General features: G+C 42.9%; 1 long non-coding RNA gene and 1 pseudogene across 2 annotated transcripts; both read left to right on the top strand.

The window, feature by feature from the left end:
* Window positions 1-15,063: 15,063 nt before the first annotated feature.
* On the top strand, window positions 15,064-55,319 carry LOC137959206 (uncharacterized). 2 transcript variants are annotated; one of them, XR_011114053.1, is made up of 4 exons: window positions 15,064-15,595; window positions 48,580-48,651; window positions 54,861-54,925; window positions 55,173-55,319. It is a non-coding gene; the product is annotated as an uncharacterized lncRNA (long non-coding RNA). The 2 variants fall into 2 exon arrangements; XR_011114051.1 differs by lacking the exon at window positions 54,861-54,925.
* On the top strand, window positions 16,069-17,756 carry LOC137959326 (uncharacterized; annotated as a pseudogene).
* Window positions 55,320-72,089: the final 16,770 nt, after the last annotated feature.

Genomic DNA, 72,089 nt, shown 5'->3' with positions numbered 1-72,089 from the left:
TACCCACATATACAGAAAGATGAAATCGAAAGACAGTGCATGAATATGCTCGCTTAGGGAGTTATCCAGCCCAATAGGTCTCCCTTCTCATCACCTGTTTTACTGGTACGCAAAAAGGATAAATCATGGAGGTTTTGTGTCGACTATAGGCAAATCAATTTGCAGACAATTAAAGACAAGTTCCACATTCCAGTGGCGGACGAGTTGCTGGATGAGTTACATGGTGCTACGATTTTGAAATCGGGCTATCATCAAATTAGAGTTCACCCAGCAGATGTGGAGAAGACTGCATTCCTTACGCACCACGGTCATTTCGAGTTCCTCGTCATGCCCTTCGGTCTCTCCAATGCACCTCCACCTTTCAGGCCCTCATGAATGAGGTATTTTCCTCGCTTCTGTGCAACTATGTGTTAGTATTTTTTGATGACATTCTGGTCTATAGCAAAAATTGGGTCGAACATCTCCAACACCTCCATCAGGTATTTACCATTCTACGCTCCCATCATTTGGTTTTGAATAGATCCAAATGTTCTATGGGAACATCAGAAGTAGCATATTTGGGCCACGTCATATCAGCTGTGGGCGTGAAAGTTGACTAGAGCAAGATCCAAGCAGTAACAGATTGGCCTCCTCCCACCTCCCTTACCTCATTAAGGGGATTTTTGGGCCTAGCGGGATATTACAAAAAATTTATCCGATCTTATGGCCAGAAAGCAGCAGCACTCAACAACCTTCTCAAGAAACATGCATTCAACTAGTCTTCCTTAGCGGATCAGGCCTTTCAGCTGTTAAAGGAGGCCTTAGCCTCAGCGCCTGTACTACAGTTACCAGATTTTGATGAAGACTTTGTGGTGGAATGTGATGCGTCCGGTGGAGGTATTGGTGCAGTGTTACAACAATTGGTACACCCCATTGCTTATTTCATCCACCAGTTGGGACAACACCCCCACAAGTTAGTCGCATATGAGAGGGAACTGATTGGGTTAGCCAAGGCTGTCCAACATTGGCGACCTTATCTCTGGGGACGACCATTTCTCATTCGTACAGATCATTACAGCCGCAAGTATCTTCTTGAACAACGCTTCACCACATCACCACAACAGCATTGGTTGACTAAACTCCTGGGCTTCGATTTTATAGTTCAATATAAGCCAAGCAGTTTGAATTTGGGGGTTGATGCTTTGTCTCGTCGGGACATTCCAAAACCACACGTTTATGCTACCAGCAACCCACGTTCACTTTTGCTGGATTCTATTCATGAGGAAACACATCAATATCCAGAACTTATTTCATTATATCAGGATATTCACCAAGGGACTGTAGCTCATCATTGGACGATTCAGGATCGTCTTATACTCTAAAAAAACAAGATTTTTATGCATCACATGTCCCCACTTCTTCAAACCATTCTGTCTTCTATCCATGATAGCACACATGAGGGTCGACAAAAAACATATTTCCGAATCAGTCAGGAATTTTATTGGAGGGGCATGAAGAGCACAATTTCTGATTATGTAGCTGCTTGTTAGATTTGTCAACGAAACAAGACCGAATCTTTAAGTCCTGCCGGCCTACTACAACCTCTACAGCTACCGTCTCAAATCTGGTCTGACATTTCAATGGACTTTATTGATGGCCTTCCACTTCATCAGGTAAATCAGTGATATTAGTTGTGGTTGAACATTTTTCAAAATATGGTCATGTTATGCACGCAATAACATTATTATTTTAGTGTTTTCTTTAATTTACTTTATTTTATTTCAGTTTTAGGTCATAGGGGTATTTTTGGAATATTTTATTTATAGGGTATTTTTGGAATATTTTATTGTAAACCCTAACCGGGTGAACCCTATTTAAGGGGCAAGAGTAATGAGAAAAGGGAGGACTGAAGTATTAAGAATTAGGTTAAATCTAGCGTAAAGAGGCTTAGAGTTCTCCTCAATGAGCTCTAGGGTTTTCAAGCTTCCCTTTGGCTTGATCTTCGTTTTCGTCTTCCCCATGTCTTCCTACTACCCCTACGGTAATGCCTGGAAGACCCGTAACCCGTGGCAGATTGCAGATCCTCCCAAAGAATCCACGTGTCAGATCCGGGACCGTAACAACTGGTATCAGAGCAGGAACACAATGGGTTATTCTATATCCCAAGAAAGATGGGTTGCTATGGGTAAGGAATTGGAGGAAATACGAGCACGGTTAGATGCTTCAATTGAATGTTCGGCAATGGAGCCACGTGCTCCCACAGAAAAGGTCATACGACCTGAAATTTCCTGCATATGCGTAGGCATATGCGTAGAAGAGGCAGCTGCTGCTTTGGACGAGCAGAAAGGCCAACGGCCAGGAACTCCAGCAGCGACGACATCAGAATTTGGGGATTCCGAAATTCCAAAATTGGCTGCACCGGAAATTCCGACGGCACTTGAAATCTCCGAGCAAGCGCTGAACTTCCCATATGCCTCCAAGGGCTACGATTCGCCCCCAAGTGGTGCGATTCGCCGCCGGCGTAGCAGGCAACCCAGTCGCTTCCCTTGGGTTCGTCGGCAAACTACCCGAGAGCCCTCTGTCTCGGAAAAATTCCAAGCGGCGACGCCTCAGCGGGCTTCTCGTCGCCACCGGCGAAGCAAAATAGTTTGTCGGCGCCATAAGCAACTTTTCCGCAAGGGATCTCGGTTCCGGGAGGCTGAGGAACGACGGTTTACAAGTTTCCGAGACCCCTCTGTCTCGGAAACTATCCAGGCGGCGAAGCCCCGACGGGCTGCGATTCGCCACCGGAAATTCATGCGATTCCGTCGGTGCCGGGAGAGAGGAAGGAGACGAACGTCGCCGGTAATCGTCGGTGCCGTGAGGAACGGAACCGCCGGCCGCAGAGTTCGGGAGCCGCCGAAGGGAGAAGACGACTCCCGATTAAATTTTCCTAACTTAGGAAAATTTAATCGGCCCGGTCCGTTGAGTCGCAAGCCGGACCGGGTTCCTGAACCGGGTCAACCCAGGTTAACTCGGACCGGCCCCCCTCCCCCCCCCTCCCCCCCCCAAAAAAATAAAAATAAAAAAAAATAAAATAAAACAGGCAAACAGAGGGGGCGTCATAGCTTTCGCGGATGCTACTTCAGCACCGGTGAAGACGTCGGCATACAGACACTACTTCCGAGCTTGAGGACAAGCTCGTTTTCCAAGGGGGGTGTAATGTTATGCACGCAATAACATTATTATTTTAGTGTTTTCTTTAATTTACTTTATTTTATTTCAGTTTTAGGTCATAGGGGTATTTTTGGAATATTTTATTTATAGGGGTATTTTTGGAATATTTTATTGTAAACCCTAACCGGGTGAACCCTATTTAAGGGGCAAGAGTAATGAGAAAAGGGAGGATTGAAGTATTAAGAATTAGGTTAAATCTAGCGTAAAGAGGCTTAGAGTTCTCCTCAACGAGCTCTAGGGTTTTCAAGCTTCCCTTTGGCTTGATCTTCGTTTTCGTCTTCCCCATGTCTTCCTACTACCCCTACGGTAATGCCTGGAAGACCCGTAACCCGTGGCAGATTGCAGATCCTCCCAAAGAATCCACGTGTCAGATCCGGGACCGTAACAGGTCACTTCATTGCTTTGGCGCATCCATATACTGCTGCTCATGTAGCTCAATTATTTATGGACCACATTGTCCGATTACACGGGATTCTGTGGGAATTTGTGTTTGTATCGATCGAGCCAGTCCTTGTATAAGATCCGTGGGGTTACTTTCCTAAAAGGTTCGAGCCTTTTAGCCCAATGGTTTCAACATGGTATCAGAGCAGGTTGGTCCCGAGTTTGAGTCCCGCTCCCACCGAATTTTGTCCCAGGTATTTCTGGTGAATTTTTCCTGGGTTTTTCCAGGAGTTTGTCCCGGGTTTTTCTGGTGAATTTGTCCACGGGTTTTCCCGTGCGGGGGAGTGTGGGAATTTGTGTTTGTATCGACCGGGCCAGTCCTTGTATAAGATCCGTGGGGTTACTTTCCTAAAAGGTTCGAGCCTTTTAGCCCAATGTTTTCAACAGATTCCAACATCCATTATCAGTGACATGGATGCCATTTTTACCAGTACCTTTTGGAAAGAATTATTCAAGTTACAGGGCACCCAATTGGCATTTTCTTCTGCATATCATCCACAGACTGACGGACAAACCGAGGTCGTCAATCGCATGATTGAAATGTATCTTCATTGTTTTGTGGGGGACTCACCTAAACGGTGGGTTAAGTGGCTTTCCTGGGCAGAATTTTTCTATAACACCTCTTACCACAGCGCATTGTGAACTACTCCTTTCACGGTAGTTTATGGTAGAGATCCATCTCGTCTGTTACCCTATGAACCAGGGGCATCCAAAGTCGTCACTTTGGACCAAGCGTTAGCTGAAAGAGATGCTATGCTCTCTGAGGTACGTACTCATCTCCAGGAGGCCCAACATTCTATGAAGCTCTATTATGATAAGAAGCATCGTGAGGTATATTATTCCCCAGGAGATTATGTGTGGTTAAAGCTCCAACACTACCGCCAGCTGTCCCTAACTGCCTCCAAGCGCCATAAGCTTTCTCTAAAATATTATGGTCCATTTCAGGTGTTGGACCAAATTGGCCCTGTGGCCTACCGCTTGCAGCTACCAACTGAGGCAAATATACATAATGTATTTCACGTATCCCAACTGAAGCCATTCCAGGGCGACTCGCCCTTACTGCACACACCTCTGCTTCCAGTCCATGAGGGCAGAGTCCTTTCTACTCCAGCTCAGGTATTGAAAGCATGCCACATTCAAGGCGATTGGGAAATTCTCGTCCAGTGGGCAGAAACAGACCCCAGTGACACGACATGGGAGCCGTTATCAGCATTTCGACTTCTCTACCCTTCCTTCGAGCTTGAGGACAAACTCTTTCTCCAAGAGGGGGGTGATGTTATAGACTCAATAGCATCACGAGTTACTAGCAGGCGTAGGAATTAATTAATGTGGTTTTCAATTTTCATGTAATTAATTTTGGTTTGGTTTGGTTTAGAATATATTTGGCTTGAACTAGTGACCCAAGGGTCTGAATTGTATTTGGCATCCTCAACCCTATTTAAGGGGACGACTAGGTTAATGAAAGGTAGCAATTGAGTTATAATTTTGCATAGAGTAAATTAGTTAACAGGTCGAGAGCTCCTTCAAGCTCTTCCCTGTTTTCCCCAATTCCCCTTTCCCAAATTCTTCATCAGCACTCCATCAATCTACCTCAACGTCAAGCAAGCAATGGAATGAAGAGAAGAGAGGAGGGTGACAAGATCCATGGCTCGTGAGGATCCTAACAATGGCCAAAAACAACAAAAGTGGAAGTCGAAGTAAACACATCGACATAAAGTATTTGGCCATAAGAGAACGTATTAAAGAAAAGAAAGTGGTCATTGAGCACTTCAGCACTGACTTAATGATCGTAGATCCTTTGACTAAGGGCATGCCACCGTTTAAATTCAAGGATCATGTTGTGAATATGGGACTTGGTTCCATTATGTAAATTTTTCATTGTATGAACAATGTTATTTTAGTGAAATTCTTAATTAATGTGATTTTTTTTCTCATATTTATGTGCTTCTCATATTTATGTGCATTTTAATTTTGAGAAAATTCATCTGTGTTGGACCAAGAGTAAACATAGGGTTTATTCATAAAGTATAAGTAATACATACATAGTAATACATCATTAGAGGACCTATCGCCATGATTCTTGTATTTATTACTTAAATTCAGATTATCGATGGGTTTAAGATTATATTAGAAGTTTGGACCAAGTGGGAGAATGTTAACCGTTTTTATGAGAAATGGTTTTCTCATTAATCGTGGTCTCAACTTCTGGTAGTTGCAACTCCCTCGGTAACACGAAGCCATGAACAACCTTGTTGGGAGGTTGGCTTCACATTGTAGTTTCGGTCCCCTGTCTCGTCACTCAAGCACCTTCAGTTGAGCCATCACCGTGAGTGCTCAAAGATCGGAAGCGCCGAACAGAGAATAGAGAGAAAAATCTGAAACGTATGGAAGGAGGTATGATTTAGCTTCCGTTTAAATTATATGATGAATTTCATGTTGTTATTAGAAATTCATGTTTAGGCTTACATGTCACTCCCCTGTCTATCAGTAGTGCTTCTTGTTGCTACTGCTATGTATACGAGGTTTGACAGTGACAATCCCTCATTACGGAAAACAAACCATATCTCTTCGACTGAGATTCAGAGGACTCAACAAATCTGGCAATGTGCATCAGGCCTCGATCACTTTCACCATCTAGCTTTCTTTCCCATTTGTCGCCAATACCATCGACAAATGATCCATTATTGTGGCCTTCATTCGAGAATTTTGAAGATACCATGCCTCGAAGAGAGAACGAAGCATTAAAAAAAATTTCCCAAAATTTTTTCTCCTGCAATCCACTTAAATAATCAGAATGGCCCCTCTCAACCATAATTCACTTCAAAATAAATAGATCATCACCAGCAGGATTTGTAAAGCTGTCATGACTTGAGGAATTGGAGTTTGTACTCATGCTGCAGACATGTGGATCCAAACAAAAGTTGTTGTCTGAAAAGGCACTTTTTCTCCCCATTTCAGGAAAAGAACAATTACAGTGAAAGGCTAACCAAACTTCACCATATGATCCACGATCAAAATTTCTTTTCAGAACATATCTGAAGTCAGGTGGGCCATTCCAAAAATATCTTGAGGAATTGAACACTGAGTAATTGAGGGGAATTGACGCAAGTAAACCAAGAAACATTGCAAGTCCATCAGGATTTATACATTGCCCTTTGTCATCTCGAATATCATTACCAAGCTGGCATGAGTTCTCATCAAAGTATAAATCTATCATATTTTTACCTGTAAGGGGGTACTGTTTCATTGCCCAATTTGTTCGGGATTTTGGTTTATGCTGTGCGGCTGAGACTGATAGAGAGGTTGAGAGGGAGCGTGAGAGGTGGTGGCTGGAAGTCAAATCCCACCGGAGTTGTTTCCGACGGCGCCGTCAGAGCTTCCTCTTCAGTTTTCGGTGGCGAATGGCAGCTCTTTGGGGCTTCGCTGCTTGTGTCCTGATCGGAACAGGCGCCGACAAATTGTCTTTCTCCAATTCGGAGTAGAGTGTGGCGTGCAATGAGCAGGGGTGGTTTGGTTTCGGAAGTTCTGCGGTCCATTGCCCAGCTCGGGATGTTGGCGCATGACGTCCCTGTTCGGAAATTTCCAGTGCTGACGAACTTGAAATTTCTCCAGTTTGGAGTCCAGTGCTGTCCGATTTCAGAAATTTGGAGAGCTATGCCGAGATTGATAGCGCCACAATTTCAGGCGACTTTGGTGCGGGAATACGTATGGCGTCCCGGGAGAAGGGGTTTGACGGCAAATCCCCTTCCCTTGTTGCCGACGAAGGTTGTGTGGAGGATACTCCCGATGTCGGATATGTGGAGGCCCAATTTCAGACGTCACCGTTCCGCGGATTTCTTTGAGTTGGTTTCTGCTGCTCAGTCGGATTTCTTTGAGTTGGTTTTTGTGGCTCTGTCCAGAGTAGCAGAAAGCCGATCAAGTTGTGCAAACATTAGAAGAACGAGTTGACAATCAAGTTCCCCGCGAGAAGATGAATCGTCGCTGGTGGTCCGCTCTGATACCAAGTTGATATGCCCCATTCCCATGGACCGAATCACCCGACTATCCTCTCTCTGTTCCTGATTGAAATACGTTGGAGAAGATGGGAAGAAGTTCTTCAGTTTGTAGGCAGGGTACCAGTTGTACCCGTAAGGAGACATGGCCAGGATAACTGAGCTTACGAAGGGAGATCACCCTGGACCTCGTTAAGGAGAATCTGACCTTGGACCTCAGAGAGGGAGAATTCGACCTTGCCTAATTTTAATTGATCCAAAAGCTTCCTTCCATTTTTCCTTACGTCCTTCTTATAGCAAGAAGGACCATGACGCCCATACAATTTCCCATGACGTCCCCACATTGCCCAAGACGTCCCTTCATTTCCCACCATGACTCCTACTCTTTGCCAAAACATACACTTCCCCAAACTATGACTTTTACATTTCCCAAAACCTGACGTTAACCTCCCTAACCATGACTAGCCCCACACATATACTGAGCATTACATTAGACTCAACCCATAACATAATATTAAAATGACACCTCTGAGTCCTACGTCCAACACTAAATAGATGCTTTGGAATCCATAATACCTCTTGACATGACTTTAAGAGTAGGAAACATATAATGAAGAGATTGTGAAGATGGATGTCCCAACAGGTTATGCCATAGCCTTGTCTTATTTACACTAGTGAAAACAATATTTATTTTTGGCACATCCACGTAGTAGAGTCCCCTTATTCACGACCTCCATCAATCACCTGCTTTGTTACAAGATCCTTAAATACACACGAAATGGGTGAGAAGATGATAGAGCAATTAAAATATTTTATCAGCTGACTAATAGATAACAGATTCAAAGGGAAGGTAGGAACAAATAGAATATTAGTGAGTGGAAGTGATGGTGTAATGGAAGTGGATCCTTTCCCTTGAACTTTGGTTTGAGAACCGTCAGCTATGGTTACAAACTTATGTGAAAGACACGGAGATACAAAATGTAATAAATTTCTGTTACCTGTAAGATGCATGGTGGCTCCTGAGACAATTATCTAAGATGAGGTTGATAGCATACTTGAAGCAATGGTGGCAATGGTATTTAATGAAGAACTTCGAGAAGAACCATTCATTTTCTGAACAACTCATATTCTTCATCATTAAAATTTTTCTTTTCAGTTGACTTGGTGGGTTGATCCTCCTTTGTATCACCTACTAAGGCTTGATTAGCCTTTGTTAAGTCTGAGTTGTCATTGGCATGATAACATATTTCTCTATAGTGACCATTTTTTCCACAGTAACTGCCTTTCTTGTAATAGCATGTATCTATAGTGTGGCCAGATCTCCCACAATGAATGCATTATTTCCAGAATTTTCCATGCTGTTGATTAGCCAACTAATCACAATGGTATCATTTTTTAACCATTTGTTATAAAAAAATGACTTCTTCATCAATAAGTGGTCCACGGTTGGTGAGATGACCAAGTAGGTCATTTGATATAAGAAACCTCCGAACCGATGTGGACCAACTCATAAAATTTGATACCCTTCGTAAAGGTATAATGGTAATTCTGAGTATATCACCTTTGCTACTTATATTTTTTTCAGCCATAACAGGCACTTCAACGAAAATAAATCTCCAATAAATTTTAATAAAAAACCAAGTAGTAATCAGAACTTTAGCATTAACACTAAATAATCATTATTCAGATTATTTTTCTGAATAACCACTCATAAGAAACTCAATATCAATCTTCTATATCATGGGACTCCTATTCCCACAATTTGTTTTTCAACAATCTTATGATTAACGAGTCTCAGTTAGACAAAATTTCAAACCGACAAAATTGCTTTGATAGCTTCTTCTAGATCGAGAGGCCTTCATATCCATAATCTCATAAGATGAAAAAAATTCACATAATCATCTTTAACTCATCTTCTAAATTCGTAAACCAGTACCATGAAGTAATAAAAACATAATGAAGGAACTTATCTCAAGCTTTTGATCTTCCTTCACAAGGAGCCTTCTATGGGTGGTGTTGATCATATCTTCTTAGTACATTCTTTTTGACGTGGGATCCTAAATTTAATGCTCTGATACCATGTTAAATTTAGAACCCATTGTATAACATCCCGAACAAGGGAAGAGAGCAAGAAAAAGAAGAAAACGGGAAGAAGGCTCTCGGGTAGAGAGAAGAGGAGAAGAGAAACAAGGTGTGCACCAAACAAAGAGAAAGATTTACTCAAGAAAGAATTGTAGAACTTGATTAATTCCGAATTACAACACCTCTATTTATAGTAAAAGAATTGATAGAGTCCTTATACAATTAACCTTTAAGTCTTCTAATTACACTCCAACACTAACTCTCTAAGATAAGTCTATCATGAAAGGATAACACAATCTACTAGATGTCTAATATAACTTGAACTCTAACTCTTCTTCAATCACATGGACATAAGAGAGGAGGCTGACTCGTGGTCTTATCTTTGTGGGGCTCACATGATCTTCCAGCTCATGGTATCTTTGTGAGTCCCACTTGATCTTCAAGTCTTTTAACTTATTCCAGTTTGTGCTTCTTATCTCTTAACTTGTGCTAGCTTGGGTGAGGACACTTTTTGGCATCCCACGTCCTCATGGTGGGTTCCACCAGCTCGTGCACCATGTTGGGTCCCACATTGTAACAGTCCCATATTTCTTTACCTATTCATACATATCAATTAGATGATAATCTTCATCTCTAATGGCACAAGAAAACAAATGTCTAAGCCTTACATTAAGTTGAAGATACTTCTTTCCTTCAACAATCAACCCCGCATTTGTGGGAATAATTTACTCATTTACTATTGTTAAGAGAAAATAATTTTCATAAATTTGTATTTAATTTTATTTGATTGGTAAAATCAATGATAAATCAATTAAGAGATTGATTTGTATGGATCACCCAAAACCAATGAAAGTCTCTTGATTAACTTGATTATGAAAATAAAGTAAATGATTCCATAAATAAAATAAAATTTAGATCCTAGATTAAGGATCCAAATTCTCCCTTCTTAGCCTATATATAAGCATGCAATTGATAAATAATCACTTTTATTGAATAAAGTTTTTCCGTCTCTCTTTTCGTTTATGGATTAGGCTTTTAGAGTGAAACCATGAAAAATTGATTTGTATCTTTTGATTTTTATGTTTCCAATGATATTTTCACATAATTTTTACATGGTATCAAAGCCAAAGTTGCAATCTTTATTTTTTAATTTTTTTCATTTTTTACTCAAATATGTTTCCCTTCTCCATTTTATTTTTATTCATAAAATTTTTCTTCTATAATTGTTGTATAATTTGGATTATGTAAATAGGGTATTTAGAGTAGGCATTGCATTTGGCCAGTTTGTAATAACTTCTTAAACCTAAGCTTAAATAGCTAATAAAGGGATAGGAAGGCAAGGGAGCATTTTCTGAGACTGTTCATGTTCTCCAATGCCGTCCTCTTCACCGAGAGTCCAGAGAGCGTGACGCTCTCAGTCTGGACTGTTCCGTCAGTCCCGTGAGGTGGTGGTGGTTTCGTCCACCGCCGTAAGTGCTGAGAGCTCTCACTGTATCATCAGCTGCTAAGCGACGAACGTCATCTTCGCTCCTGAGAAACCAGAGCGTGAACTCTGGCCTTCACTACTCTGAGGCCTTTCTTCACTGTCGGGAATCCTTCTTGACATGGTATTAGAGCTGGCTCCATCTGAAGAGTGATCAAATCACCTTTGTCCGAAATGATTTCTGCCCAACGAACCTCTATCCTACGAGCTCCTATCCGACGACTCAGGCTTTGGTAGTGCTCTCAGAGGTGATCAGAAAACAGAGTCTGAGCTCAGAGGAGTGGTCAAAATCCCTAACCGAGCTCCGAGGAGTGTCCCTTGCCGAAGAAGGAGAATGGATAGGTTAGTTTTTTTTTTCGACGTCACCTAATAATTTTTTTCCTAAGTCTGGAATGCAATTATTTGCAAAAGGTAGTTTCTATGATTTTCAAAAACTATGGGGGCAGATTTGGAATTTTTGAAACAGTGGGGGCAGATTTGGAATTTTTAAAACTGTGGGGGGTAGATTTGGAATTTTTGAAACTATGGGGGCAGATTTCAAATTATTGCAAACGTGGGGGCAGATCTAGTAATTTTGAAAGTGTGGGGGTAGATCTGGAAATTTTGAAAACGTGGAGGCAGATTTGGAATTTTTAAATTGCGGGGGTAGATGTTATGGACCAAATAGTGAGCCGAGTCAGGCTGAGACACCATGGCCGAGTCAATTACTCTAACTGAGTCAGTTAAGTAGTCATTTAGTTTATTTTCTGTTTTATGCTATTTGGGATTAAATATGCCTCAGGGGCATTTTTGTAATTTTTGCCTAAACTCTTGTTGGCATGAACTATATGTATGCATCGTAAGGTAATGAATGGGAAGAAAATTCAGTAGGTAAATTAGAAATTAGGTTCTCCTTTGACTCTCCACTCTCTTCACGCAGTTACTCATCTCCTTCACTAAACTTGCCAGCCTTACACTCACCTCTGTTCTCTCTTCTGTCTGAACTCACTAGCAGCTAGTTGACGTTCAAAGAGAACTACAACCCTTCCTTCATCGTCTTCAACACTAGAACCAGGAAGAAATCGTCTGGTGGCTGATCCATGGAAATGGGGCTTATCAACATGGTATCAGACAGGACCACCTTGGATGATTCTTCCTCTTCCTCTGATCTGCGTACTGCCATTGTGTTATGCACGTAATAACATTATTATTTTAGTAGTTTTTTTAATTTAATTTATTTATTTCAGTTTTAGGCCACAGGGGTTTTTTTGGAATATTTTATTTATAGGGGTATTTTTATAATATTTTATCTTAAACCCTAATAGGGTGAACCCTATTTAAGGGGTATGAGTAATGAGAAAGACAAGTATTGAAGTATTGAGAATTAGGTTAAATCTAGCGTAAATAGGCTTGAGATCACCTTCTTGATCTCGAGGTTAGGGTTTTCCTAAAAAACCCACGTATTCTCCCATCCTCCATTGATCTTCGTCTTCCCCATGTCTTCCTACTATCCCTATAGTAATGCATGGCAGACCCGTAACCCATGGCAGATCCAAGATCCTCCCAACGAATCTTTGTGTCAGATCCGAGACCGTAACAACTAGTATAAGAGCGGGAACACGATGAGCCAAGAAGATGAAATAGTGGCGATACACAAACAAATCAGAGAAATGGCTGCATCAGGCATTGGAGTGGAACGAATACAGAAATGGCATGCAGCCTGGGTGAATTATTTTTTATCAATGGAGCAACGAGAGGCAGTCGCTCGAGAAGAAGCTCTCTCGGACAGACAGAACGACTAATGGCCGGCAAAATAAAAAATTTAGTCTTCGTTACCGGCCGAAGTCCTTGTTGAAGAGGCGGGTGCTAATTTAGACGAGCAAAAAGGCGTTGATTTTGGCCTCAACATTTCTGAAATCGCACCTTTGAAATCTCAGTCAATTTCGACCTCAACATTTCCACAATCAGCCGGCGGGACCTCCGTTTTTGGGATCTCTGAAGGGTATTATGCCCCCTCCTCAAGCAATCCTCATCTCATTGCTGCGGTAGATAAAATCGTCACGGGAGACGCTCTCTTGGACGAACAGAAGACGCAAGAACTCGAAAGAGTTCTTTGTATCTCCAGCGGCGGCGACATCCGACAGTGGGGATTCAGAAATTCCAAAAATGGAAGGGTATTCAGCACACCCTTTGTTAGAAAATCGGGAATGGGAAAAGCTCCCCACACTATCGCAATGAGACAAAAAATCGGAGGGAACAGGAGATTCCGTCGGCACTGTAGGCTAAATTTCATCAAGGGGTCTTTGCTCCGGGGGGCTGAGAAACAGAGATTCACACATTTTCGAGAGCCCTCTGTCTCTGGAACTCTCCCAATGGCGAAGCCCCAACGGGCTGCTCTTCACCACCGGAGAAGTAGGAGATTCCATCGACGACATTTCCGCAGAAGACCCATCGGTGACATTTCAGCAGAGGACCAATCGGCTACATTCCAGCAGAAGACCCGTCGGTGACATTCCAACAGAAGACCCGTCAGCGACATTTCAGCAGAAGACCCGTCGGCGACATTTCAGTAGAAGACCAGTCGGTGACATTCCAGCAGAAGACCCGTCGGCGATATTTCAGCAAAAGACCAGTCGGCGACGCTTTCGAAAATACCGCCGTCCGCCCAGTTCGGGATCTGCTACAGGTGGAAGAAGGGGTCCGATTAAATTTTCCTAACTTAGGAAAATTTAATCGGCGCAGTCCGCTGAGTCTCGCACGGGACCGGGCGGACTGCATCGAGTCAACTCAGGCCAACTTGGTCCGAACCAACTTAAAAAAAATAAAAACCCTAGATGGCATGCTCCAGTTTTTGGGCGTCCAGCGGGCGAACATAGAGATCGCGGATGCTACTCGGGCACAGGTGGAGACGTCGGCATACAGACACTACTTCTGAGCTTGAGGACAAGCTCGTCTTCCAGGGGGTGTAATGTTATGCACGCAATAACATTATTATTTTAGTTGTTTTCTTTAATTTACTTTATTTATTTCAGTTTTAGGCCACATGGGTATTTTTGAAATATTTTATTTATAGAGGTATTTTTGTAATATTTTATCTTAAACCCTAACAGGGTGAACCCTATTAAAGGGTTATGAGTAATGAGAAAGACAAACATTGAAGTATTGAGAATTAGGTTAAATCTAGCGTAAATAGGCTTGAGGTCACCTTCTTGATCTTGAGGTTAGGGTTTTCCTAAAAAACCACGTATTCTCCCATCCTTCATTGATCTTCATTTTCCCCATGTCTTCCTACTATCCCTATAGTAATGCATGGCAGACCTGTAACCCGTGGTAGATCCAAGATCCTCCCAACGAACCCTTGTGTCAGATCCGAGACCGTAACAGAATGTAAAGCACCTAGCCAATACTACCCAAAAGACCGGCCTGTTAGGAGCGGAAGACATGGGTACTTAACCCAGGACCATCACATCACAACCCACCTTCGCGAACCAACGACCACGGCGGCGCAACGACACTAGCCCGACCGCGATAATACCTAGACGCGACCTACCAGTATTTTAATCCAGTCTTTGCGCCCGCGCAACGACATTGGCCCGACCCAAGGCTTATCACAAGGACCTACCGGTATTTTATTCTGGCCTTTACGCGTCTCGGGACTCGAACTCGCAACGAGGGAGCCTGCTTTGATACCAAATGTAAAGCACCTAGCCAATACTACCCAAAAGACCGGCCTGTTATGAGCGAAAGACATAAGTACTTAACCCAGGACCATCATATATTGATGCAATACAAGCTTCCCAAGCTGCTCAGCAAGCCACCATGGCTGCTTTCAAGGCATGAACCAAATTCAGGAGACTGCTCCAGATTCTCCACCTACAGGGACCACGAATTGCTCCCCTGCCGGGATGTTTCCACAGGCCTTCTAATCAGCCACGTCTTCACCCAACCCCACTGCATCCTCTGCGTCCCGCACAACATCACCCAAGGAGTGTCCAGCAGCCCCTTCCCCCACCACCACCTCCACTTCCTCTGCGTCCAACAGTGGAGCCTGTCCATGCCATAAACCACAAGACAAAACCTTCCCAACCTGACTCTGTCTCGGAAAAAATCCCAGTCGTTCTGCCTCAACCCTCTTCAGAAAAGGCCGATGTGGATTCACAGGTCTTCGTTCGACCTAAACCCTCCAACCGTGGGAACCCCGAGCCGAACACCAGCGTTGTTCGGCCAGATGCACACAGAAAAGCACCAAAATCCAGAACCCGGAAGTTCGAAAACAAGGAGCACTCCAACGACCGCCAGACCTATTCGACACATCAGCCCCATTTGGCTGCTGTTCGCCGTTGGGAACTTGCCAGCTACGGCACAGATCGACCATTGGCAACCCGCGCGTGGAGGTGGGAACCCGACTGGAATTCCTCTGGTGGTAAGTTCTTTAGCTCCAATTCTCTGAAATTTGTTTTGCCCGTCCCCAAATCCCCCGAATTTTTAAGAAAACACTCTACGATGGCGTTGAGTGTGTTTAGTTGGGCTGAAGAACAGAGAAGTGATTTTTCTATGTTGCTTGTTGAGATATTGGCTTCAGGGTTTAGGGTACTTCCTTGGGAAGGGAGATAGAATTCTTTTGGGTAGTCAATTTGACAATGGGGTGCTGACATTTTGTTTGTGGAGGAATTATATCCATTTTGCTGGGACGAATTATTTAGTTGTGGATGAACATGGCATTAGTGTGGCTGTTTCTGGTCAATTGTTCCAGCAGTAACAGTCCCTTTAAAACACTTGTGTTAATTTTTTTTTGGATGAATTGTATGATGCTCTCTGTTTTGGATTTGTTACCTTTGAGATTGCAAAAGTATGCAGTAATGCTGTATATAATGATAAGAATGCCTGCGTGTTCAATGATTATGCTATTTGAGCTCAAGCTACTGTCGGGTATGTGAAGAAAGAGGAATCAGTGCTGCATGTTTCTGCATATTTAAACTTCTTCTTTGTTCGAATAAGCCTTCCAGTGTCGCAACTGCTACATAGTTTCTCCTTCTCAGTGAGGATGGGATCTCTTGTTCTAAAGTTTGCAGTCTACTGCTCTGACCATGTCATACTCTTCAGGCAAGAGAGTTATTTTGCTTACCTATTTGGAGTAAGGGAACCTGACTCGCAATAGGCATTGCTTCTGGAAAATCCATCCTCTTTGCGCCCAGGTTGTCTGATGATTATGCTGTTTGGCTGGGAGAAATAAAACCCTTATCATACTTCAAGCAAAGATACATGGTCAACATGGTTTGCTACACTGATCAAATGGTGAAGGTGCTTTATGATCACTACCAATGATTGGGACAGCCATTCTTGTTTCTCTTGTACGGGCTTAATACTGATAGCAACAAATTTTCCAAACCTACATAGCTTGAGGAAATGGAGAAGTTTGAACCAGACCGTAGTACATTGCATCCTATCTTGACTGAATGCTGTATATTGAAGTCGGGAATTGAGCTTGAACTCATACAGACCGTAGTACATTGCATCCTATCTTGATTGAATGCTGTATATTTAAGTTGGGAATGGAGCTTGAACTCATACAGTATGCTAATGAGATAAGTTTGGAGGCTCCTATTGAGGTTATGCACAAAACAAAAGTGGGCATGAAAGAGTATCAGTTGGAGAGCCTGTTTCTCCATCATGTGTACTTGTATGGAGGCTGTAGATATTGTTCATAAACATGCATATGTGCTACTGGTGAAAGTAGCTCTGTTCTTTATTATGGGCATGCTGCTGCTCCAAATAACAGGATCTTACACGATGCTGACATGGCACTACTAGATATGGGAGCTGAATACCATTTTTATGGTTATGACATAACTTGTTCTTTTCCTGTGAATGGTAAATTTACGAGTGATCAACATCTTCTCTATACTGCAGTCATTAAGGCCCATAATGACGTTGTCTCTACAATGAGACCTGGAGTAAGCTGGATGGACATGCACAAGCTAGTAGAGAAAGTTATTCTCGGGTCTTTGGTGGCTGGTGGCTTAATTAATGGTGATGTTGATGATATGATGGCTGAGCGATTGTGTTCTATTTTCTTGCCTCATGGTCTTGGGCACTTGCTTGGGATTGATACTCATGATCCTGGGGGCTCTGCTAAGGGTTTGGAGATGCCAAAAGAACCTGGGTTGAGTGCTTTACGGACTGCTAGAAAACTTGAAGAGGGCATGGTCTCCAGCGCTGATATGAAGGACGTGTATGCAGCGCTTGCACGGCCTGGTGGTTGGAATGATTCAGACATGCGTAAGGTAGGAAATGGAGGTATGACCAATGATGAATACATAACACACTTCAGTTTATGGGCTATCTCTAAGGCACCTCTCCTAATTGGATGTGATGTGCAGAATGCCACCAAGGAAACCTTGAAAATTATTGGCAATAAGGAAGTGGTAGCAGTGAACCAAGATCCTCTTGGTGTTCAAGCTAAGAAGGTTCGCATGGAGGGAGATCTTGAGATATGCGCTGAACCACTCTCCAGCTATATGACAGTTGTGCTCTTAGTCACTCGTAGCCCCGGGTATTTTGAAATTATTGCCAACCGGGGATGAGGAGGCCTAGTAGGAAAACATAAAACTACAAGTGATCCGAATTTTGACTCTACCTTCGAGCTCGAGGACAAGCTCGTTCTCCAGAAGGGGTGAGATGTTATGGACCAAATAGTGAGCCGAGTTAGGCTGAGACACCATGGCCGAGTCAATTACCCTGACTGAGTCAGTTAAGTAGTCATTTAGTTTATTTTCTGTTTTATGCTATTTGGAATTAAATACGCCTCATGGGCATTTTTGTAATTTTTGCCTAAACTCTTGTTGGCGTGAACTATTTGTATGCATCGTAAGGTAATGAATGGGAAGAAAATTCAGTAGGTTAGTTCCTGTAGGTAAAGTAGAAATCAGGTTCTCCTTTGACGTTCCACTCTCTTCACGCAGTTACTCATCTCCTTCACTGAACTCGCCAGCCTTACTCTCACCTCTGTTCTCTCTTCTCTCTAAACTCACCAGCAACTAGTTGACGTTCAAAGAGAACTACAACCCTTCCTTCATCGTCTTCAACACTAGAACTAGGAAGAAATCGTCTGGTGGCTGATCCATGGAAATGGGGCTTATCAGTAGACTCGGAATTTGTTGGCCGATGGGTGGTATTTCTGAAACTCTCAGCAAAATTTCGGTCTTAACATGTCAATAGACAAGTTAGATTTCTCTCCTATTCGGTTCATGGGTAAGAACTACAGTGCTTGGAAATTTCAATTCCAGCTATTTGTCATGGAAAAAGACTTATGGGGTCATATTGATGGGAGTGATCCATCACCTTGCGATGCTGAAGCATTGTCAAAATGGACTACCATGAATGCTAGAGTCATGACCTAGATACTTGGATCCATTGAGCCTCATCTAGTCCTTAATCCGAGGCCCTACAAAACTGCAGCGGATATGTGGATCTACCTCCACAAGGTTTATCACCAAACCAGCACGGTGTGTCGATTTCAAGTCAAATATGAACTGGCAAATTTCACACAAGGAGGCCGTTCCATTGAAGAACATTTCTCGGGCTTCCAAAATCTGTGGGTAGTCTACACTGATATTGTTTATGAGAATGTCCCGGTTGCTGCTCTCTCTATAATATAAGCCGTACATGAAACCAGTAAATGGGACCAATTCTTGATGAAGCTATGTCCAAAATTTGAGATTGCTCGATTACATCTAATGAATCGTCATCCAGTGCCATCACTGGATGCCTGTTTGAGTGAACTTCTAAAGGAAGAGCAGCACCTTGCTACTCAGGCCGGGATGGAACATCTAGTCCAGACTGATATCTCGGCTCCAGTGGCTTATGTAGCACAAGGGAAAAACAAGGGTCGGGACATGAGTTTTGTTCAGTGCTTCCACTACAATGCATATGGTCACTTTTCTTGGGAATGCCCCAAGAAGTCCTGTAACTACTGCAAGAAGTCGGGTCTTCTCATCGCAGCTTGCCCTACTCACCATGAAAAGAAGAAGAATACAAATTATCATACCTCCACCGGTACTTATAGTTCTACAACATTGCCGACTGCCGTCCCCATCACTGCACTTCCGGTTTCTCCAGCACCTGCAAGTTTGATCACTCTCACTCCTGAAATGGTACAATAGATGATCATATCTACTTTTTCTACTTTTGTTATCTTAGGTAAGCAGAAAATCTCTACTCAGCCATGGTATTTTGATTCCGGTGCCTCTAACCACATGGCCAGCAATGTAGGGTCTCTTTCAAATGTTAGAAAGTATGATGGCAACCTATATATCAACATTGATGATGGTAGCACTCTGTCTATCAGTGCTATTACTGATCTCTCTTCTTCTTTAGCTGATGTCTTTGTATCCCCTGACCTATCGACAAACCTTCTGTCTGTTGGTCAACTGGTTGATAAAAATTGTAATGTTTAGTTTTCTCACTCTGGCTATATTGTTCATGATCAAGCATTGGGGAAGGTGATCGCGAAGGGGCCCAAAGTCGACAGGCTATTTCCACTTAAAGTCTTTCATTCCACCTTTATTCCACGTTCTCCTGTACTTTTTTTTGCCTATAATATTGTTGGCTCTAGCACTAACATGTGGAATGGACGTCTACGCCACCTAAACTTGGATGTTCTTTGTACATTGTTTAAATCGGGTTTATTAGGCAATCAAGACTGTACTTCTCTTGATACTTATTTTGACTGTTCATCATGCAAACTTGGCAAAAGTAAAGTTCTACCATTTCCTCATCATGCCTCGCATGCCTCCCACTGCTTTGACCTTATTCATAGTGATGTCTAGGGATTTGCTCTTGTTGTCTCGCATGCACAAAATAAGTACTTTGTCACCTTTATTGATGATTTTAGTCGATTTACCTGGGTCTACTTCTTGCAGGCAAAGTCTGATTTTTTGTCATTTTAAAGAGGTTTCTTGCACTCATTGAAACACAGTACTCTGCACACATTAAATTACTACGCTCCGACTCTGGAGGTGAGTACATGTCGGCTGAATTCCATGAATTTCTTCAAAGCAAAGGCTTTATCTCTCAGCATTCGTGTCCCTCAACAGCACAACAAAATGGCGTTGCTGAGCAAAAACAATCGACACCTTTTTGATATGGTCCGCACCATTCTCATTGAATCATCCATTCCTTCTCAATTTTGGTGTGAAGCTCTCTCTACCTCTATCCATTTAATCAACTGCCAACCCTCGCCTACCTTGCATCATGTCTTTCCATTTGTTAAATTATTTGGTTATTCTCCGTCCTACACTGATCTTTAGATGTTTGGTTGTGTTTGTTTTGTGCCTGTACCTGATCATGAACGACATAAACTTTCAACCCTAGCAGTTATGTGTGAATTTCTTGGGTATGCTGTTTCTCAAAAGGGCTATGTTTGCTATGATCCCCGGCACGTCGAGTCCGTGTTTCTTGGAATGTGGTCTTCTTTGAAAATCAATATTTCTTTCCCTCTCAAGTTACACTGCCTTCTGCATCTTTGTCTAGCCTACCGAGCTTTGATGAGCCTTACCCCACTGCATCGTTGCCCCCTCCCAATCCTGACCTGGCACTTGATCTTGATCCTCCCTCTACTCCTACTCCCATCACTCTTCGCAGATCCATGCATTGTTCTTACCCTCCTGCCAGGTATGGTTTCCCCTCCCCTGTATCACTTGCAGCTACTTTGTCTTCTATTTCCATTCCTTCTGGCTATAAATAGGCTATGGCACATGAATGTTGGCAAAAGACAATGCAAACAGAACCACAAGTGCTCGAAGAAAATCACACTTGGGACATTATGACTTGCCCTCCTACTATTCGGCCTCTTGGGAGTAAATGGGTATTCTTTGTCAAGTTGTGTTTAGATGGATCGTTGGATAGGTACAAAGCCAGCGTTGTGGCGCTGGGGAACAGGCAGGAATATGGGATTGATTATGAGGAAACATTTGCATTGGTTGCCAAGATGACCACAGTCCGTACTATAGATATTCCAGCCTCACAGTCCTGGCCGCTGAATTAGATGGATGTGAAGAATGTCTTTCTCCACGGTGACCTCTAGGAAGACGTATACATGCAGCTCCCCTCGGGTATGGCTGCCTCCTCTCCTGATCAGGTTTGCAAGCTTCGTCATCCTCTGTATGGGCTTAAGCAAGCCCCCGGGCTTGGTTTGAGAAATTTCGTGGCACATTTACTCTCCGCAGGTTTACACAAAGTCATTATGATTCATCTCTATTCTATCATAAGTTTGCCGTGGGCATGGTTATTCTCCTGGTTTATGTGGATGATATCATTATTACTAGCACTGACTCTGGACTGATTACCAAGCTGTAGCAGGTGCTACATGCCACATTTCATGTGAAGGAACTTGGGCAACTCACGTATTTCTTAGGACTGGATGTACATCACAAACCCACTGGTATTTTCTTAAACCAGCATAAGTATATTCAATATCTTATTACACTCACTGGGTTGGAGGACACATCTTCGGTGGCTACCCTATGGAGGTCAATGTCAAATATAAAAAAAATGAAGGGACTCTCCTTGAAGATCCGACTCTTTATCGCCGTCTGGTAGTGAGTCTTATATATTTGACCACTACTCGTCCAAACATCTCCTATGTAGTTCATCAGATGTTATGGACTCCATAGCATCCCGAGTTATCAACAGACGTAGGAATTAAATTATGCTACTTCCCTTTTCATGTATGGTGAATTTGGTTTGGTTTGGTTTGAATGTAATTTTGCGTGAACCATGTGACCCATGGGTCTGAGTTGTAATTTCATCCCCAATCCTATTTATTGGGACAAAGAGCTGAATGAAGATTAAACATTGAATCATTTAGTTTTAGCCAGGTCAGATTCTCCCTCAGAGGTCCAGGTTGAGCCTCCTCAAGGCTCAATCCATTTCCACCATTACACGTTCCAAGAACAGGATTTCTCTTCCAGCGTCAACAGCCAATCTGGAGGGAAGAGAGGGAAGAAGGGTGACGAGATCCATGGCCCGGGAAGATCCCAACATCTTGGTATCAGACAGGTCCACCCATGGGGATTCCTCTTCCCCAGAGGATTTGTGTCAACTGATTGATGAAAATCGTCAACGGACAAAGGAATCCATTGATGAGGTTCGTTAGACCACGACTGCCCTGCGTTCGGCCATGGATGCGTCAATCCAGCTCCTCCTGTGACAGGAGGGCAATGGGCTTCGAGAGCCACCACCGGGAAGCTATACACCACCGGCAGCGAATCACCCACCATAGCTGCGCCACCCACATCCCCCAATTGGACTTCATGCTACTGCCCCTAATTCGGTTCCCAGGTATGTTAAATTGGACTTTCCTACATTTGATGGGTCTAAGGACCCCTTGATCTGGTTCCACATGCTCGATGAAGCGCTTCTATGGTTCCACCAATTCACAAATGAACATTTGGTTCCGAATTGGGATGTATTTAAACAATCTTGCATGCTGAGGTTTGGTCCTCCAGCCAGTGGCAATCCGTTGGGCGAATTGGTGAATTTGAAACAGACGGGCACAATTGAAGTGTACCAAAAGACCTTCCAGGAACGCTTGGCCAGAGCCCGTACCAATGACAAGCCCTCCCAGTATGTTAATGTTATGGCCCATTTTGGATCAACCACCGGACGATTTCTTCTAGCGTGGGGACGAAGGGATTGAGCCTTGAAGGAGGCTCGACCTTGGACCTCAAAGGGAGAATCCGACCTAGACCTCTGAGGGAGAATTTGACTTGTTTAAATCTAATTTTCTCAATACTTACTTTCTTCATTCATCTGACTTCCCTATATAGGGAATTAGGGAAAACATGCCAAAGGCAATAAGTTCTACAAATTATAAATAAACCCCTAATGTTCAACAAATTACAAATAAACCCCTAATGAATAGAAATTGCAAATAAACCCCTAATGAATAGAAATTGAAAATAAACTCCTAATGAATAGAAATTGCAAATAAACCCCTAATGAGTCCATAACATTACTCCCCTCCTGGAGAACGTACTTGTCCTCAAGCTTGAATGTAGAATGGTCTGTCTGTACAAAAGTAGAGCTACCTAGCAGAGGAGCAATTTTTTTTTTTTTTTATACCATCTTAAACTCATCACCCTCTCAGAGCTCAGACAAATATCATCGTCACCATTGACAAAATTTTGAGGATAATTATACTGTGAAAACATGCTCGGTCTTGTCAACTAAATCATGTGCCCGTATTGCATGGGGGCCACATATGGATCTCCTAGATTCATCTGATCTTGCATAGATAAGGAGAAGAGCTTCAGCGACATCACGAACAACAACTATGCGTCGGATGTTGTGTTTCTGTCCATACTCCAAAGCGGCACAGTGCTGCTTTTTTTTTTGCAAGGCAGTACCAGTTCCCAATTGTTCTGTAGTATACTTTATCTGGCCAACAAGTCCTTCCATCTGAATATGAAGGTGCAATGAGGCTCTTTATAAGCACGCATGTATGAGACAAATGCCTTGACTTCTGTCTCCATAAACCCACTAGTAAATTAAAATATGTATCAAAATATGGCCCACAACCATTCTCCAACAACCTGTCTAAGAGACCAGCAACAGTGGTAGAACCTCTCGCCTTTCCTGTGGAAAGATAGCCATCAATGTGGTCTTCTTCAAGAAAGTCTTGATCCTTCTGCAAGCCTTTCAGCAAAACACCATAGGGTCCGTCTATTACTGAAGTATAAGTCACTAGATCTGGAACCTACTCTTTATAAGAGCGCATTGCTTTAAATGGAAGCTCGGCCTCCATGGCGTTGGCTTCTTGACATAATCAATAGATGAGTGTGCTGTAAGTGTGAAGGTTTGGTAGGCAATCGTGCTTCATCATCTCATCAACCACTTTAAATGCAAGACTGGTGGCCCCACTCTTACACAAACCATCAATCAAAGTTGTATAGGTTACAACAATGGGGGACAACCCCTGTTCTGCACTTTCTCTACAGAGCTTTTCTGCTTATGGTAACCTATTTTGTGTGCAAAATCCATTAAATATCACATTATATGTACACACATTAGGTCTACAACCAATCTCCTTGATCTTGTCCAACAACGATAGTGCCAGGCCCATCGCCTCCCTCTTGTAACATCCATCTATTAAGGCAGTATAACTGACCTAATGTGGATTTAATCCACATGCTGCCATTTTATTGAACATATCTAAAGCCACAACCAACGTACCCATTTTGAAGAATCCACAAATCAGTTCTGTAAATGTCCACTCATTCGGTTCACATCCATTCTCTTGCATGAAATTCAGCAATCTCATTGCATTGTTCAGATTTCCCAATTGGCAATATCCATTTATCAAAGTAACCACACTATCTTGTAACATCTTGTGAAACAAGCCACTAGCAATTTCAAACTAATCCACTCTAAACAAACCAGGGATCAAACCTGTGTGCATTTGAACGTTAGGACAAACACATCTTTTTCTCATGTCAATGAGCAGATCACATGCTTCCGTGAGATGACCAGCCTCACAGAGAGATGTGAGAGGAAGTGTATAGGTAGAAACCGTTGGACCAAGGTCCTTCTCCACCATTTCCTTGATGAGATCCAGTGCTTCATCAATTGTTCCAACATTGCAAAGACCATGAATCAAACACGAATAAGTAATAGAGTTGGGCTGAGAACCTGCCTTGACCATTCTATCAAAAACCAGAGAAGCCGAAACGAAGCTGCCATTTTGACAATGCCTCGCGATTGCATGGATGAGGTTGCCCCACTGGATTGCCGAGAAGGAGATGGGAACTGATAGCTGTTGGCCGGAAGCCAAATCCCCCCGAAAATTTTGTCTGAGCCACACCCACCCAATTTGGAAGTTGGGTTCCCTCGGTGCTGCTGAGAGGGGAATTGCGATTGGGAGGTGATGGTCGGAAGTCACCTCCCACCGAACAAGTTTCCGACGGCGCTTCCTCATTTTTCGGTGGACTCTTGTTGCTGTCGGTGCTGGTAGATTGTCGATGATAGAGGAGGGAGGGTCGAATTGATTCGTCGTGACTGAGGCAGATGGGAATACTTCGGTCTGCTGTGCGGGAAGAGGTGCTGCTAGCCGTGAGAAGGGGATTTGGGAGGTCGAACACAAATCAGCCTGTATCGACGGGATTTGGGTAGAAATGTCTTCTAATTTCCCAAAATCTGGGTCCCCGCCTTTTGATTTAGGGAGTTCGGAAAGCTTTTTTGAGTCTGCGATCCTTCGCACTAGAAGCATCCGTTGTACCGGAAGAGTTATGGCTTCCCATGAGACAGGGGTGGGGAAAAACCCCTCTAGTGTGCATGATTTGGGGTCGCCGCCGTCTGGTGTCAAAATTTGGGGGAGGTTTTCCGTGACCAAGAGCTCCCGAATGGGCATTTTGGCCGACGAAGGTTGTGCTAGGCGCAGAGGAGCCCTAGGTGGGGGAGGGGTTTGATGGCGCAGAAGTGGTGGGGTTGGGGCCGGGCGGGAATGGTGGTGCTCGGTGAGAAGAGTGGAACTGCCAGGCGGCGTCTGACCACGACCCATTTCCTCATCCAGTAGCCGTTTGATCCGCTGTAATATGTCCTTCACGACGTACATGTCCGTCTTGATTTCCTCCATGGCCTGATGCTGTTTTTCCATAACTGGATGCTGTTCCACCAAATGTCGACGCAAATCCTCCCAGGAAAACGATTCACCACGGTTGGTACGCTCTAATACCAAGCTGTTATGGCCCATTTAGGATCAACAACCGGACGATTTCTTCCAGCGTGGGGAGGAAGGGATTGAGCCTTGAAGGAGGCTCGACCTTGGACCTCAAAGCGAGAATCCGACCTAGACCTCTGAGGGAGAATATGACCTGTTTAACTCTAATTTTCTCAATACTTAATTTCTTCATTCATCTCACGTCCCTATATAGGGAGTTAGGGAAAACATGCCAAAGGCCATAAGTTCTATATATTACAAATAAACTCCTAATGTTCAAAATATTACAAATAAAACCCTAATGAATAGAAATTGCAAATAAACCCCTAATGAATAGAAATTGCAAATAAACCCCTAATGAATAGAAATTGAAAATAAACTCCTAATGAATAGAAATTGCAAATAAGCCCTTAATGAGTTCATAACAGTTAACCTTTTTACTACTGGTTTGACAGAGGCCCTGCGTCTGGAGGTTGAATTACATGAACATAGAGATTTGGACCACGCTATGAACTTGGCCAGGACCATTGATACTAAATAGTGAGTTCTGAAGGAACCCCTAGTCCGCAGACCAACTTGGCCAAGCAGGGCAACACCACTGTGCCCTCACCCTATTTAGGGCCCCTACGTACTGGACACAATGCAGCTCCACGTGCAGAGAGTTCTTCCTCCATTCCGCCAGTACCATACGTAAAAAAATTGAATAGACAAGAGAAGGAATAGAGGAGGGTGAAAGGTCTTTGTTTTAATTGTGATGAACAGTATGTCCAGGGTCACATATGCAAGAGATTATTCAGTGTGCTTCTCTGTGAGGATACTGAGGAAATACTCCTAGAAGAAGACAGTGTTGAGACAGAACATGATGCCTCAGCTATTTCACTCCATTCCATGACTGGCACGCACAGTCCCAACACAATGCAAGTTCAGGCCAAGTTGCACTCTCTACAGTTACTAGCCTTAGTTGACACTGGCAGCACGCACAACTTCATAAGTCAGCTAGCGGCAGAACAACTTGGGTTGGTAATCAAGCAGAAAACAGGCCTCTCAGTCGCAGTGGCCAATGGGGCAAAAATTGCCAGTGTGGGTATCTCTACAGCCACCCCCTTTTGTATTGAGAGCCACTCCTTTATTGCCGATTTCTTGGTGATTCCACTGGCAGGATTTGATTTGGTACTCGGAGTTAAATGGCTCTAGATGTTGGGCCCTATCTTGTGGGATTTTCAGGCCCTGACCATGACCTTCACAGGGGGCTAGCGTCAGATCACCTTGCATGACACAGATACTACTGTGCCCTGCACACTTCAGGCAATTCAGGTCCAGAGCACCGAGCACTGTAAGGTATCTCAATTACTTACAGACTTTGAAGATTTATTTCAGGAAACTTCTGCTCTTCCGCCTATTCGCCACTGTGATCACCGCATCAGATTGAAACTAGGGACAAAACCTGTGGTGGTTCGACCTTACCGTTAACCCCACTTACAGAAAAATGAAATTGAGAGACAGTGCCAAAATATGCTCGCCCAGGGAATTATTCAACCCAGTAGGTCTCCTTTCTCATCCCCGGTGTTACTGGTAAAAAAACATGACAAGTCCTGGAGATTTTGTGTGGACTACAGGCAGCTCAATGCAAACACAATTAAAGGCAAATTTCCCATTCCTGTGGTGGACGAGTTGTTAGATGAGTTACATGGCGCTACTATATTTACAAAGCTGGACTTGAAGTCAGGTTATCATCAAATTAGAGTTCATCCTTCAGATGTGGAGAAGACCGCGTTCCGCACGCACCATGGGCATTTCGAGTTCCTACTGATGATGCCCTTTGGTCTCTCCAATGCTCCATCCATTTTCCAGACCCTCATGAATGAGGTATTTAGCTCTCTCTTACGGAAATATGTTCTAGTCTTTTTTGATGATATATTGGTGTATAGAAAACATTGGGACGAACACCTTCAGCACCTTCACCAGCTAGTTACTCTCCTCCGTTCACGTCATTTGGTTTTAAACAAGTCCAAATGTTCTATGGGCACAACCGAGGTGGCATACTTGGGCCACGTTATTTTCGCTGTTGGGGTAAAGGTTGACCAGAGCAAGATTCAGGCCATCCAGACTGGCCTCCTCCCATATCCATCACAGCGTAAAGGGGATTTTTGGGCCTCGCTAGTTGTTACCAAAAATTTATCCGCAACTACGGATAGATTGCAACCCCGCTCAACTATCTCCTCAGGAAAAATGCTTTCAGTTGGTCCGAGCCAGTGGATCATTCCTTTCAGCAGTTATCTTCAGCACCAGTTTTGAAGTTACCAGACTTTGATGAGTTATTTGTAGTGGAATGTGATGCTTCGGGCGGGGGTATAGGTGTAGTGTTACAGCAACAAGGCCACCCGATCGCTTATTTCATCCGACAGTTTGGCCAACACCATCACAAACTTGCGGCTTATGAAAGAGAATTGATCAGTTTAGCTAAAGCCGTCTAGCATTGGAGGCCCTATCTCTGGGGGCGCCCATTTCTTATTCGGACCAATCATTCAAGCCTGAAGTATCTTCTTTAGCAGCGTCTCACCACCTCTCCTCAGTAGCACTGGTTGAGTAAACTGATGGGGTTTGATGTTAGGTTTTTCCCGAGCCATGGATCGAGTCACCCTTCTTTCCTCTCTTCCCTCCATGGTTGTTCTTGACGCTGGAAGAGGATTCTTTTTTTTGGAACGTGGAATGATGGAAATCGAATAGAATGATAGAGCTTCGAAGGAAGCTCGACCTGGACCTCAAAGGGAGAATCCGACCTATTTACTCTAATTTTCTCAATACTTGCTTTCTCCTTCCCTTCGGAGAGAGCTTGTGGCGTTTGGAGGCTATCAGCGACAACTGCCTATAGTGTTGGAGACACAGCCATACATAATCTCCTGGAGAAAAAAAGACTTCCCGGTGCTTCTTGTCATAATACAACTTCATAGTATGATGTGCCTCTTGGAGATGAGTACGCAACTCAGTGAGCAAGGTTGTCTCTTTCGGCTAATGCTTGGTCCAAAGTGGCGACCTTGGAGGCACCGGGTTCATATGATAAAAGGCTGGATGGGTCTCTACCATATACTACCTTGAATGGGGTTGTTCCGAGTGCGCTGTGGTATGAGGTGTGGTAACAAAATTCAGCCCAGGCGAGCCACTTAACCCACCTTTTAGGTAAGTCCACCATGAAACAACGAAGATACATCTCAATTATCCTGTTGACGACCTTTGTCTAACCATCTGTCCGTGGATGGTAGGCTGAAGAGAATGCTAACTTTGTGCCCTGCAGCTTGAATAGTTCTTTTCAGAATGTAATGGTAAAGATGGCATCCCGGTCACTGGTAATGGAATTAGGCATCCCATGGAAGCGGACAATATTATCCATAAAGTGCTGAGCGACGTGAGCTGCAGTGTAAGGATGCCCCAGAGGGATGAAGTGGCCATATTTTGAGAAACGATCAACCACTACAAAGATAACGGATTTGGCTGACGAAGAGGGAAATCCATCTATGAAGTCCATGGAAATATCAGACCAAACCTGTGACGGCGGATGATAAGGCCTCTTTCAACTGCTAAAAGGAATGAGCAGCTGTCTCCGACCAGGTAAAGGTATTTTTTTTGAGTAGGTTGTTGAGCGGAGCTGCAATCTGGCCATAGCTGCGAATAAATTTTCTATAATACCCAGCTAGGCCCAAAAATCCCCTTAAGGCTATAATGGATGTGGGAGGAGGCCAATCTGTGACGGCCTGTATCTTACTCTAGTCTACTTTCACCCCAACTGCTGAAATAATGTGGCACTTCTGAAGTTCCCATAGAACATTTGGATTGATTTAAAACTAAATGATGTGAGTGGATAAGAGAAAATATCTGGTGAAGGTGCTGAAGATGCTCATCCCAACTGTTGCTATAGACCAAAATATTGTCAAAAAATACCAAAATGTATTTCCTCAAGAGAGGAAAATACCTCATTCATGAGGGCCTGGAAGGTGGAAGGCACATTTGAGAGACCAAATGGCATCACGAGGAACTCGAAATGGCCGTGATGCAGGCAGAATACTATTTTCTCCACATCTGATGGGTGAACTCAGATTTGATGATAGCCAGATTTCAAATCGAGTTTGGTAAAAATAGTAGCACCATGTAGCTCATCTAACAACTCGTCCACCACTGGGATGGGAAATTTATCTTTTATGGTATGCGCATTGATTTGCATGTAATCCACACATAACCTCCATGACTTATCATGCTTGCAGACCAGTAATACAGGTGAGGAAAAAGGAGACCTGCTGGTCTAAATAATACCCTGGGCTAGCATCTTCTGGCACTGCCTTTCAATCTCATCCTTCTGTATGTGGGGGTAACGATAAGGACGCACCACTACAGGCTCAGTGCCCGTTTTCAAACGGATACGGTGATCACAGTGCCTAATTGGTGATAGAGTAGTAGGTTCCTGAAAGATATCCTCAAAGTCTGTAAGTAGTTGAGATAACTTACAGTTGGCTGTGGTCTGGACCTAAACAACCTATAGTGCGCAGGGCACCGGTGCTTGGGTGCCATGCAATATACTCTGACGGTGGTCCTCTATGAAGGACATGGTCAGAGCTTGAAAATCCCATAGTATTGGCCCCAACAATTGTAGCCATTTAATTCCCTGTACCAAATCGAATCCTGAAAGTGGAATCACTTGGAAATCTGCAATAAATGCGTGTCCCTCAATATCAAAGTGTGTAGCTGGAGATATCCCCACACTGGTAATTTTAGCCCCATTGGCTACTGATACAGAAAGGCCAGTCTGTTGCTGGACTACTAACCCAAGTTGTTCTGCCATCGGCTGACTGATAAAATTATGTGTACTACCTGAGTCAACTAAAGCTAGTAACTGTAGATGATGTAACTGGGCTTTAACCTGCATTGTACTAGAACTGCGTAGACTAGTCATGGCATGAAGGGAAATCTCTAGACCCTCTTGGTCTGTCTCCACAATCTTCTTCTCTGGTAGTATGTCGTCACCATCCTCCCATAGACATATACTGAATATTTGTTTGCAATGGTGACTATATACATAACGTTCATCACAGTTAAAACAAAGGCCCTTGGCCTTTCTCTAATCCATTTCCTGTCTGTTCAGTTTTTTGAAGTAAGGAACAGGTGGAGCCGAGTTAGAGCTGTCTGGGCGTGGGGCTGCACTGACTCCAGAACGTGGAGGTCCATAATAAGGGGTTGGCGCAGTGGCATTGTGCCTTCCTAGCCAAGCTGATTTTCTGACCAATGACCCTAGAAGACACTGCTTGTGCTCAATTGACCTTGCTAAATTCATAGCGTGGTCCAAATCTATAGGACCATGTAATTCAATTTCCAGTCTCAAAGCTTTTGTCATACCCGCAGTAAAAATATGAACATATTGGGTATGATTGACAAACTAGTTTGCTCAGGCTAACCTTTCCTGGAAGGTCTTTTGGTACACCTCTAGTGATCCAGTTTGTTTGTAATTGATTAATTCGCCCAATGGATTACTACTAGCTGGAGGACCAAACCTTATCATGCAAGACTACCTAAAGGTTGCCTAATCCTGAACCAATTGGTCATTTCGGAATTGGTGGTACCATAGAAGCGCTTCATCAAGCATGTGGTAGGCGGCCAAATAAACTTTCTCATTCGTAGGTGTTTTTTGATGATAAAAGAACTGATCACACTTGGTTAACCAAATCAAGGGGTCCTTAGACCCACCATTACACGTTCCAAGAACAGGAGTTCTCTCCCAGCGTCAACAGCCAATCTGGAGGGAAGAGAAGGAAGAAGGGTGACGAGATCCATGGCCCGGGAAGATCCCAACAGAACTTCATCCCTATCAAAAAGGTGAAAATTATTTGTGGTTGGGAGTCCACAACGGAGGAACTTCATCCCCGTAAAAAAGATAAAAATTATTTGTGTTGGAAGTCCATGACGGAGGAACTTCATCCCAGTCAAAAAGATGAAAAATATTTGTGGTTGGGAGTCCACGACGAAGGAACTTCATCCCCATAAAAAAGATTACAATAATTTGTGGTTAAGGAACTTATGATTACATCCATGTTATCCTCCCCCCCCCCCCCCCCCCCCCCCTGTGTAATGGATTTTATTTCTCCTACCACTTGTGGAGGGACACGGTGGTGGACACTTCAGAGCAATGCCGATCGACACACTACCGATAGCAGTGGAGTGTGCCCTACATCCAACACTAAGACTGGAGTATGAAGCAATGACTTACTGGCTAGGAGTTGAGTTTTGCTCTCACTTAGAATGCCGCAGGGCCTCATGGAAGGACGCAACAACATGAGGGGGAATGTTGGAAGATGAAGGCATATTGGAAGATGTGTCATTTTATACAAAAATATTTTATACATCATTTGTAGCAAGCTGGGAGTTCATGTTGTTCTCTCACCCCCAACTTGAGGGGGAGTGTTGGAAGATAAGATCAAGCCCAAATGACCAAGGAAGGCCCACAAGATGGCCCAAACCCATAAGAAGTAGGACCCACAATGATTACCAAGAGTTGGCATCCTTATCACATCAGTTGGAAGATCAAGAAGGACTCACAAAAGTATCTTTATCTTAGGGTCACCAAGAAGAGTTTTAGTTTAAGTTATATTTGTCTTTTATCAATATTGAGTTACCTAATTATATTAGGACTTACCTTAAGTGTTAGTGTTTGGGTGTACTTGGGACAAGGGTAGTTTTATTGTAATTGGACTCTACTACCTTCCTCTATTATAAATAGAGGTTCATGTACTCTGATTACAATAAGTCAATGAAGTATTTCTCTTTTCCATAAATTCAACAGATGATTATAGCGATGTCTTTCAGGAACCAATAGGCCTCCCTCCTCTGAGACAGTGTGACCAGAGAATTTCCTTGAAGGCTGGTGCTGATGTGGTAGTGGTGTGCCCCTATCGCTATCCACATCTACAAAAAGATGAAATGGAAAAACAATGCAGATCAATGCTCGAGCAAGGTCTCATCCGCAGGAGTACAACCCCTTTCTCTGCTCCAGTCATGTTAGTCAAGAAATAGGACAATACTTGGAGATTTTGCGTGTACTATCGGGAATTAAATTCCAAGACTATCAAGGACAAGTTTCCCATACTGGTGGTAGATGACTTATTGGATGAACTATATGGAGCTCAAATTTTCATCAAGCTCGATTTGCGCTCAGGGTATCATCAGGTCCGTATGTATTCTCCGGATATTCATAAAACAACATTCAGGACACATCATGGCCACTTTGAATTCCTGGTCATGCCCTTCAGTCTCTCCAATGCTCCTTCAACATTTTAGGCCTTAATGAACGAGGTATTCACTGACTATCTCAGAAAATTTGTGTTAGTATTCTTTGATGACATATTAATTTTCAGCAAGTCCTGGCCTCAACATTTAGAGCATTTGCACATGTTTTTCCAACGATTCAAGCACATCGACTTTATCTAAAAAGGACCAAGTGTACTTTTGGGCGACCACAGGTAACCTATTTGGAGCATATTATTACAGCGTTAGGGGTCACAGTGGACCCGAACAAAATTGCACCAGTTACACAGTGGTCTCCTCCACAAAATTTCTCAGCCTTATGGGGTTTTTTGGGCCTAGCAGGCTATTATCGGAAGTTCATTTCCACCTATGCAGCACTCGCAGCACCCTTATCCAACCTGCTACGTCACAATGTCTGTGTTTCAAATGAGGAAACATTCACAACCTTCCAAAATCTGAAAACAGGCCTCGCCACCACTCGGGTCTTACAGTTGCCTAATTTTGAAGAACCTTTCGTGGTTGAATGTGATGCATCAGAAGGGGGTATCGGGGTAGTGCTGCAACAGTCCAACCATCCTATTGCCTATTTCAGCCGGCAACTTTCAATTCATCAACATAAGTTACCAGCCTATGAACGCAAACTGATTGGCTTGGCAAAGGCAGTCCACCACTGGAGACCTTATATATGGGGCTGATATTTTCTCATCCGCATGGACCACTACAATTTGAAATATTTGCAGGATCAACGTATTTCTACCTCACCTCAGCAGCAGTGGATTAGTAAATTACTGGGATTTGACTTTACAGTGGAACACAAGGCGGGTAGGTTGAATGCAGCTGTTGATGCTTTGTCAAGGGACTGCCCAAAGAGGTGGGTGGACGGCATTCCGTGGGCGGAGTACTCATACAACTCTTCCTTACGGCCTTACAGGACACCCCATTTTGAATAGTGTACGATAGGGAACCTCCCCGTCTTCTTTCATATGATCATGGCTCTACCCGGGTCGATGCAGTTGTCAAAGCTCTCATTGATCGAGATCAGTTATTGGCCATTATTCACCAGCGACTCAGCCAAGCCCAAGCACGTATGAAGGACTACTATGATCAGGGCCACAAAGACATTCAGTATAACACAAGTGATTTGTTTGGCTCAAACTCCAACATTACAGACAAGCTTCCCTAGTAGGCCGCAAGCACAAGCTCTCGTCCAAATATTTTGGGCCATTCTAAATTACTAAAAAGGTCGGGGACATCGTATATCAGCTTCAGCTGCCTCTAGAAGCAAAGATACACGACTTTTTCCATGTGTCCCTCCTCAAGCCCTTCAAAGACAGCGCACCTCCTCACCTCCTATTCTACCGCCCATGGAGGATGGCCAGATATCTCTCATGCCGTCTAAAATCTTGGAGGCTTGTCAGAACACACATCGACAAGAGGTGTTGGTTCAATGGTCTCACAACGACCTCACCACTGCCACTTGGGAAGACCTTGAAGTCTTCCACCAGGTCTATCCCACATTTGAACTTGCGAATAACCTCGTTTTCAAGGAGGGGAGTGATGTTGTGGACTCGATAGCTGAACGAGTAATCCAGAGGCGACGCAGGGAGAAGTGAAGTGCATTAGGAAGTTTATGTTCTTTTAAGTTATTAATGTCATGTAGAAATGTTGAGGGCCGTATTGTAATAAACCACAACGCTATAGCTCGAGCCTTTGCTTTATTAGGCTATCGAGATGAATGGAGGATTAAGAAGAAATTTAGAAGGGATCTGTGTTCTTCTTCAACGAACCAGGGTCGGCGTTCCCCTAGAAACCAAAGTGCAGACTCCCTTTAACGAGTCAGATTCATCTTTCTCCGCCATCGATTTTCCTTTTTCTCACTCTTTCATCTCGCTATAGGCCTTAATTAGTCACCATAGGTCATCTGAGCAAAATCAGGAGACTAGATTCGGATTCGAAAATACAAGAAACCCTCTCCCGCCGAAGAATTACTCGGTCCATGTTCAGAGACCACAACATTTCCTCAATGTGACCTTCGTTTCTCGTCCGGATGGGGAGAAGGGAAACTGTATGTGATTTAGTATATTGGGGACCATAACCATAATGCGTATCCTTATATAGGGTTCCCATAATTCCCTATGGTATCTACTCAATTGGCCCATATTCCTTAATGGGCTTAACAAAATTAGACTACTTAATTTCAGTCCATTCCATTAAATAGAAAATATAAGTGAATAATAAATATGTTGCCCAAATTAGAATAGGAAGCATGAATTTCCTAATTGGAAGATCAAGAAAGACTCACAAAAGTATCTTTCTCTTATAGTCACGTCCAGGAAGAGTTTTAGTTTGAGTTATGTTTGCCTTTTATCTATGTTGAGTTATTTAATTATGCTAGGACTTATCTTTAAGTGTTAGAGTTTGGGTATAATTGGGACAAAGGTAGTTGTATTATAATTGGACTCTACTACCTTCCTCTATTATAAATAGAGGTTCATGTACTCTGATTATAATAAGTCAATGAATATTTTCTCTTTTTCATAAATTCAACATGGTATCAGAGCAGGTTCTGTTAGTTGACGATCAACGAACAGAGGTAATGTGATCCTTTTCTCTAAACACTAAACCCTATGTCTAGGTTCATTGTTATTTTTTTCAGTCCCTCCGTCCGTAGTTTTCTTTACGTTTTTACCTCTACACGGAGTTTTTCATATTATAAATTATATATTGACAGAAAGATATTTGAGTCTACTTTCCAAAGAAAAATGATTTGTTCCAATCAAAGTTAACTATAGAGAGATATCGATATTTGAATGAGAGAATATTAGATTGCAAAAAGGTTCAAGCATCAACATCAATCTTTAGATTCTTTGGTATATTTTTTTTTGCTATTAAGAAATAGACTTTATATGGAGAAATATATATCAAAAGATATATCTAGAAGTCTATTCTTTTACCTACTCAACCAATTTTTTATCTGAGATATCTACAAAGATAAATCGATATTTGAAGTAGCAAGGGTCAGATTGAAAAAGAGGTTCGAGCGGCATTAAAAAGTCTCAAATTCCGAGGTATTATATGCTCTCAATAAAGAGACTTTATATAGAGAAATATATATCAAAAGAAAGATACGTAAATCTATTTTCTTACCTATTCAACCAATTATTGGTATGATATTTTAATAAGGAGATATTGATCTTGGAAGAGTCTATGGTCATTCTGGAAAAACAAGAAAAACAATACTTAGTTCGGCCAGATGACAAAGACCGAAATATATCGGATTATTTATCTTCTTATAATTATGTTTGATGAAGTTAAGTTCTATTTGGATGAAATTTATTTATGTCTTTTTTCAGAAGGAGAAATTTCATGTCAATCTGATCTATATTTAAAGAAATATTTGCATTGGAAGAATCAAAGGTCATGCTGGTATTCAGTTCTATTGAAAAATCCGAATTTATGCCAATTGTTTTGCGCCACTTTTTGAGTTGATATATCAGGAAAATACCTCACTTCTCCCAAGGTTGAGGTCTTATTTATACATCTCTGTTATATGGGCTTATTGCTACATCTATGATATTTGGTTATAGCTGGGATCACTGCCATTACCTCCCAGCTTGAGGGGGAGAAGTAGAAGAAGTACAAGAAAGAGGTATTTTATTCCATATGTTGTGGATGAGTTTATGTCACCAAAATATTCAAGAAAAGGGTAGCACAAATGATGAAGCTTCAACATCTAAGAAAGAAATATTTATATCGGATTATGATTATTTCATGGGTCCTTCTACAAGGTTTATTATTTTTGTTCATGCTATATGAGTTGGAAGATGGTCGTGTTATATACAGCTGCTACTATTATGTCTCTTTGGATGAGATATTATTATTGAAGAAGAGGTGGCCTCATATCATCATTTATATTACCCCGTAAAAAAATATCACGATTGGGAATCCATGACTGAGGATACCCTATAAAAAAATATCACTGTTAGGAAACAATGTTGGAGAAACTTAATAACCTGTCAAAAAATATCACGGTTGGGAAACTATGATCGGCCCTATAAAAAAATATCACGATTGGGAAACCATGACAGATGAACTTATTATTGCATCTATGTTATACCCCCCTGAATTGGCCAGCTGGGTATCATGGAAGAGAGCAATAGTGTGAGGGGGAGTGTTGGAAGATTGGAAGATTGCCTTTTTATACAAAAAGATTTTATACGTCATTTATAGCAAGCTGGGAGTTATTGATGTTCTCTCACCCCCAACTTGAGGGGGAGTGTTGGAAGATAGGGCCCAAGCCCACACAACCAAGGAAGGCCCACATATCTAAGAGTATTATAAGATGGGCCACATGGCCAAGGAAGGTCCACAAGATGGGCCCAAGCCCATACAAAGTAGGACCCACCATGATTACCATAAGCTGGCATCCTTATCATATAAGTTGGAAGATTAAGAAGGACTATTTTGTGGACTCAATATCACACAGAGTTACACAACGAAGGAGGCAAAAACAAGTCACTCAATAGGATTTATTTCTTATATTACTTTGAGTAGGATTTATTTCTTATATTGTTTTAAGTAGGAGTTATTTCTAATTACTTTTATATGTAGGGGCATTATTGGGAATTATTGTAACCCTAATCCTAAAACTCCATGACGTGATCTATTTAAAGGAAAGAATGAATGAAATAGGTAAGCTTTGAGATTTTAGAATAACCTAGTGTATACAGGCTGAGATCACCTCTTGATCTCGAGTTTAGGGTTTACTCCAAAAATCCAACATATCCTTCACCCTCCATTGCCATCCATCTTCATCCATCTTCCATCACCAACATCCCAAGTAAGAAGGGGAGCTTCCTGCCCCTTTTCCGAGCCCAAAGAGAAGGTCTGTCCTCCTTCTCGGCAGTAGCAACAAGAGAGGCTTCAATTCCTCCCTTTTCAAGCAGAAAAGTGAGGATCTTCATCCTTAGACCTTGAGCATTCCTGGTGCAATGTGGGAGCTGATTACAGCTGCAAAGAAGAGGTAATAGTCTATTCCAAACTCGTGTTTCAAGTTAATTCAGAAAGAAGGATTGCAATCTTAGCTAGATCAGCAAGAAAGAAGGCCAAACCCTCTTTGCCGTGATCAAGAAAAGAGAGCAGCTTGCTCTAGCAAGCTCAGCATTGCTGTGGGGTATCCTACCTTTCACAGCAACTCGTTAGGACCATCAAAAGAGGAGCTTTCCTCCTAGCCGAGCATTGGTCAAGAGAAAGACTCACATACAGACCCTTCACGTGAAGTGAGCTTTAATTCTGAGTGCTGGAGTCTCAAGTTCCACGCCGTGTTACTCGATCCCTGACCCGGGACCTTAACAACGTGGTATCAGAGCAGAGTAACATGGAGGATACTCTCAGAAATGAAGAAATCCAAATCAGGATACAAAAGATAGAAGATGGCCTTGAAAGAGCACAACCAATGTTGGGGAAGGTTTGTGGTTTGGAAGAAGAGATGAGCCAAGTCCTCAGCATGCTAACTGAGCTGAGGCCAGAGAGACATCAGAGCCCAGTGGTGAGAGAGGTTACTCAACCATATCACAGAAGAGGGGAGCAGTGGCCTAGGCGCACTGCTATCCAAGGACCCCAACATGGAGGAACAATTCCAAGGTACACCACGTTAGAGTTTCCCTCTTTCAATGGTTTAGTTGATCCCTTAATTTGGTTGCATAGATGTGATTTTTTTTTTAACCAAGGGACTACTGAATGGGATAAGGTGAAACTAGCCTCTTTCCATATGATAGATGAAGCCATGTTATGGGTTACTCAAGTAGAAAAAGAGAGACTAGGGATGACTTGGGGAGAATTTAAAAATCTATGCACAGTTAGATTTGGCCCTCCTGCCAACAGCAACCCCCTGGGGGAGTTAGTCCTATTGCGACAAACAGGTTCGGTGGAACAATATCAAAAACTGTTCCAGGAAAAGTGGGCTCATGCTGGTGAGAGGGTATTGGTTGACCAACAGGTCTCCCTATTCACAACAGGTCTCAATGAGTATTTACGGCTAGAGGTAGAACTCCTTATGCCTATAGATTTAGCTCATGCAATGAATATGGCCCGAGCAATGGAACAATGAAAACAATTGCAACAACGTAAGCCGGGTTGGCCGGGTGAGAGGAACACTTCCTCCATGTGGCAAGGGCGCCGCTATACTTCATCTCAGGGAGCATCTCCAGCAGCCCCATCCTCCAGACACACTCCGACTACGACTCGGGTAGCCGATCCCCGCCCTGGTAACCCCCTACCGAACTTTATAAAAAAATTAACAAGTGCGGAGATCGCAGAAAGGCGGTCCAAAAATTTATGTTATAAATGCGATGAGCAGTATCGGGTGGGGCACCAATCTAAACAATTTTTTTGGCTCGAGGTGGAGGATTCAGAGGATCCAGAGGAGCCAGAGGATATTATCGAGGAGGAACCACCAGAGATATGCTTGCATTCTATTACTGGGCAGAAATCGCTTAACACAATGCAAGTCCGAGCTCATGTCATCGAATGAGAATTGGTGGGACTAGTCAACTCGGGGAGTACACATAATTTTTTTGAGTTTGACAGCCGCATAACATCTCCAGCTCTAGATACACACTCATCTGACAACCACCGTCTCAGTGGCTAATGGCGAGAAGGTCCCTAGCTATGGGATTAGGAAGACGGAAACTTTTTCCATTGGCTCTACTTCGTTTAATGCTGAATTTTTTGTTATTCCCATGGCGGGATTTGATATGGTATAAGGCATTAAATGGTTACAAACGTTGGGGACCATTATGTGGGACTTTTTGGCTTTAACCATGAGCTTTGATTTGGTCGGGAGTCGGGTGCTCTTACAGGGCTGTCAGATGGACAGGGCCCACCGCATGCACACTTTGCAGACACAGGAACATCCTGACATTACTAGTGATGGTCTGGTTGAGGAGTTCTCTGACCTCTTGCAGGAGCCTTCGGGTTTGCCTCCCCTGAGGCACTGTGACCACAAGATCCGTCTAAAACTAGTATTTGAGGTAGTGATCATGTGACTGTACTGTTACCCACACCTTCAGAAGGACGAGATAGAGCGTCAGTACCAGGAGATGTTGTAACAAGGTCTTATTCGTCCCAGTCACTCCCCGTTCTCTTCCCCCGTCTTACTTGTGAAGAAACATGATGGGACATGAAGGTTCTACGTGGATTATCGGGAGTTGAACATGCTGACAGTGAAAGACAAGTTTCCGATGCCCTTAGTGGATGAGCTCCTGGATGAGTTACATGGGTCGTGTTGATTCACTAAAGTCGACCTCCCTTCGGGATACCATCAGGTTCGGATGCACCCCTCTGATATCGAGAAGACAGCATTCCACACGCATCATGGCCACTTTGAGTTCGTCGTCATGCCGTTCGGGTTATCCAATGCACCCTCCACTTTTCAAGCTTTGATGAACGAGTATTTAGCCCCTATCTAAGAAAATTTGTTCTTGTGTTTTTTGATGATATTCTTATATATAGCAAGTCGGTTGAGGACCACTTGGCACACTTGAGGATTGTTTTTGACTTGTTACGAGCACATCAGCTCTTTTTGAAACATTCCAAGTGTTCTTTTGCGGCTTCACATGTGGGGTATTTGGGACACATTATCTTACATGAGGGGGGTTATGGTGGATCCCGAGAAGATCCGAGTTATTCACGAGTGGCCGAAGCCATAGTCTTGTTCTATATTACGGGGTTTTTTGGGTCTTGCGGGCTACTACCGCAAATTTATTCAAAACTATGGGCCGATGGTAGCACCATTGACCAGTCTGCTCAAGAAAAATTCCTTTATTTGGAATGAGTAGGCCACCAAGTCGTTTGCGGCACTCAAAGCTGCCCTCGCATCCGCACCAGTATTACAACTTCCCAACTTTGATGAATTGTTCGTGGTAGAGTGCGACACTCCGGGTGTGGGCATTGGGGGCGTTTTACAGCAGCTGGGCCATCCTATTACGTATTTTAGCAGACAGTTGGCAGTCTGCTATCACAAGCTGGTAGCCTATGAGTGCGAATTGATTGGGTTGGCCAAGGCGGTCCAACATTGGAGGCCTTATCTCTGGGGTTGGGCTTTTCCCATACGCACGGATCACTATAGCCTTAAATTCCTACTAGAACAGTGTTTGACGATGTCGACACATCAACACTAGATCAGTAAGTTGTTGGGGTTTGACTTCTCGATGGAATATCATGCGGGGAGATTAAATAAGGCGACAGACGACTTGTCACGATGTTTTGAGGATCAACAGTCGGTCTATTAGATCAGCTAGCCAAGATTTCTCATCCTGGACTTGGTGAGAGATGCACATGCCACTGACCCTGCACTACAAGAACTACATCAGAAGATTTCGGAAGGGACATTGAATTCGAAGTGGTCCATCCAGGATTCACTTATTTATTACAAGCAACGACTTTTCCTTTCACCTGAGTCCAAGTTGATTCTAGCTATTCTCTCGGCCTACCATGACAGTACACACGAGGGGATACAGAAGACCTTGCATAGAATTCAAGCTGATTTTTACTAGCAAGCCATGAAACCCTCTATTGCGACTTATGTGGGTGATTGTCAGTTTTGCCGGTGCAACAAAGCCAAACACTTGAGTCCAGCCAGTCTTCTCCAGCCTCTGGCCCTTCCTACACAGGTTTGGGCCGACATTTTGATGGATTTTGTCGAAGGTCTACCCCTGTCCTCCTGCAAATCCATAATTTTCATGGTGGTTGATAGATTCTCCAAGTATGAACATTTTATACCGCTGGCTCTTCCTTATATAGCAACACGGGTTGCTCAAACTTTCCTAGAGCAGATAGTCCGCTTACATGGCATTCCAGAATCCATTGTGAGTGACAGAGATGTAGTTTTCATGAGCACCTTTTGGCAAGAACTTTTTCGCTTGTGCGGGACTAAATTGAAGTTCTCCTCTGCCTATCATCTGCAGACAGAGGTGGTGAACCGCACCATCGAGATGTATCTACGGTGCTTGGCGGGTGATCATCCGCGACAATGGGTTCAATGGCATCCGTGGGCCGAATACTGTTACAACATTTCGTTCCACTCTGCCATGCAATCCACTCCTTTCCGGGTTATATATGGCCGGGATCCACCTCGCCTTCTCTCGTACAACCCAGGGTCCACACGCGTGGACGCGATTGATCAGGCACTCATGGACCGGGATCTGCTTCTACAGAATATCACAGAACGGCTATGATGTGCCCAAGCTCATATGAAGGATGTCTACGACAAAGGCCACCGTGAGTCTTTTTTGAGGTTGGGGAGTATGTGTATGTTATGGACTCTATAGCATCACGAGTTACCAATAGGCGTAGGAATTAATGAATGTGTTTTTCAATTTCCATGTAATTGTTTTTTGGTTTGGTTTTGTCTTTGGTTTGAGTTGGTTTAGCATTTATTGGTTTGAACCATTGACCCAAAGGGTCTTTACTGTTTTGGAGTCCTCAACCTTATTTAAGGGGACGACTAGGGTAATGAGAGATAGGAATTGAGTCTACTTTAGCTAGAGTAAATTAGATAAACAGGTCAAGAGCTCCTTCAAGCTCTCTCCCGTTTTTCCCCAATTCTCCTTTCCGAAATTCAATATCCATCAATCCCTCATTCCATCTCAACATCAAGCAAGGTTATGGAAGGAAGAGAAGAGAGGAGGGTGACAAGATCCATGGCTCGTGAGGATCCTAACAACGTGGTATTAGATAGGTCCACCCTCGGTGATTCCTCTTCTCCAGAGGACATACGTCAAGTACTTTCAGAACTTCAACAACGATACACTCTTCAAGGTACTGAAATTTCTCACATCAATAATACATTACATACACTGGAATCATCTCTCCAAATTGTCATTCGACAACTTGCTGCACTTCAAGCACCAACGCCACCACCAGCCACCAATTTTCAACCACAACCAGTACCTCACCAACAATTCACACCACCACCAAATCCACCCCTGCTCCAACCAATGGTTCCCATGGCTACTCATGCACAAGGACCATCCATGGTTCCAAGGTACTTTAAACTTAACTTTCCTACATATGATGACTCTAAAGATCATTTACTGTGGTTCACGAAATGTGAACAATTCTTCTATCATTAACAAACGGTGGAAATGGACAAGGTTACTTTGGCCGCCTACCACCTGCTCGATGAAGCGCTCATGTGGTTCCATCACTACCGAAATGTCCATTCCATTTAGGATTGGCTGCACTTTAAACATGCTTGCCAGTTGAGGTTTGGACCTCCAGCTAGCAGCAACCCAGTGGGGGGAATTGATCAACTATAAATAGACAGGCACCTTAGAATTTTACCAAAAAACGTTCCAAGAAAGGTTGGCCCGAGCCAGTGAATTTGTTCCTCCTCACCTACATGTTCAGATTTTTAATGCTGGATTGACAGAGGCGGTTAGATTGGAAGTGGAATTACTTGGTCCGACAGATTTGGACTCAGCAATGAATTATGCCAGAGCTGTGGAACACAAACAGAGAGTTCTAAAAGAGTCTTTACACCGAAAACCATTTTGGAACAACAGAATACAGGGTACTGCATTTGGTCCACGTTTTGGGTTCTTTGCCCCTAACCGAGCAGATCAGGCTACCAGTGTGCCTCCACACACTATGCCACGTAAATTTTTGACTAAACAGGAAATGGAAGCTAGAAAAGCAAAGGGCCTATGTTTTAATTGTGATGAACAATTCTTGCTAGGACATACCTGTAAACGCTTATTCAGTATTGAACTGTTGGAAGAAGATTAAGAAGAGCTTCCTGAAAATGAATTTGTTGAAGAGGAACAGCAAGAACCAGAGCTCTCCCTCCATGCCATGCATGGCCTGCGTAGTTCTAATACCATGCAGGTAAAGGCCAGGTTACATCATCTCATGCGACTTGCTTTAGTTGATTTGGGCAGCACACATAATTTATCAGTGAACCAGCTGCGCAACAATTGGGATTGGAAATTCAACAACAAAGGGGACTCTCAGTTTCAGTGGCCAATGGGGCCAAAATTGCAAGTGTGGGGTTATGTGCAAACACCCCTTTCACCATTGAGGGACATTCATTTTAGGCAGATTTACTAGTCATTCCCTTGGTTGGATTTGATTTGGTGCTCGGGGTCAAATGGCTCCAGTTATTAGGACCTATATTATGGGACTTTTAGGCTCGGACTATGACATTTACAGCACCACAGGGTAAGATGACATTACAAGGTATTGTGACATAGGTACCTAACGCACTTCACACTTTACAGCTTCGGCACAATGGTGATGGTCAGTTAGCTCCTTTACTTATACCATTTGCTGATTTATTTAATGATCCTACGGGTCTACCACCAGTGCGTCACTGCGATCACCGCATTTGTTTAAAGTTGGGAACTGATCCTGTAGTGGTGCGGCCTTATCGTTACCCGCATATACAGAAAGATGAAATAGAATGACAATGCATGCATATGCTCGCTCAGGGTGTGATCCAGCCCAGTCGATCTCCTTTTTCCTCACCAGTGTTACTAGTACGTAAAAAGGATAAATCATGGAGATTTTGTGTCGACTATAGGCAACTCAACTTGCAAACAATTAAAGACAAGTTCCCCATTCCAGTCGTGGATGAGTTGCTGGATGTGTTACATGGTGCTACAATTTTTACCAAATTAGATTTGAAATCCGGCTATCATCAAATAAGAGTTCACCCGGCGGATGTGGAGAAGACTGCGTTCCGCACACGTGACGGTCATTTTGAGTTCCTCGTCATGCCCTTCGGTCTCTCCAATGCACCCTCCACCTTTCAGGCCCTCATGAATGAGGTATTTTCATCACTTCTGCGCAACTATGTGTTAGTCTTTTTTTATGACATTCTGGTCTACAACAAAAATTGGGAAGAACATCTCCACCACCTCCATCAAGTATTTACCATTCTACGCTCTCATCATTTGGTTTTGAATAAATCAAAATGTTCTATGGGTACATCTAAGGTGGCATATTTGGGCCACATCATATCAGCTGTGGGCGTGAAAGTTGACCAGAGCAAGATACAAGCAGTAACAGATTGGCCGATTCCCACCTCCATCACAACATTAATGGGATTTTTGGGCCTAGAGGGATATTACAGAAAATTTATCCAATCTTATGGCCAGATAGCAGCACCACTCAACAACCTTCTCAAAAAACATGCCTTCCACTGGTCTTCTTCAGCGGAACAGGCCTTTCACCTGTTAAAGGAGGCCTTTGCATCAGCGCCAGTCCTACAATTACCAGATTTTGAGGGAGACTTTGTGGTAGAATGTGATGCATTCAGGGGAGGTATAGGGGCAGTGTTTCAACAATTGGGACACCCCATTGCTTATTTCAGCCGTCAATTGGGACAACACCACCATAAGTTAGCTGCATATGAGAGGGAATTGATTGGGTTAGGTTGTCCAACATTGGCGACCTTATCTCTGGGGACGACCGTTTCTCACTCGTACAGATCATTGCAGCCTCAAGTATCTTCTTGAACAACGCCTCACCACATCCCCACAGCAACATTGGTTGACTAAACTCATGGGCTTCAATTTTCTGGTTCACTATAAGCCAGATAGTTCGAATTTGGGGGCTGATGCTTTATCACGTCGGGATAATTCAGCCACACAAGTTTATGCTATCAGTCACCCACGTTCACTGGTATTAGATTCTATTCGTGTGGAAGTACATCAATATCCGGATCTCATGTCATTATATCAGGATATTCAACAGGGGACAACAGCTCGTCATTGGACGATTCAGGATCGTCTCATACTCTACAAAAATAGGATCTTTTTGCATCATACGTCCCCACTTCTTCACACCATCATGTCCTCTATCCATGATAGCACCCATGAGGGTCGACAGAAAACATATTTCCGAATCAGTCGGGACTTTTACTGGAAGGGCATGAAGAGCACAATTGCTGATTATGTAGCTGCTTGTCAGATTTGTCAACGAAACAAGGCCGAATCTTTAAGTCCGGCCGGCCTACTGCAACCTCTGCAACTACCGTCTCAAATCTGGTCCGACATTTCCATGGACTTCATTGTTGGCCTTCCCATTTCATCAGGTAAATCTGTGATATTCGTCGTCGTTGATCGGTTTTCAAAATATGGTCACTTCATTGCTTTGGCGCATCCATATACTGCTGCTCAGGTCTTTCAATTATTTATGGACAACATTGTCCGATTACATGGAATTCCCTCATCCATTATCAGTGACAGGGATGCCATTTTTACCAGTATCTTTTGGAAGGAATTATTCAAATTACAGGGCACCCAATTGGCATTTTCGTCTGCATATCATCCACAAACGGACGGACAAATAGAGGTTGTCAATCGTACGATTGAAATATATCTTCGTTGTTTTGTGGGGGACGCACCTAGACGGTGGGTGAAATGGCTTTCATGGGCAGAATTTTGCTATAACACATCTTACCACACAACATTGGGAACTACACCTTTCAGGGTAGTTTATGGCAGAGATCCACCTCATCTGTTACCATATGAACCTGGGGCATCCAAAGTTGTCACTTTGGACCATGCGTTAGCTGAAAGAGACACTATGCTCACTGAGGTACGTACTCATCTACAGGAGGCCCAACACTCTATGAAACGCTATTATGATAAGAAGCACCGGGAGGTATCTTATTTCCCTGGAGACTATGTGTGGTTAAAGCTTAAACACTACCGCCAACTGTCCCTGACTGCATCCAAGCTCCATAAGCTGTCTCCAAAATATTATGGTCCATTTCAGGTATTGGACAAAATTGGGCCCGTGGCATACCACTTGCAGCTACCACCGGAATAAAAGATCCATAATGTATTTCACGTCTCCCAATTGAAGCCCTTCTAGGGTGACTCGCCCCTACTGCACACTCCAATGCCGCCACTACATGAGGGCATATTCCTTTCTATTCCAGTTCAGGTAGTAAAAGCACGCCACATTCGAGGTGTTTGGGAAATTCTCGTCCAGTGGGCAAATGCCGACCCCAGTGACACCACATGGGAGCCGTTATCAGCATTTTGACTCTTATATCCTTCGTTCGAGCTTGAGGACAAGATCTTTCTCCAGGAGGGGGGTGATGTTATGGACTCTATGGCATCACGAGTTACCAACAGGCGTAGGAATTAATGAATGTGTTTTTCAATTTCCATGTAATTGTTTTTTGGTTTGGTTTTGTCTTTGGTTTGGGTTGGTTTAGCATTTATTGGTTTGAACCATTGACCCAAGGAGTCTTTAGTGTTTTGGACGTCCTCAACCCTATTTAAGGGGACGGCTAGGGTAATGAGAGATAGGAATTGAGTCTACTTTAGCTAGAGTAAATTAGATAAACAGGTCAAGAACTCCTTCAAGCTCTCTCCCGTTTTTCCCCAATTCTCCTTTCTGAAATTCAATATCCATCAATCCCTCATTCCATCTCAACGTCAAGCAAGGTAATGGAAGGAAGAGAAGAGAGGAGGGTGACAATATCCATAACTCGTGAGGATCCTAACAGTGCGGCTATGGCTCTAGCCCTACCATCAAAAATCTCTTACGGGATCTCCACGACATAAGCTCTCTCCCAGATTTTTTGGGCCGTTTCCCATTCTTCGACGCGTGGGACCAGTCACCTATCAGCTCAAATTACCGGACACTAAGGGTGGCTTCGAACCGAGCCGGCTCGCGAGCCGCTCAAGTTCGGCTCGGTTTTGGCTAGGATCGAATCGTTATATTTCGAGCTCGAGCCGAGCTCGAACTCAGAAATGGGCTTGTTTACATTAACGAGTCGAGCTCGAGCAGAGCCAGTTTCGGCTCGTCGGTCCACGAGCTGACTCGTTAATTTAACGAGTAATTCGGGGATCGGGAGATTTGGAAATTTTTGGGGAAACCTCTCTTCGTTTTGTCTTGCCGCCTGCGAAATCCATACCACACTCTGCCATTTCCATGCCGTTTCAGCATGATTTCTTGCGAAAATCGCTATCCGTCGGCAAGTATTAGAAATGGGAGATTTGGTCTTCAAATCCCTCATTCTCCCTCTCGCTCTTCGATTCCTCGATTTCTTCCTCTGCGATTTCTGTCTCTTCTTCCTTTGTGATTTCTTTCTTTTCTTCCCCTTCGATTTCTTGATCCAAAGTTTTTCCTCGCCGATGAGACGAAATCGACGGTCTGACGGAAGGAGGTAAGATTTTTATTTAATCTTTCTATTTGTTTTTCGTCGCCAACCTCTCCTACAAAATCTCTAACTCTCGCTTCGTTTCTCAGTAGTGCTCTTCATTCTCGGAATGTCCTTTTGGATATCCGAACGGCAAACACTCTGTTTCTGTAAGTGAAATGTTCTGTAACAGAATGCAGTTGTGCCTAAGCAAAGATAACGATCTATTTTTTTTTTATTTTTGCAGATATTTGTAGCTGACAGTTTTCTTGAACTTACAAAGTACACTCGGGAAGAAATCCTTGGAAGAAAACTGCCGGTATGAATTTTATTTCATGATTTTGAGTGTTGAATTTTATTTCATGATTTTGAGTGTTGAATTTTATTTCATGATTTTGAGTGTTGATACTGTTTGATTTTTTGAAACGGTGAGTTCTTGATTTAAGGGTAGAAGGTAATGCACTGTCACAACATACTGGGAAGATCATTTTATAGAGATTGTATAAGGATGTTTCATTTTCCTCTATAACTTAAAGAAAAAGCGTTTTGGGGGATGGATTTTCCAACATAGATGTTCATAATTATTCTCTTTGTTCTCATGTCTTATTTCAAGTCTCATCTGCACAACCTCCACTGTTTCAAGGAAATCTCCTTTAAAATTCCAATCCTAATGTTAATGTTAAAGTTAGTTTTAAGTGATTTTGGTGGGTGAGGGGCATTCAAATTCTGGCAGTTGGCATTGTAATATAGGTTCCTCCACTAGATGAGTTTTTGGTATACTCTCTTTTTCTTGTAATTGTTTGCATCTCAAATAGTTCAATGGTGCTTCAGTGAGACCTGTTCTTACTAGAGGTTGACCTATTTTAATCTCTTAATTTTTTTTCATTTTGTTTTATTATTTGCTTGAGTGTACCATCAATTGCATTCTAGCTGGCTAAGAGCCGGGAAACTTCATACTGAGTTATTACATCCAAGAAGGAAAGGAAGGGTGGGGGAGAAAAATCCCCCACCTTGTCATTTGTTATGTTTTTGTATATCTCAGAATGACTTACTAAGCTCAAGTGCTATAATGTTTGGAAAATAGTTGGTTATCAATGATTTTTTTGCTCAAATTCCACTGTTCTTCATAAATGAAGTTATTATTCTAGACTTTCAAATATTTTTATGTTTTGGGATCTTGTTTCTTTTTTGCCTTCTTATTTTTAGGTGTCTGACCTCTTATAAAATTTTGTACGTTTACCATACATTTCAGCAATAAACAGCAATGGTATTCAAATTGTTACTTGATATATTTTAGCAATAAAATTTTATTTCATGATTTTGAGTGTTGATAACATATTCTGTTCAATAATACTCTATTATAGTTAATGGAATCAGGAGCTTTCTTAATTGCATCCAACTTCTCTTTATTATAAAAAAGAATAAAAAATGTTAGCTTTTGTCCTTCTTTCTTAATTCTAATTGAACTTATATCTACTACTGTTCTAAAATGTTATATGGCTTGATGTATTAGCAAAAGTGATTTGATAGTTCCTTTTCTATCTTTTGGAAATTGAGATCTTGTGTGTGAACCTTTGATGTCTTAAATTTACTCATTGGATGATATATGATGCCTAAACCTTGTCAAATGTTCATATTTCGTTGAATTGATACGTTAGATATAGACGGATCACGGATGTAAATTATTTCTCTTTTTTACAATCGATTTTTATCCTTCCTCTTCGATTTCTTCATCCGAAGTTCTTCCTCGCTGACGAGATGAAATGTTATGCACGCAATAACATCATTATTTTAATTGTTTTCTTTAATTTAATTTATTTTATTTCAGTTTTAGGTCATAGGGGTATTTTTGGAATATTTTATTTATAGGGGTATTTTTAGAATATTTATTGTAAACCTTAACAGGGTGAACCCTATTTAAGAGGTAAGAGTAATGAGAAAAGAAAAGGATTGAAGTATTAAAAATTAGATTAAATCTAGCGTAAAGAGGCTTGAGATCACCTTCTTGATCTCGAGGTTAGGGTTACCTAAAAAACCCACGTATTCTCTCATCCTCCATTGATCCTCGTCTTCCCAATGTCTTCCTACTATCCCTACAGTAATGCATGGAAGACCCGTAACCTGTGGTAGATCCCAAATCCTCCCAAAGAATCCTTGTGTCAGATCCGGGACCGTAACAACTGGTATCAGAGCGGGAACACAATGGGTTATTCTATACCCCAAGAAAGATGGATTGCTATGGGTAAGGAATTGGAGGAAATACAAGCACGGTTAGATGGTTCCATTGAACGTTATGCAAGGGAGGAACTCATTGCTGCAGCAAAATCGGTCACACGACCTCAAATCTCCGACCACATATGCGCACACGAGGTAGCAGAAGCTATCTCGGACGGGCAGAACGGCCCATGGCCGGAAAAATAAAAAAATTCGTCTCCCGAGGCGGAGGCAGAAAAGTAAAAAGGGTTATTTGCCAAGACGTTGAAATCAGTCCTCCCCAGCTCACGGCAAGCCACTGTTATGCACGCAGCCACATTCCGTTCCGCACGGGAGGGCAAAAATTTCCCGGCCATTCCGATCTGGAAATATTTTCGAGAGTCGGTCTCGGGAAAATTCCAATCGGCGAAGCCTCCAAGGGCTGCTAGTCACCGCAGGAGCAGCAGGAGACTCTGTCGGCGACAATTCCGCCCTGTTCAACGACATTCCAACAGAAGAACCGTTGACGACATTCCAACAGAAGATCATCGACGACATTTCTATTGAAGACCATTGGCGACAATTCAGTAGAAGACCCGTCGGCGACATTCCGAGAGCCCTCTGTCTCGGCAAATCTCCCCGCGGCGAAGTGAAGCCCCAACGGGTTGCTCTTCACCACCGGAGAAGTTGGAGATTCCGTCGGTGACATTTTCGCAGAAGACCGTCGGCGACAATTCAGCAGAAGACCCGTCGGCGACATTCCAACAGAATAACCGTCGGCGACATTCCAGCAGAAACCGTTGGCGAAATTTCCGCAGAAGATCATCAGCGACATTCCAGCGGAGAAGACCCATCGGCAACATTCCAGCAGAAGACCTGTCGGTGACATTCCAGCAGACGACCAATCGGCGACGCTTGCGCAATTACCGGCTCCCTCCCTGTTCGGGATTTGCTGGAGGAGGAATAAGGGGTCCGATTAAATTTTCCTAACTTAGGAAAATTTAATCGGCACGGTCCACTGAGTGGCACACCGAACCGGGTTTCCTGAACCGAGTCAACCCAGGTTAACTCAGACCAGGTCAACTCGAAAAAAAATGGTCCGATTAAATTTTTCTAACTTAGGAAAATTTAATCGGCAAGGTCTTCTGAGTCGCACGACGGACAGGGGTTCCTGAACCAAGTCAACCCAGGTTAACTCGGACCAAGTCAACACGGAAAAAAAAAAATCTTTCTCTGGCTGGAGGCTCTTTGATACCGCGGTTGACACTTGCACAAGGACGGCGCCATCGGCACAGGCTCGCAGACACTACTTCCGAGCTTGAGGACAAGCTCGTCTTCCAGGGGGTGTAATGTTATGCACGCAATAACATCATTATTTTAGTTGTTTTCTTTAATTTACTTTATTTTATTTCAGTTTTAGGTCATAGGGGTATTTTTGGAATATTTTATTTATAGGGATATTTTTGGAATATTTTATTTATAGGGGTATTTTTGGAATATTTTATTTATAGGGGTATTTTTAGAATATTTATTGTAAACCCTAATAGGGTGAACCCTATTTAAGGGATAAGAGTAATGAGCAAAGAAAATGATTGAAGTATTAAGAATTAGGTTAAATCTAGCGTAAAGAGGCTTGAGATCACCTTCTTGATCTCGAGGTTAGGGTTACCTCAAAAACCCACGTATTCTCTCATCCTCCATTAATCCTTGTGTTCCCCATGTCTTCCTACTATCCCTACAGTAATGCATGGAAGACCCGTAACCTGTGGCAGATCTCAGATCCTCCCAAAGAATCCTTGTGTCAGATCCGGGACCGTAACACGAAAGCGACGGTCCGACGGGGGGTAAGATTTTTATTTAAAGTTCTCTTTTTTTTTCGTCGTCGACCTAACCCTACAAAATTTCTAACTCGCGCTTCGTTTTAGCAGTGCTCCTTCGTTCTTGGAAAGGCTTTTGGAGATATCCCTGAACGGCGAACACACTTTTGGGTTCTGTAAGTGTTGATTTTTTTTTCATTTTTATCATTAATTTCTTGGTATTGAGGTTGAATTTCATCAGAATATTAGAAGAGAATGTTGGTGTGCTTATTTCCTTCTCTTAGAAGTTTTAAAATTTATACATAAAAAAATGATCGGTATATTGGACTGGAAACTATTGGGTATAGGGCTACTGGCTCCAAGAGATTCCGCTGCATTGAAAGACAAGAATCGTTCCCGATTGTCACAATGTCACATACCTTCCTCTAAGAATAGACAAGTATCTTACATTATGTGTAGGATCTTTGTTGTTTGGATAACTTTCTTTTCTTTATGTTTTTAATTTGTAATTTTGTTTATTTGTAGACGTAAGAATGTCAACACCTCCTCAATTGACATCAATAATTAACACTAGTTCTAGTGTGGCTATAAATTGTGACTCAACTCCAACAGAGACACTACCCTCTATCATAGAAGTAGGCCCAGATGAAATTACCATAAATGAGGATGAAGGTGATTATACTCATACTTCAAAAAGACAAAAAAAATTTCATGTGTGGTTGGAATTCAAAGAAGTATCACTTAATGGTACAAAAAAGGCTCAGTGTATTCATTGTAAAATCAATTTGACTGTTATTATTAGTGGAGTGACCACACATATGAGTCGATATTTGAAACGTTGCACTAATAGAAAAGTGGCAATGAGAAAACAAAAAACCTTAAACTTTCTACCAGTAGGAACGGGGTCTAATGTTGATCAAAGTCTATGTGGACTTCCTTTTATAGATTTTGGAGGAAAATATGATGAAGCTAAAATGAGAGTACTCATTGCTCATTGGATTCTTATACATGAGCATCCATTCATGATAGTAGAAGAGGAGGGATTTAATTTTTTAATGAAGATGGCAAATATGAATTATGAGAAAATATCCCGTAAGACCATTAAGAAGGAGTGTATGGAGGTGTACGAGGCAGAGAAAAGAAATTAAAAATTTTGTTATAAGATATTAACAAGATTAGTTTTACCACGTATCTTTGGAAGTCTCAAAATAAAAAAATTGAATACATGGTTATTACTGGGCATTTTATTGACAGTAATTGGAAGCTACAAAAACGAGTCTTGAGTTTTGTGCATGCTCCTCCTCCTTGTCGTGGTGTTGATATAGAAGATGCTATTTACAAGTGTTTGAAAGAGTGGGAGATCAAAAATAAAGTTTTTAGTATTTCAGTTGATAATGCTGCATATAATGATGTTTGTATCAGAGTTTTGAAACAAGATTTTTCAAGGAAAAAAAATTGGTGTGTGGTGGAAAGTTGTTTCATGTGCATTGTTGTGCTTATATTTTGAACTTATTAGTCCAAGATGGTCTTGTTCAGATTAAGGATATCATTGATAATGTGCGTGAAAGTGTCAAATTCATAAATCTGTTTGAGGCTAGACTTCACACTTTTTCTGAAATTGTACAACAATTAGAACTTGGTGAAAAAAGGTTGGTTATTGATTGTCCAACTCGTTGGAACTCCACTTATGACATGTTGTCTTCTGCATTAAAATTCAAAGATGCATTATCTAGATTTAAAGTTAGAGAACCAACATATGATTGTTTGCCAAGTTTTGATGAATGAGAAAAGGTTGACATGGTGTGTGAGATTTTAGAAGTTTTTAATGCAGTTACTAATATAATTTCTGAGAGTGACTACCCTACTTCTAATTTGTACCTTAGTGAGGTATATAGGGTAAAAGAAGTTTTGGATTTTCATTCTACAAATGAAAATGTTTTCATTAGGACAATGGTTAGTAGAATGAAAGAGAAATTTGAGAAGTATTGGGGTAAATGCAATTTATTGATGGTTGTTGCTTCAGTTTTAGATCTAAGGGTCAAATTAAAGTTGATCGAAATGTGTTTTCCTGTGTTATATTCTAAGGAGGAAGCTACAATGAATATAAATTTAGTTCGACGCACCTTATATGAGATCTATGATGAATATGTATCCTTATATAATGTGGATATTAGAAATGAAGAGATTGTTTCAAGTACTAGCTCTATGGGTGTTTTCACAAGTCGTAGGTCTTCATCAAGTTCAGGTTGGTCAAAGTGAATGAGTTATATGAAACAAAAAGATGTAGTTGAATTGGAAATTTATCTTGAAGAAGGTGTATATAGTTGTGAGGAAACTTCATAATATGATTTTGATGTTTTAGAATGGTGGAAAGTGAATCATATGAAATTTCGGGTATTATCTAAGATGGCAGCAGACATCCTTGTAATTCCCATATCCACAGTAGTTTTAGAGTCTACATTTAGGGCTGGTGGTAGAGTAATAGACTCATATCGTTCTTCCTTGTCACCAAGTACAGTTCAAGCTTTGATTTGTGGCAGTGATTGGGTTCGGGTTCTACATGGTGTAAAGAAAAATCAAAAGGTGAATTTCTTTGATCAATTCTTTATTATGATATTTTTTAGTATATTTTTTAGTTTTATTTATTAAAATTTTGTTTTATGATTACAACCTGAGAAGAAGTGTAGAGATAATGCTACCAGCTACATGATTTTTCATGTTTCTCTCATCATGGTAATTTTAATATTTTTAACGACATTAAGTAACTAGTAGTGGAAGAGTATTTTTTTATCTGACAATAACTAATTTTATTTTTTTATTTTTGTCATAGGTGGAGATTTTGCTCTTGTAGGGACGTATAATATTTTCTAGCATTAAGAGAAACAACTATAGATTGTAATTTTATAATGGATTTATATTTTTTATTTGGGTGATTGTAAATTGATAGTGCTATTTCATTTAACTTTGTTGTGTTTGATTATTGTGTGGAGTTTATTTATAATATTATGTAGTGTATGAAGTGTTTAGACTATTTTATGGAGTGTATAAACAATTTCATGGAGTTTTTATGGAATTTATCGATAATTTTATAGAGTGTTTAGTGTTTATGGAATGTATCGATAATTTTATAGAGTGTTTATGGAGTGTTTATGGAGTATTTATGGAGTGTTTATGGAGTGTTAATGCAGGTATTATGTATATTGATTATGCCCAATTTTAAGTAGAGGTCAAGCCAAATTTTATACAGGTATTATATACATAGATTATACTCAATTTTAAGAAGAGGTTATGCCTCAATCTTATACATGTATTATATATATAGGTTATGCCTAATTTTATGTAGAGGTCATGCCCAATTTTATGTAAAATGTATGTATAATTTTATATATAATTTATTTGATATATATTTTTTGAAAAATTTTAAATGTATGTTGAGGCTCGAGTTCGGCTTGAAGCTTGGCTCGAGCTCGGTTAAAATTTTTGGGCTAGAGCTCGATAACAATTTTAGGCTCGAGATGAGGCTCGACTCGAAGCTCGGCTCGAAATATTTAAATGAAGCTCGGCTTGAACATAGGCTGGTTCGGGTTTGGCTCGGCTCGATGCCACCCCTACCGGACACGGCCAAACTTCATGATGTGTTTCATGTCTCTCTTTTGAAGCCGCATTTCGGGGCGCAGCCTACATTGACTCCATTCCTATGACCGGTTGACAATGGCAAGGTTATTCTTAACCCTGTTGCGGTGTTACGCGCTCGGTTGACCAATGACCATTGGGAGATTCTCATTCAATGGACGGACTGACCCCGACGCTGCAACATGGGAACGTGTGGACATCTTCAAACAAGTCTACGTAGCTTTTGAACTTGAGGACAAACACTTTCTCCAGGGGGAGGCAGATGCAGCACACCGACTCACACAACGAAGGTGGCAACAACAACTCACTCAATAGGATTTATTTCTTATATTACTTTGAGTAAGATTTTTTCTTATATTGTTTTAAGTAGGAGTTGTTAGGATCTTCACGAGCCATGGATCCTGTCACCCTCCTCTCTTCTCTTCCTTCCATTGCTTTGCTTGACATCGAGATAGAATGATGGAATAATGAAGATTGAATTTCGGAAAAGGAGATTTCAGAAATGAATTGGGGAAAAACGGGAGAGAGCTTGAAGGAGCTCTAGACCTGTGTATCTAATTTACTCTAGGCTAAAGTAGACTCAATTGCTACTTTCTCATTACCCTAGCCATCCCCAAAAATAGGGTTGAGGACGCCCAAACACTTTAGAACCCTTGGGTCAATGGTTCAAACCAATAAATGCTAAACCAACCCAAACCAAAGACAAACCCAAACCAAAAACAATTACATGGAAATTGAAAATCACATTAATTAATTCCTATGCCTGTTGGTAGCTCGTGATGCTATAGAGTCCATAACATCATCCCCCTCCTGGAGAAAGAGCTTGCCCTCAAGCTTGAAGGATGGATATAGGAGTCGAAATGCTGATAACGGCTCCCATGTGGTGTCACTGGGGTCGGCATCTGCCCACTGGACGAGAATTTCCCAATCACCCTGAATGTGGCGTGCTTTTAAAACCTGAACTGGAATAGAAAGGACTCTGCACTCATGTAGTGGCGGCAGTGGAGTGTGCAGTAGGGGCGAGTCACCTTGGAATGGCTTCAATTGGGAGACGTGAAATACATTATGGATCTTTGCTTCCATTGGTAGTTGCAAGCGGTATGCCACGGATCCAATTTTGTCCAACACCTAAAATGGACCATAATATTTTGGAGACAGCTTATGGCGCTTGGATGCAGTCAGGGACAGCTGGCGGTAGTGTTGAAGCTTTAACAACACATAGTCTTCAGGGAAATAAGATATCTCCCAGTGCTTCTTATCATAATAGAGCTTCATAGAGTGCTGGGCCTCCTGGAGATGAGTACGTACCTCAGTGAGCATAGCATCTCTTTCAGCTAATGCCTGGTCCAAAGTGACGACTTTGGATGCCCTAGGTTCATATGGTAACAGACGAGGTGGATCTCTGCCATAAACTACCCTGAAAGGAGTAGTTCCCAGTGCTGTGTGGTAAGATGTGTTATAGCAAAATTCTGCCCATGAAAGCCATTTCACCCACCGTCTAGGTGCATCCCCCACAAAACAACGAAGCTACATTTCAATCGTGCGATTGACGACCTCTGTTTATCCGTTCGTTTGTGGATGATATGCGGACGAAAATGCCAATTGGGTGCCCTGTAATTTGAATAATTCCTTCCAAAAGATACTGGTAAAAATGGCATCCCTGTCACTGATAATGGATGTGGGAATTCCATGTAATCGGACAATGTTGTCCATAAATAATTGAGTGACTTGAGTAGCAGTATATGGATGCGCCAAAGCAATGAAATGACTATATTTTGAAAACCGATCAACGACGACGAATATCACTGATTTACTTGATGAAATAGGAAGGCCAGCAATGAAGTCCATTGAAATGTCGGACCAGATTTGAGACGGTAGTTGTAGAGGTTGCAGTAGGCCGGCAGGACTTAAAGATTCGGCCTTGTTTTGTTGACAAATCTAACAAGCAGCAACATAATCAGCAATTGTGCTCTTCATGCCCTTCCAGTAAAAGTCCCCATTGATTCGAAAATATATTTTTTGTCGACCCTCATATGTGCTATCATGGATAGAGGACAGGATGGTGTGAAGAAGTGGAGATGTATGATGCATAAAAATCCTGTTTTTGTAGAGTATAAGACGATCCTGAATTGTCCAATGAGGAGCTGCTGTCCTCTATTGAATATCCTGATATAATGACATGAGTTCCGGATATTGATGTACTTCCTCACGAATAGAATCTAGCACAAGTGAACGTGGGTGACTGATAGCATAAACTTGTGTTGCTGAAATATCCCGACGTGACAAAGTATCAGGCCCCAAATTTGAACTACCTGGCTTATAGTGAACAGTAAAATCGAAGCCCAAGAGTTTAGTTAGCCAATGCTACTGTGGGGAGGTGGTGAGGCGTTGTTCAAGAAGATACTTGAGGTTGCAATGATCTGTACGAATGAGGAATGGTCGTCCCCATAGATAAGGTCGCCAATGTTGGACAGCCTTGGCAAACCCAATCAGTTCCCTCTCATATGCAACTAACTTATGGTGGTGTTATCCCAACTGACGGCTGAAATAAGCAGTGGGGTGTCCCAATTGTTGTAACACTGCCCCTATACCTCCCCCGGATGCATCACATCCCACCACAAAGTCTCCCTCAAAATCTGGTAATTGTAGTACTGGCGTTGAGGCTAAGGCCTCCTTTAACAGCTGAAAGGCCTGATCCGCTGTAGAAGACCAGTGGAAGGCATGTTTTTTGAGAAGGTTGTTGAGTGGTGCTGCTATCTTACCATAAGATTGGATAAATTTTCTGTAATATCCCGCTAGGCCCAAAAATCCCCTTAATGCTGTGATGGAGGTTGGAATCGTCCAATCTGTTACTGCTTGTATCTTGCTCATGTCAACTTTCACGCCCACAGCTGATATGACATGGCCCAAATATGCCACCTCAGATGTACCCATAGAACATTTGGATTTATTCAAAACCAAATGATGAGAGCGTAGAATGGTAAATACCTGATGTAGGTGTTGGAGATGTTCTACCCAATTTTTACAGTAGACCAGAATGTCATAAAAATATACTAACACAGTTGCGCAGAAGCGATGAAAATACCTCATTCATGAGGGCTTGAAAGGTGGAGGGTGCATTGGAGAGACCGAAGGGCATGACGAGGAACTCGAAATGACTGTGATGTGTGCGGAACACAGTCTTCTCTACATTAGCCGGGTGAACTCTTATTTGATGATAGCCCAATTTCTAATCTAACTTTGTAAAAATTGTAGCACCATGTAACTCATCCAGCAACTCGTCCACGACTGGAATGGGGAACTTGTTTTTAATTGTCTGCAAGTTGAGTTGTCTATAGTCGACACAAGACCTCCATGATTTATCCTTTTTGCGTACTAGTAACATTGGTGAGGAAAAAAGAGATCGACTGGGCTGGATCAATCCCTAAGCAAGCATATTCATGCACTGTCTTTCTATTTCATCTTTCTGTATATGTGGGTAACGATAAGGCCGCACCACTACTGGATCAATTCCCAACTTTAAACGAATGCGGTGATCGCAGTGCCACACTGGTGGTAGACCCGTAGGGACATTAAATAAATCCGCAAACACTGTAAGTAAAGGAGCTAACTGACCATCACCATTGTTCTGAAGCTATAAAGTGTGAAGTGCGTTAGGGACTTGTGCCACAATACCTTGTAATGTAATATGGCCCTGTGGTGCTATAAATGTCATAGTCCGAGCCTGAAAGTCCCATAATATAGGGCCTAATAACTGAAGCCATTTGACCCCGAGCACCAAATCAAATCCAGCCAAGGGAATGACCAGTAAGTCTGCTTGAAATGAATGTCCCTCAATGGTGAAAGGGGTGTTTGCACATAATCCCACACTTGAAATTTTAGCCCCATTGGCCACTGAAACCGAGAGACCCCTTTGCTGTTGAATTTCCAATCCCAATTGTTGCGCTGCTGGTGCACTGATAAAATTATGTGTGCTGCCCGAATCAACTAAAGCAAGTAGCATGAGGTGGTGTAACCTGGCTTTTACTTGCATGGTGTTAGAACTATGCAGGCCATGCATGACATGGAGGGAGAGCTCTGGTTCTTGTTGTACCTCGTCAACAAATTCATTTTCAGGAAGCTCTTCTGAATCTTCTTCCAAAAGTTCAATACTGAATAAACGTTTATAGGTATGTCCTGGAAGGAATTGTTCGTCACAATTAAAACATAGGCCCTTGGCCTTTCTAGCCTCCATCTCCTATTTAGTAAAAAATTTACGTGGAAGAGTGTGGGGAGGCACACTGGTAGACTGATCTGCTCGGTTAGGGACAGAGGACCCAAAGCGTGGAACAGATGCAGTACCCTGTATTCTGTTGTTCCCAAATGGTTTTCAGTATAAAGATTCTTTTAGAACTCTCTGTTTGTGTTCCACCGCCCTGGCATAATTCATTGCTGAGTCCAAATCTGTTGGACCAAGTAATTCCACTTCCAACCTAACCGCCTCTGTCAATCCAGTATTAAAAATCTGAACATGTAGGTGAGGAGGAACAAATTCACTGGCTCGGGCCAACCTTTCTTGGAACGTTTTCTGGTACACTTCTAAGGTGCCTATCTATTTAAAGTTGATCAATGCCCCCATTGGGTTGCTGCTAGCTGGAGGTCCAAACCTCAACTGACAAGCATGTTTAAAGTGTAGACAATCCTGAGTGGAATGGACATTTCGGTAGTGATGGAACCACATGAGGGCTTCATCGAGCAGGTGGTAGGCGGCCAATGTAACCTTGTCCATTTCTACCGTTTGTTGATGATAGAAGAATTGTTCACATTTGGTGAACCAAAGTAAAGGATCTTTAGAGCCATCATATGTAGGAAAGTTAAGTTTAAAGTACCTTGGAACCGTGGTTGGTCCTTGTGCGTGAGTACCCATGGGCACAGGTGGTTGGCACAGTGGTGGGTTTGGTGGTGGCGTGAATTGTTGGTGATGTACTGGTTGTGGTTGAAAGTTGGTGGTTGGTGGTGGCATTGGTGATTGAATTCCAGCAAGTTGTCAGATGACTGTTTGGAGAGATGATTCCAGCGTATGTAATGTATTATGGATGTGAGAAATTTCAGTACCTTGAAGAGTGGATCGTTGTTGAAGTTCTGAAAGTACTTGACGTATGTCCTCTTGAGAAGAGGGATCACCGAGGGTGGACCGCTTTGATACCACGTTGTTAGGATCCTCACGAGCCATGGATCTTGTCACCCTCCTCTCGTCTCTTCCTTCCATTGCTTTGCTTGACGTTAAGATAGAATGATGGAATGATGAAGATTAAATTTTAGAAAAGGAGATTTCGGAAATGAATTGGGGAAAAATGGGAGAGAGCTTGAAGGAGCTCTAGACCTGTTTATCTACGTTGTTAGGATCCTCACGAGCCATGGATCTTGTCACCCTCCTTTCTTCTCTTCCTTCCATTGCTTTGTCTGACGTTGAGATAGAATGATGGAATGATGAAGATTGAATTTTGGAAAAGGAGATTTCTGAAATGAATTGGGGAAAATGGGAGAGAGCTTGAAGGAGCTCTAGCCCTATTTATCTAATTTATTCTAGGCTAAAGTAGACTCAATTGCTACTTTCTCATTACCCTAGCCATCCCCTTAAATAGGGTTGAGGACGCCCAAACACTTTAGATCCCTTGGGTCAATGGTTCAAACCAATAAATGCTAAACCAACCCAAACCAAAGACAAACCCAAAACAAAAACAATTACATGGAAATTGAAAATCACATTAATTAATTCCTACGCCTGTTGGTAACTCGTGATGCTATAGAGTCCATAATAGATTTATTTCTAATTACTTTTATAAGTAGGGGCATTATGGGGAATTATTGTAACCCTAATCCTAAAACTCCATGACGTGATCTATTTAAAGGAAAGAATGAATGAAATAGGTAAGCTTTGAGATTTTAGAATAAGCTAGTGTAAACAGGCTGAGATCACCTCTTGATCTCGAGGTTAGGGTTTACTCCAAAAATCCAACATATCCTTCATCCTCCATTGCCATCCATCATCATCCATCTTCCATCACCGGCATCCCAAGTAAGAAGGGGAGCTTCCTGCCCCTTTTCTGAGCCCAAAGAGAAGGTATGTCCTCCTTCTCTGCAGCAGCAGCTAGAGAGGCCTCAATTCCTCCCTTATCGAGCGGAAAAGTGAGGATCTTCATCCTCAGACCTTGAACAGTCTTGGTGCAACGTGGGAGCCGATCACAACAGCAAAGAAGAGGTAATAATCTATTCCAAACTCGTGTTTCATGTTAATTTAGAAAGAAGGATTGCAATCTTAGCTAGAGCAGCAACAAAGAGGGCCAAACCTTCTTTGTCGTGATCAAGAAAAGAGACCAGCTTGCTCTAGCAAGCTCAACATTGCTGTGGGGTATCCTACCTTTCACAGCAACTCGTTAGGACCATCAAAAGAGGTGCTTTCCTCCTGGCTGAGCACTGGTCAAGAGACAGACTCACATACAGACCCTTGACGTGAAGTGAGCTTTAATTCTGAGTGCTGGAGTCTCAAGTTCCACGCCATGTTACTCGATCCATGACCTGAGACCGTAACAGACTCACAAAAGTATCTTTATCTTATGTTCACATCCAATAAGAGTTTTAGTTTGAGTTATGTTTGTTTTTTATCTATATTGAGTTGTTTAATTATGCTAGGACTTATCTTTAAGTGTTAGAGTTTTGGTATAATTGGGACAAAGGTAGTTTTATTGTAATTGGACTCTACTACCTTCTTCTATTATAAATAGAGGTTCATGTACTCTGATTATAATAAGTCAACAAAATTCAACAAATATTAAAATTCTGCCCCTTTGGCAATTTAACTTAAATAATGCATAAAAAACGACTTTAAAACAATATGAAAAGAAAGCTATTAACTCTATAACTCAGTGCGCCTCCGTTGTATGACTCGGTTAGCTATTGAGTCCTCAACATCTGGCTCCCCTTGGAGAAAGAGCTTCTCCTCAACCTCTTGCGTCAGGTTTTGTAGTTGTCCACTAGACTAGAATTTCCCACTGGTCATTGACCAAATGGGCGTGTAACACCGCGACTGGTGTAAGAATGACTTGTTCGTTGTCCACTAGAAGAAGGAATGGAGTGGATATGGGCGTTGATCCCATATATGTTTTTAGGAGGGATACATGAAAAACATCATGCAGCTTGGCCGTGGCTGGAAGTTGTAGTTGATAGGCCACTGGTTGGTGGTCCAGCAATGGATTGTTGGCGGTACAGTTGTAAACGTAGTCCCCTACCTCGTATGAGATGTCTCGGTGTCCCTTGTCGTAAACATCTTTCACGTGAACCTGAGCTTGCCGTAGGTGTCCTAAAATATTTTGTAATACTTGGCCATGATCCATGAGTGCCCGATCAATGGTGTCCACACGGGTAGACCCTGGAGTATAAGATAGTAGCCTAGGGGGATCCCTACCATAAAGAACCCTGAAAGGAGTGGATTGCAAGGCGGAGTGGAATGAAGTGTTGTAACAGTATTCAGCCCACGGTAGCCACTGAACCCAGTGTTTCAGACGATCACCCACAAGGCACCTTAGATACATTTCAACGGTGTGGTTAACGAACTTAGTTTAGCCATCTGTTTGGGGATGATATGAGGAGGAAAATTTCAATTTCGTGCCGCTCAGAAGAAAAAGTTCCCACCAGAAAGTGCTGGTAAATAACATATTCCGATCACTAACAATTTGCTCAAGGAATGTATGTGCCATTTGTGTTACTGTATATGGATGAACCATAGGAATAAAATGTGCATACTTGGAGAACTAATCGACCACCATAAATAATACTAATTTTTCAGCTGACTGTGCAAGACCCTCAACAAAGTCCATCGAAATATCGGCCCATACCTGTGTTGGGAGGGCGAGAGGTTGTAGATGACCTACTGGACTTAAGTGGTCGGCTTTTTTGCGTTGACATACCTGACATGCTGAGACATATGTCGCTATGTGTTATGGACTCTATAGCATCACGAGTTACCAACAGGCGTAGGAATTAATTAATGTGATTTTCAATTTCCATGTAATTGTCTTTGGTTTGGGTTTGTCTTTGATTTGGGTTGGTTTAACATTTATTGGTTTGAACCATTGACCCAAGGGGTCTAAAGTGTTTTGGGCGTCCTCAACCCTATTTAAGGGGACAGCTAGGGTAATGAGAAATTAGCAATTGAGTCTACTGTAGTCTAGAGTAAATTAGATAAACAGGTCGAGAGCTCCTTGTTAGGCTCTCTAGCCATGGATCGAGTCACCCGGCGATCTCCTCTAGCTTCCAGATTGAATGATGAGGAAGGGAAGGATTTGGGGTTCTTGGAACGCCCAATGGTGAAGGACGTGAGCCTTGAAAGGAGCTCTCACGTTAGGCCTCTTTTGAGAGAGAACCTGATCTCATTTAGACTAATACTCAATGCTTGTCTTCATTACTTCACTTGACGCCCTAAATAGGTCAAGGAAAACATCAAAGGTTCTATAATTACAATTAGACCCTTATGGAACTTCAAATTACAATTAAACCCCTAAGATATTGAAATACAAGTTTACTCCATCTATTCTCTTCTCCGGTTAGCCACTCTTGATGCTATGGAGTCCATAACATCACCCCCCTCCTGAAGAAAGAGCTTGTCCTCAAGCTCGAAAGTGGGAAATAGAGTCTGGAAGGACTCGAGGGTCTCCCAAGAGGCTTCTATCAATTCCTTGTCAGTCCACCGAACCAACACTTCCCAAGCGTTGTTAACTCGCCTGGCTTGAAGGATCTGAGCAGGCGTGGGCATGGACCTGCCATCTTTGAGAGGAGGCAAAGGGGTATGCAGCAGTGGTGAGTCTCCCTTGAACGGCTTGAGAAGGGAGACGTGGAAGACGTCATGGAGCTTGGCGTCTGGTGGTAGTTTCAAACGATACGCCACAGTGCCAATACGTTGCGTGATCTGGAATGGCCCATAAAATTTTGGAGAGAGCTTATGGCGTTTGATGGCTGCTAGAGAAAGTTGGCGATATGGCTGAAGTTTGAGCCAAACAAATTCTCCAGGTGCAAAGGTAAGGGGACGGTGTCCTTTGTCATAAGTATGCTTCATAGTTGCTTGTGCACGTTGTAACTGAAGGCGGACTTGAGCAAGCATTGCATCTCTGTCGGCCAAGGCCTGGTCCAATGCTTCTACCCGAGAAGACCCCATTTCATAAGAAAGTAGTCGCGGAGGTTCGCGTCCATAAACAACTTGAAAAGGGGTAGTACCCAAGGCGGTGTGGTATGAGGTATTATAACAATACTCCGCCCATGCTAACCAACGAACCCACAGTCGGGGCGTGTCCCCCACAAAGCACCGCAAATACATACCCAAGGTGCGGTTAACCACCTCTGTCTGGCCGTCTGTTTGAGGGTGGTATGCTGAAGAAAAAGCTAACTTAGAACCATGGAGCTTAAAGAGTTCCCCCCAGAATTTACTGGTGAAGATAGCATCACGGTCGCTGGTGATGGTCTCCGGAAGGCCATGGAGACGGACAATATTATCCATGAAGAGCTGAGCGACCTGTGTGGCTGTATACGGATGGCTGAGGGCCATAAAGTGGGCATATTTGGAGAACCGGTCTACCACAACAAAAATAACAGATTTCCCTGCAGAAGGAGGAAGACCATCGATAAAATCCATTGATAGATCTGCCCATACCTGTGAAGGAAGTGGAAGTGGCTGGAGCAAGCCGGCTGGTTGTAAGGATTCTGACTTATTCCTCTGACAGATCTGGCACGCTGCAACATACTCCACAATGACCCGCTTCATACCGCTCCAATAAAATTTCCGACTGAGGCGGAAGTATGTTTTCTGCTGGCCCTCATGTGTACTATCATGAAAGGAGGCAATAATGGCAGGAATGAGTACCGACGAAGGATGAAGATATATGCGTCCTTTATACAGAATGAGACCGTCCTGTAGTGTCCAGTTCTTGTCCTTGGAATGGTTTGCGATTTGAGCTTGTAACTCAAGGAGATCTGGATGATGGCTAGTATCCTGACGGATTGTGTCCAGCAAGGGCGACTTGGGGTGGCTCAATGCGTGCAAGTGTGACTCCTCTAGTTCCCGGCGTGACAAAGCGTCTGCTGCCCTGTTGAGATAACCCGGTTTGTATTCCACCTGAAAATCGAATCCCATTAATTTGCTGAGCCAATGTTGTTGTGGGGAGGTAGTAAGGCGCTGCTCCAATAAATATTTGAGGCTACAGTGGTCTGTCCGGATCACAAAAGGTCTGCCCCACAGATACGGCCTCCAATGCTGCACCGCTTTGGCCAAACCGATAAGTTCCCGTTCATACGTGGCTAACTTGTGATGGTGAGGAGCGAGATGGCGGCTGAAATAGGCAATAGGGTGACCCTGTTGCTGCAAGACGGCACCAATCCCTCCCCCGGATGCATCGCATTCTATAATGAAATGTTCGGCAAAGTTGGGCAATTGGAGAACTGGTGCTGACGCTAATGCCTGTTTTAAGTTGTTAAATGAGGAGTCTGCCAACTGAGACCACTGAAAGGCATGTTTCTTCAGTAAATTATGCAATGGTGCTGCCAGGTGACCGTAGTCTTTGATAAATTTTCTATAATACCCTGCGAGACCAAGGAACCCTTTCAAAGCAGTAACGGTGTGAGGTGTGGGCCAATCCATCACCGATTGTATCTTGCTGAAGTCTGGTTTCACCCCGGATGCTGATATCACATGCCCCAAATAAGCTACTTCGGATGTGGCAAAGTCACATTTGGCACGATTGAGAAATAAATGGTGTGCTCGGAGAATGGTGAAAACCTGTCTCAATTGATGCAAGTGTGCTGCCCAAGTTTTGCTATAGACCAGTATATCGTCAAAAAAAACTAAGACATGCTTCCGTAAGAAAGGGCGAAATACCTGGTTCATAAGCGCTTGAAAGGTGGACGGGGCATTGGATAGCCCAAATGGCATCACCAAGAACTCGTAGTGACCATGGTGGGTGCGGAAGGCAGTTTTTTCGATATCCTCTGAATAAACCCGAATCTGATGGTAGCCTGATTTTAAGTCCAACTTTGTAAATAATTGAGAGCCGTGTAACTCATCCAATAATTCATCGACCACTGGAATTGGAAATTTATCTTTGATGGTGCGAGCATTGAGGTCACGGTAATCCACACAAAAGCGCCAAGATTTATCTGATTTCTTTACCAGTAATACCGGGGATGAAAAAGGAGAACGACTAGGCTGAATAATACCTTGTTGTAGCATTTGTTGACATTGACGTTCGATCTCATCTTTTTGCACATGGGGATAGCGGTAGGGACGCACTACCACTGGTTCTGTGCCCATCTTCAAACGAATTCTGTGATCACACACTCTGATAGGAGGAAGGTCGGCAGGTGCCTGAAATAAATCAGCATATTCGGCCAACAATGAAGCTAAGTTATCCCCTTTTGAAGTATCCACCGAAAGTGTGTGGAGGCTGCATGGCCTCTGGGCGCTATTGCCATGGAGGGTGATCGGATGGGTGTCCTGGTTAAAACTCATGGTCAGGGATTGGAAATCCCATAAGATCGGACCCAAGCGCTGTAGCCATTTAATGCCCAAGACAAGGTCAAACCCAGCCAACGGTATGACCAAAAAATCTGCTACAAAGGAGTGACCTTCAATAGTAAAGGGCACTGCGGAACCGAACCCCACGGTGGTGACCTTGTCACCATTAGCCACTGAGACTGATATGCCTGATTTCTGCTGTAGTGATAAACCCAACTGTTGTGCTGCCTGGCTGCTTATAAAATTATGTGTGCTGCCTGAGTCCACGAGTGCTAGCAGAATATGATGTTTCAAGGTGGCATGGACCTGCATGGTATTTGTGCTATGCAGGCCGGTCATGGCATGGAGGGAGATTTCTGGTGTTTCCTCCTCGGTTTGGTCCATATCCTCCTGAAAGTCATCCTCTGAGGGGTCTTCTATTTCTACCCAAAATAGTCTTTTGCATAGATGGCCCTTGACGAATTTCTCATCACAATTGAAACATAGGCCTTGAGCCCTCCTCTGATCAATTTCGGCTTTTGTCAGACGTTTGATAAAACCAGGTGGGGGTGTAAAGGCTGGTGGTGGTGGTGATGGTTGGGTGGGAGGAGGCCTGGGGTGAGTGGGATAAGGGCCATGGGGCTGTGGGCGAGGTTGCCAAGGAGGACGTTTGTTTAAGGACTCACGGAAGAGGCGCTGTTTGGTGTCCAATGCTCTTGCCAAATTCATTGCGTGGGCTAGGGAGGTGGGGGCTTCCAATTCCACTTCTAGGCGAAGGGGTTCTACCAGGCCAGCCGTGAACAAATTGACATAAAGTTCAGGTCGGACCAAATGACTTGCACGAGCAAGTTTTTCTTGGAACAATTTCTGATATTGTTCTATAGTTCCACTCTGTTTTAGATTGACCAAATCCCCAACTGGGTTGCTGCGAAGCGGAGGACCAAACCGTAGCATACAATTTTCTTTGAAAAATTCCCAATCATAGACCATGAATTCGTTTTTGAATTGATGAAACCACATAAGCGCTTCATCGAGCATGTGGAAGGCGGCCAATTGAACCTTGCCTTCGGGCAGAGTTCCTTGATTGGAAAAGAAATGATCACACCTGTGCAACCACATTAAAGGGTCGGAGGACCCATCATACGTTGGAAAATCAAGCTTTGTGTACCTTGGCACGGTAGGAGGGGCTGGATTGAGGCCCCCACGAGGTTGAGGTGTTTGGCGCAGGGGAGGAGGTGGAGGTGTTGGAAGAGGGTTGAGGGGATCTGCTGGACGTGAGGAGGATGCCATCTGGACTGAGAGCTGGGTGAAGCCTTCCTCCATGCGTGACAGCAACATCTGGAATTTTTCCTCCAAGCCATTGATTTGAGATTGTAGACCAGCATGGTTTTCTTCCACAAAATTTCGAATTTCTGCAGGTGAAGAGGAATCACCAAGGGTGGTCCTGTCTGATACCACGTTGTTAGGCTCTCTAGCCATGGATCGAGTCACCCGGCGATCTCCTCTAGCTTCCAGATTGAATGATGAGGAAGGGAAGGATTTGGGGTTCTTGGAACGCCCAATGGTGAAGGACGTGAGCCTTGAAAGGAGCTCTCACGTTAGGCCTCTTTTGAGAGAGAACCTGATCTCATTTAGACTAATACTCAATGCTTGTCTTCATTACTTCACTTGACGCCCTAAATAGGTCAAGGAAAACATCAAAGGTTCTATAATTACAATTAGACCCTTATGGAACTTCAAATTACAATTAAACCCCTAAGATATTGAAATACAAGTTTACTCCATCTATTCTCTTCTCCGGTTAGCCACTCTTGATGCTATGGAGTCCATAACACTCCTTCAAGCTCTCTCCCGTTTTTCCCCAATTCCTTTCCGAAATTCTCTTTTCCGAAATTCAGTCTTCATCATTCCATCATTCTATCTCAACGTCAAGCAAGGCAATGGAAGGAAGAGAAGAGAGAAGGGTGACAAGATCCATGGCTCGTGAGGACCCTAACAACGTGGTATCAGACAGGTTCACCCTCGGTGATTCCTCTTCTCAAGAGGACATACGTCAAGTACTTTCAGAACTTCAACAACAATCCACTCTTCAAGGTACCGAAATTTTTCACATCCATAATACATTACATAAGCTGGAATCATCTCTCCAAATAGTCATCCGACAACTTGCTGCAATTCAATCACCAACGCCACCACCGGTCACCAAATTTCAACCACAACCAGTACATCATCCACAATTCACGCCACCACCAAACCTACCACTGCACCAACAACCTGTTCCCAGGGCTACTCACGCACAAGGACCAACCACGGTTCCAAGGTACTTTAAACTTAACTTTCCTACATATGATGGCTCTAAAGATCCTTTACTTTGGTTCACCAAATGTGAACAATTCTTCTATCATCAACAAACGGTGGAAATGGACAAGGTTACATTGTGTTAGGATCCTCACGAGCCATGGATCTTGTCACCCTCCTCTCTTCTCTTCCTTCCATTATCTTGCTTGACGTTGAGATGGAATGAGGGTTGAAGGGGATTGAATTTCGGAAAGGAGAATTGGGGAAATTCGGAAGAGAGCTTGAAGGAGCTCTTGACCTGTTTATCTAAATTACGTTAACTAGAGTGAACTCAATTCATAATCTTCATTACCCTAGCCGTCCCCTTAAATAGGGTGGAGGACGTCCAAAACCCTAAAGACCTCTTGGGTCAATGGTTCAAACCAATAAATGCTAAACCCACCCAAACCAAAGACAAAACCAAACCAAAGACAATTACATGGAAATTGAAAAACATACTAATTAATTCCTACGCCTGTTGGTAACTCGTGATGCTATAGAGTCCATAACATCACCCCCCTCCTGGAGAAAGAGCTTGTCCTCAAGCTCGAAGGAAGGATATAAAAGTCAAAATGTTGATAACGGCTCCCATGTGGTGTCACTGGGATCGGCATCGGCCCACTGGACTAGAATTTCCCAATCCCCTTGAATGTGGCGTGCTTGTATTACCTGAGCTGGAATAGAAAGGACTTTGCCCTCATGTAGTGGCGGCAGTGGAGTGTGTAGTAGGGGCGAGTCACCTTGGAAGGGCTTCAATTGGGAGACGTGAAATACATTGTGGATCTTTGCTTCCGGTGGGAGCTGCAAACGGTATGCCACGGGCCCAATTTGGTCCAATATCGGAAATGGACCATAATATTTTGGAGACAGCTTATGGCACTTGGCTGCAGTCAGGGACAACTGGCGGTAGTGTTGAAGCTTTAACCACACATAGTCTCCAGGGCAATAAGATGCCTCCCGGTGCTTCTTATCATAAAAGCGTTTCATAGAGTGTTGGGCCGCTTGCAGATGTGTACGTACCTCAGTGAGCATAGCATCTCGTTCAGCTAATGCTTGGTCCAAAGTGACGACTTTGGATGCCCCCGGTTCATATGGTAACAAACGAGGTGGATCTCTTCCATAAACTACCCTGAAAGGAGTAGTACCCAGTGCTGTGTGGTAAGAGGTGTTATAGCAAAATTCTGCCCATGAAAGCCATTTCACCCATCGTCTAGGTGCGTCCCCCACAAAACAACGAAGATACATTTCAATAGTGCTATTGACAACCTCTGTTTGTCCGTCCGTTTGTAGGTGATAGGCTGACGAAAATGCCAATTGGGTGCCCTGTAATTTGAATAATTCCTTCCAAAAGAGACTGGTAAAAATTGCATCCCTGTCACTAATAATGGATGAGGGAATTCCATGTAATCTGACAATGTTGTCCATAAATAATTGAGCGACCTGAGCAGCAGTATATGGATGCGCCAAAGCGAGGAAGTGCCCATATTTTGAAAACCGATCAACGACGACAAAGATCACCGATTTACCTGATGAAATGGGAAGTCCAACAATGAAGTCCATGGAAATATCAGACCAGATTTGAGATGGTAGTTGCAGAGGTTGCAGTAGGCCGGCTGGACTTAAGGATTCGGCCTTGTTTCTTTGACAAATCTGACAAGCAGCTACATAATCAGCAATTGTGCTCTTCATGCCCTTCCAGTAAAAGTCCCGACTGATTTGGAAATATGTTTTCTGTCGACCCTCATGTGTGCTATCATGGATAGAGGACAGGATTGTGTGAAGAAGTGGTGATGTATTATGTAAAAATATCCTGTTTTTGTAGAGAATGAGACAATCCTGAATCGTCCAATGAGGAGCAGCTGTCCCCTGTTGAATATCCTGATATAAAGACATAAGATCCGGATATTGATTTACTTCCTCACGAATAGAATCTAATAGCAGTGCACGTGGGTGACTGATAGCATAAATTTGAGTGGTGGAAATATCCCGACGTGATAAGGCATCAACCCCCAAATTCGAACTACCTGGCTTATAATGAACCGTAAAATCAAAGCCCATGAGTTTAGTTAACCAATGCTGCTGTGGGGATGTGGTGAGGCGCTGTTCCAGAAGATACTTGAGGCTGCAATGATCTGTACGAATGAGAAACGGTCTTCCCCAAAGATACGGTCGCCAATGTTGGACAGCCTTGGCTAACCCAATCAATTCCCTCTCATATGCAGCTAACTTATGGTGGTGTTGTCCCAACTGACGACTGAA

This window comes from Aristolochia californica, unplaced genomic scaffold (assembly GCF_029961685.1).
Source record: "Aristolochia californica isolate CCGP_79_NKW_82.1479 unplaced genomic scaffold, dmAriCali1.0.hap1 SCAF_1, whole genome shotgun sequence".
In the NCBI taxonomy this organism is placed as follows: Eukaryota; Viridiplantae; Streptophyta; class Magnoliopsida; order Piperales; family Aristolochiaceae; genus Aristolochia; species Aristolochia californica.
This window is presented reverse-complemented; position numbering and strand designations above follow the sequence as displayed.